Here is a 71,502-nt window from a genome sequence, read left to right on the forward strand (position 1 = left end):
CCCTCTAGAGGAACAACTTGAAAACCTTCAAAACTTCATTTGAAAATAACAAGAAAAATCTGACTTTACCTAAGCTATAAAATTTTAAGGCTCAGAGGTAGCATTTGAACTTTTTCAGTTGGAAACCTCTCCGGAAGGTGTCTTGCTCTAAAGCACCCATGAAATGGGCGCAGCCACTGTCTTTGCTACTGTTCCAGTCCTTTCTGCACAGCAACACAGGGACAATCCTCTCCAGTTTCTGAACTGCAGTCAGCTGTGAGCATTGCTCCAGTGTGGGACAGCTAGCTCTCCTCCAGTCCTTAGGGAGAGCATTCTTAACATTTGAATGCCTGTAGCATAGCTCACCTTTTGCCCTTCTTTGTTCCTTTTGTGGAGTGGAGGTGTCAGATTCTTCAGAAGTGTTGGGCAGCAAACCATCAAAGGAATTCATGAGGCTCTGGAACGTCTCAGGTTGTACAACAATCGGAGTTCTTGACCTTTACATCCTTTCCAGCTCCAGGGGACTCCCAGACCACCAGAGCTTTAAGGTCTGGAGGCAAGATGGAGGTGTGTTAGTGGGAGTGGATTTTGAGGCGTCAAAGGCCCCCACCATTCCCAGGTAGCATTTGTTTCTTCTACTTCTTCATCAACACTGGAACTCTCAGCTGTTCATCCCACATCTTCTTGCTCTAAAACTCTGAAATTGAAAGTCCCCAATTAAATATGTTGTTCTATATGTCACCTGGGTCACCTGTTTAGTCCTTCTCAGTTTTAGCATTCTGGTAATAGGAATAACAACAGAAACCAAGCTTTTTGAATTTATAGATTCTTTGTCAGGGCATGGTAAGACCTAGCTACCTGCATAGTACAGATTTTCAAGACTAAAGTGATTTCTAAATCTTGCTTTTCTCAAGACTGGATTGGTCACCTTATCAATAACAGATGGGGCCTGCTGATTCTTTTTACTAAGTCAGGTAATTGTGAAGGGCAGGAAAAGGAAGCCCCAAACACCCAACTGCAATTTGCTGTGAACTTAGCTTTGCTGCACCTGGAGGCCATTCTGGGAAGAGAAAGCATCCATTCCAGGCAGTCCAATGAGAGGAGGTGATTGGCTTCATCCAGAGAATAGACTCAGTAGAGCTAAAATTTGCATTTCTGATAATTTCCAGGTAATGAAGCTACTGGTGCTTGTCCAAGTCACGGTTTCAGAAGTGTTGGTCTAGCATGCCTGACTGGTAAGTGAGGAGGTTGTTCAGGTTTTGATATTTATGGAAATTCTACTCTCCCAAACTTCTAGGAATACATGGCAAGTAGCTTGAGTCTAAATGAAGAACGTGTCTTCATAGTTTGCATGGTGGTTAGTGTTTGTTGATCGTCAACTTGACAGCACCTGGAATCTCCCTGGAGACACAGCTCTAGGCACCTAAGTGGAAGCTCATTTGATTATTAGCTCTATTATATAAGGCATTACTAGATGTAGGTTAGCCTCGGGACATGCCTGTGCAGAACTCTTCTGATTAGACTGATTGAAGTGGGAAGACCCACCCTCTGTGGTTGACTGGGACAGTGGACTGGATAAGAGGGATGAAGTGATCTGAATACCAGCATCTTCCTCTGCTCTCTGCCTGCAGTCAGTACAACAGCTCTCAGGCTCCTGCTGTCCTGACTTTCCACTGTGGTGCATCTTGCAACTATAAAACAAAGTAAACTTCTCTCCCTTAACTGTTGCTTTTGTACACATATTTAATCACAGCAACAGAGAAGTGACAAAGCCAATCAACTGTCACTTAAGCTCCTGAACATCCACAGGAATCTCAGCCAGGAGTCATAAGCTATTGTCCAGGAAAACTGGAAATTTAGGGGAAGAGACACTCTTTCACTGCTTCTCCATTCATAAGCATTTTATGGGAACACAGACACTCAGAGACAAAAAGTGGTCAAATGCAATGGAACTTAAAGTACACAGACCCCAATGACATGGTGGATCCCATGAGTCACGTGGTAGATGCCATGAGTCACATGGTAGATCCCATGAGTCACATGGTGGTTCCCATAAGTCAGATGGTAGATCCCATTAGCTCTACTTCCTAAGCCACTGTGTACTTATCTCCTTTTCCCCTGCTACCTGAATCCAGCTCCATCTTGCCTGAATCTTTCTGCCATGTGTCATGGTATTACCACTTTGATTTCCCATGATTCTGTGCTCTTCCCTTTGTATTCTGATGGCCATGGTGCTTGTTCAAAAACCACCATGCTGTGATGGATTTACTCCTGGTACTATCCTACAGCCACATAGTTGAATTCAATCATTACCCTTAGTGGTTTGAATTCTGCTGTGCCTAACACTAGTTTTTGTTCACATTTAGAGGACAGAGCCTTTGACTCCTTTTTATCTTTGAGGGGAGTCTTTCAACTAAGCTTCTCTGCCCCTGCACATAGAGTCTCTATGTCCCCTTGCAAGTACATAAATCATAAAATAACCCTCCCTCTGATTCGGTTGGTTTCAAGGCATGAAAAACCAGGGCCAGGCTGTTTACAGATTCATTACTTCCTGACCTTGTCCAGTACAAAGACTGCAGCACTGTATCAGGTGTAACACATGCTCTCATGCACCCTGTTGCCCCTGCCCTCCCTGGTCAGAGTCCACATCCCAGTGTGAGCCCCCAACTCCATCTATCAAACCGCCCTCATTTAAAAGCCCCCAGTTATAAAAAGGCAGGGCCTGCCAGTACTCTAGCTCCTATTGCTGACCCACCCATTACTCCCCAGTGTGAAAACTGCCACTCTTGCAGCACCTTCTCTGTGAGGTTTGGGTCATGAATCCACACTTGGGACAAGATGAAGCTCCTAAGCCTGCTGTCCTCATTCATGTCTGCCTGCCTCTGCACATTCTGATGCCTCAGACCCAAAGTTCACCCTGGTTGCCTTTTCTTCCTATTTTCTCAGTTTACTTCTAGACACTTTTTCAAATGAACTTTCTTGTAAAAGGAATACTTATTCTCTCAAATCTTGGAAAACATAAAGAATTATGGACAAGAGCAACTGTGATTCATGCTTTTGATTTATTTTTGCAAGACATTATCTTTGTAGACATATTTATTATTCCCATCTGTAAGTAGTTTGTATATAAATGTGTGTTTGAATTTGTTTGTTTAGTCCTTATCCTGGTACTATCTTTCATTTCTTTCTTTTCTTCTACTTAATGTAAGGCTACCATTATTTAAAATGTAATTTTGACAACATCGCTAGTTCTTCTTTTGGGATGGAATTTCAGGTTGGAAATGCTGGCACCCTAGGACTTTTTAGGCTCTTAGTGTATCTGTAGCAAGGCTGTTATCCAGGAAGGATGTAGAAATTGACAAACTTCCCAGAGGATCGTGAATATTTACATCTCAATAACCTCCCTGTAAGTCACAGAGTTTTGCTTGGCCGTCCATTATTTAATTCAGCGTCTGTATGTCTGTGATTAGGCTGCATGGTTTTCTACATTTCTCAAGGATATGTGTTCCTTCTTCTGTGCACTGTCTTTGAACGTGCTGTCAGTTTTCAGGTGTCCTGTGCACCCCCTTTCAGTGCTTTAAGGAAACACCTGCTCCCTGAGAAGTTCTTCAGACAGGTTTGCTCTGCTGGGGACATCTTAGCACTGCAGGAGCCCATTGCTACTGAGAATCTCCATTTACATTAAACCATTCAGGCTTGTCTCCCTCTAGTGGACAAGGAGCAAAGTGCACCCAGCCAACTGCTGTGCATGAGGTCTGTGACAGGGATTTAATACTTTACTGATCAACCAGTGAGGATCCCTGCCCAGTGGACTGTAACTGGACATGGCTATCGTCAGAGCAGTTTATCAGCATTTCATGTAAAACAAACAGGAACTCTAAGCTCTTGGATAAGCCTAGGAAATTTTGTTTAGGTAATATTAAGACCTACTTTGGAAAATCTACACTTGCATAGCTAGAGATTGAAATATTGATGCCAATTCTTTGCTCATAGAAACAATATCAGATGCTTTTCTTTTACATAAAAAACATCATTCTTTGAAAACCTTATAAAATTACATTTATGGATTCATCTGGCGCTTTATTAAATTCTCTAGCAAATACCATAGCACACCTTCTGACAGTAGGACACAAAAGGTACACCTACTCAGACAAGAAGAAAGATTCTTCTTTACATTAAACATAGAAACACAAGTTAAACCAAAACCAAGAACTTTTTTCAACTGTGTCATACTCTCAATTTATTTTTCCTTCATTCCTAGTTTGGCTTTTTGAGTTTTGCCATATTTACGTACATACATACATACATACATACACACATACACACATACATGAATACATACACACACCCACATACATACATACATACATACATACATACATACATACATACATACATACATACGTTAAGTTAATACTATCTCTGAGGCTTCAGGCAAACCAGAGTCAGTGTCATCCAGGGAGGGCTTGTAGCCACAAGGGACCACTACTGACCATTACCTCATCCCAAATGAGGTTGGTCCTCTTTTTGGGATGGATGCCCTTAAAGCTCTGCTCACTACTGCTACCAGCAAGGGAGAGCTCTTGGCCAGGCAGTGGCTTCCTGCGGGGAAGGCCTGTGACAGGCTCCTGCAAGCACACTACCACCGCCTCCTCCATGCCTTGGTCAGCAGCTTCCACAGCTGGTTGATGAGATGTTCTGGGTTTTCCCACTCCAGGGCACACAGCTCGGCCTCCAGCAAGGCCCTGGTCTGGCACAGCACCATCGAGGGGTTGCTGTCAGAAGCCAGCAGGTTGCCCAGGTAGAACTCCAGTTCTAGCTCCCTGTACACCATGATGTGCTACAGCTTCTCTGCTTCTTCCTGCTCATTCTTGGCCAGCAGCACCTCTGCATTCTGCCCCTCCATGGCTCTCGCTTGCGTTTCAGTTCCCTCATTTTTGGGGATTTTAACTTTTAAGAATGGACAGAAAGTTTACAGTTTGATGTTTGCCCTATACCTGAGCACCTATGTTTTCAGGAAACAGGAGTTTTCATTGCACAAAATGGGATTGTAAGACAGGGATTTCAGGAAAAAACATGGGTGAATACATTGAAACCATGCCCCCTCCCAAGGCACAGTCCATGAAACAATGTACTCCAACTTGCATACATTAAAGGTGTAGGAACAAATATTGGCCTCCTGGGAACAGTAAAAACTGTGGAAATTGGACTATATGTGACATCCATGGACCCTGGGGTATACATTTCAGGGAGAAGAATCTCCCTCACCCAGGGTCTTTAGATTTTTGGCTGTTAACAAAGATGTTCTATCCAAATCAAGGCTTTAACCAACTCTCCCTGTCCTCAGAACTGAGCTGTAATGAAGCAGTGAGAACTTTGAAGTTGTGGAAGGAGAGTGTGCGAATGGGTGTTCCCTAGCTCAAAAGTGAGTCCTTGGAAAAGCCACTGCAGAACCTGGTCAGTCTGGGTAGAGGTAGTTAGCAAGTAAGCTATGGCATTTCCCAGTGATATCACCGGTGGTGTCTTCCCTCGAAATTCTCTTGTATCCAGGAGACACTAGAATGTTCTGTGATGTCAGCAGTGTTGTGGTGACACCAACTGCCTGAGCCATTTCCCTTCATTTCCTAATGGGTTCCCGAGGAGGCATGTTCTCCAGGATCCTCAGTCTCTTTCGGAGGGACAATCATATCTATGCAGAGACAAGACCAAGGCAGAGGGAGGCCAGCCTTCTATCACGTTGGAGAACAAGACGAATGGAAAGGTCCTTGAGGAGGTCAAGTGAGTACTGGGCAGGGCAAGGGGAGCTTCCTGGAGGAGGTTGGCTTGAGCTGGTCCTTCCAGGAGTATGACGTATGATTTAGAGCCTCAGTCTTCCTAAATGGCTGACCCAGACTCAACAATTTCTGATCATTAGTTTGACAGAGAACCAAGACCTGTTATATGTCAAGGGCTTTCCTTGGATCTCTTTAGTGTCATAGGCAGTGTCAAAGAATACCAGGATGAGCCTCTGTAAGAATAACAAAGTGTCTCTCAGGATAGGCTGTGGAAGCACTTCCTCTCAGCAGTGTCCTGTAGATTATGTGGGTCATTGATGCCAAGAGGGATACTCTCCTGGTCATATATCAAGGTCTCAGTTACTTTGTCCTTGAACACACGTGACTAGGGATTCAAGATGTTAAGCAGTTTGGACTCAAGGACTTACCGGCCTCACATCAGACATTAGCTGAGAAGGTCCTCCAATTCTTCTTGTTTAGGCCAGCTTTAGAATTTGAGTGCAGAAGAATGGCTGTAGGAGGTGTGGTCTATATCTATGATGGCATATGTCACCATATGTCTATGATGGTGGGGAACAGGGACTGAGCTGAGTTCAGCTTAAAGATCGCTTTCTTGCTCTGTCAGGGAGTCACTGTATCTGTAGACTGTTCATCCTCAGACTTCTGTTTTAGAGTAAGCATAGTTTTTCTTGATACTATGTCCACATATATGCCTGTTTACTGGTGTTTATCTACCTACAGAGTCTGATCAGAAAGCATCATCCCAACCCTCCACGACACCTGTTGAGGAGGAGAGAATGAAGCGTTTGGAGAACCTCAAAATTGCTCTCCACAAGGTGCAGAAGGAGAGAGATGAACTCAGGAGAATCCTGGCCGATTACCCTGGAAAGAATTTAAATGACAGGTAGTCACAGTGCAAGTTCTGTTAAATCCACATTTCCTCACATCACAGTAGGCTACAACTCCAGGGTGTCCTCATGGTCAAAATCACTTTCCTGATTGCATCAGAATGTGAAGATCAGATGGGAATGAGATGGTGGTGGCACAGGCTATTTTGATTCCTACAAACGTAAATCATAGCCTGTGGCCTGAATTACAGTCTGGGAATGAGGGTAGTAGTGTGTGAGCTCTCATTGTGTGGTTTAAGTAGCCTGGACAGGTGTTGGGTTGTGGGAATTTCTAGGTGCTCTGATTATGAGCAATCATTGTTGCAATTGACGTGGAGGTGCTTTGGGTTCAATAGGTCCTGTGAAGAGCTGGAGGGGCCTAATCCCTCTTGCTGCCTCACAGTGTGTGACTGGACTGTCAACAGGGTATCATTGTTGTTCTCTGATTTTATTCATTGTATTTTGAGATAATGCCACATTCTTGTATTTATTTGGCATTCTAATTGTATGAAAGAGAGAGAGAGAGAGAGAGAGTGTGTGTTTTGTGTGAGTTTGTGTGTGTGTATGCATGTGTGAGTGCGTTTGTGTGTATAACTTAAGATCTGGGTATTCTGTGTTCTGATTTGGCCTGAGAATTATCCTGTGTCAATTTCCATGGCATGATAATGATGTGGGTGAGAGCCTCACTTTGAACAGTACAACATTTCACATCTGCTCAGGTGGACACACATGGGAATCTCCTGGTGTGTGCTATAAATTCTTTTCCCTGTAAATACTGTCCATGTTCCTTTGGGTTTTCATGTAGCAATAGATTCTATGATTGAGAATTGTTACCTAAGAACAGGAGAATAGTCTTCATGGGTTTAAGTTGGAGCCTGGATGGTGGCACAGGACGCTCGAAAGTTCTTGGCAAGCTAGTCTATTCCTTCAAACCCTCTCAGGGAGCTCAAGCAAATCAGCTCCCTGCTTTTGTTTCCTGGCACTGCTGTCCCTGTGTTCATAATAATAAACTGAATAAATACCAAATGCACCCAGTACCAAGGAGTAAGGGCGTGGCATGTCCTAGGCTGGGGTAGTTCAGGATTCAGTCTGAATTCATGTAATTCTTGAATCCTTCATTCATAATGTTATTTGATCCTTGGACCACGCCCTGTCACAGGAACAAGTTTGAGTCCGAGATGCTCATGATGCAGCACGAGGAAGTGATGACCGACATGAAGAAAATGAGCGAGCTGATCAATACCGCTTTGGTCAAATGTAAAAACCTTACACTGGAAAATGACTGGTACTGGTGAGTAACTTACAAGGTTGTGACCCCAGCACTAGGCACAGCATGTGTCAGCCCATTCTTATCTTTGAAGTAAAGTGAGGATCAGGCTTTATAGTGTTTGAAGCAGACCAGGAAGCCTGTCTCTAAGGAAGGCTCTAGGATTTTTACCGCTTGTAGATAGTTTGAACAAATGGAAAGAGACTGTAAGATTCATCAGTCATTGTCCTTCCCAAATAGGGATCCTGTACATAGAAAATGTGTGCACAATGATGGAGTCATCAATCAATCCTGATGCTTTGGGGCTCTGACAGGACACACACACACACACACACACACACACACACACACACACACACACACACAGGACACATAGAAAGATTGGCCTCCAAGGGACATTCTAATAAAATGGACATATAAGCACACATAACGATTAAGTCCACTTCTAGGAAAAACTTGAATCAATGGTGTCAGGTTTTTGAGAAGTGCCCTGAGTCTTCTGGAATGTTGCTCTTTTCTCCATTTGACCTGTCTCTAGGTTATGCTCCATGGCTACTGTGGACGTGGACTATAATCTGGGGCTCTCTTCAGATCAGGATCCTAGAAGGAGGAATGGACTTGGAGAAGTGGGAGGAAGTTGGAGACTGGCTGGGATTCACCATTTTTTCTTTGTGTCTCAGCCGCAGCTTCTGCCCCCTCCTAACTGAGTGTTTTGAGCTGAAGAACAATGCCCAGAGAGCATGGAATGAGTACAAAGGGCTTCAAAGGGATCAGATTGCACTGGAAGAATCCATTAAGGAAACAACAAGGTTCTGTGGGGAAGCCAGTATGAAAATCCATGTAACAAGCAGCCTCAGGTAGGATGAATGAAACATCAAGGGCAGGTTTTCCTGATATCTCAGCATAAACCAAGTCAAACCAATTTAATCTTTCTCTAACTTATCCAGACACTCTCCTAGGTCTCATCCAGTTGTTCATTTCTTTGCCCATTTACAAAACTTTCTGTGATCCTAGCTTCATGCAAGAAACTGGAGGATTGACAACCAAGTCCTCCTGCTCAACTAGAAAATGCATTTCCTTAAGGGGGATCTGTTGATCACACATTGCACACTTACATGCCATTATGCTAGAGGGATGCCATGTGGTAGCCGTCTGTGTAGTGCACAGAACTGATTAGAGTTCCGTTCAATTGCCAAAAGAATGGCTCTCACTGTCAATTATGATGGGGCTTGTGGACTTTCTCTCCTTTTCCCCGTACATTGAAAATGGTCCCTTCTGCCCGTCCAAATCATGGTTTACAGTGACAGAGCTTGAGAAGCAGTGTGTCAGTCCTGTTCTATGTCAGTGTTTTAGTGTTCTTTCCTGTGGCTTCTGTCCTGGAGCTGACTGGATGAACAGGGATGTAAGAAAGGCTTCTCTCAGGGTGAGGGTTTGTGTGAGATATGTGAGGGTTAGAGGGAAATTTTTCTCCAACTCTCTCAACCTAGTGTGCCCAAGAAGTGCATTCCCTACACAGGTTTACTCTATAAGGGATGGACAGCAGTGTCTACGCTCTCACTTGACACATTTCCTTTGCCTAATCTGTATTCAACAACTGTGCTTCCAGAAGGATGGCCTCCTCATTCTTTTCTGCTTCTCACTTATGATTTCTGTCCTCTCTCTCTCTCTCTCTCTCTCTCTCTCTCTCTCTCTCTCTCTCTCCCTCCCTCCCTCCCTCCTTCCCTCCCTCCCCCTCTCCATTTCTCTCTGACTCTGTGTGTGTGTGTATGTGTGTGTGTGTGTTTGTGTCATTGGGCACAGATGTGCGAACATGGTTATGGCTATGGTACATATGTTACATTGGGAGTTGCTTGTTTTAAGTGTTTGAGGTATGGGTGCTTACATATAGAAGTGTGTGTATATGTGTGTTCGTGCATATGTGTGTGTGTGTGTGTGAACTCATCAAGTTTCTGAACACAGACACATATTTATATATATTGTATTAGTCTATATGTACACACATAGAAGCATGTAAAAGTATATATATATACATATATATACATATATATATAAAGAGAGAGAGAAAGAGAAAGAGAGAGAGAGAGAGAGAGAGAGAGAGAGAGAGAGAGAGAGAGAGAGAGAGGAAGAGGAAACACAATTTTTCCAATTAGTTTTTTTAAACTGTTCTTAATGGGGTTTTGATTACTATTGAAATTATTACAGTGGGAAAACTATTCATCAACATTGACATTACTTGGAGAAATCTCAGGAATAGGGTACAGGGATTTGAGGAGAGGCTGCTGTGTGAAATCCATGTACCTGAGTGTGGAAAGTGCTGACTCAGGGCTCTTCTGCCTCCTTTGCTCTCGGTGTGCAGTAACACTGGAAGGTCACGTGCTTGTTGTGTCTTCTCAACATCCTGGTTATGTTAATCGTTACCTGCCACCACTTTCTTTCTAGATCGGCCTAAACTTGATTGAATATACATTGGCTTTGGAGTTTGCTCTGGAAATTGTTAATTGAAAGATTAATTTGCTTAGAGTTGAATCTGCAGGCGGAAGATGTCCAGGAGTTATGTTGAGGTGGAATCACATCTTTGCCTCAGACAGAACCTTAGACTCAAAATAGTCCACAGCACTCACCCTGTGTTGGGTCTGTGGCACTCTTAACCATTGTTATTCAAAATCATTTGTTCTGAGTGAAAATCATCTGTAAGGAGGGTTTAGAAAGTGATGACCCTAAGGCATTGCTGGAGGTGTCAAATGGGTAGCCCTGTGAGAAGCCATATACAACTCTTGTGAAAGTTCAACCTTTGACACAGCGATTCCAGAACAAGAAGTAGGTGTCAGCAGAGAAACTGTGGCACATTAGTGTTGTAGTGGTTCACCTCAGAGCAGCCATGAAGCAAAATTATCCAGATGTCCATCAGTCAGAAAGTGAAAAGGTACAATGTTGTCCAGCCCTTCCAAGGACTGTGGCTGAGTTTGATTATACCTGCCAGCATTTGACTTTGAATCATTCAGCCTTATCTCACTCGAATTATATCTGATAGCATCCCAGTCCAAGTTTTACCTTGGATTGTGGTTATGGAGATTTCCTAGCTGTTTGTGCTGGTAGTTTGGCTCCCCGGTCAGGTACTGTATCCTAAAGGGTCCTCATATTGAAAAATGCAGCTCACTTTGCATGCACTGGGAAACAGTGAGCAGAGGACAGAAGAGGCTCACCTGCCCCCACCCAGTGCTCTGTTGCCTGAAATCAGCCTCCTCTGCACGGCCTTGTGAACGTGCTAAGCAGGCTTGGCTAACAGGCCTAGATGTCACATTTCTAATTTCTGATTTTCATGGGAATATACTTTATTGGCTGAGCTGTCTTTAGCCTATGCTCACTGTGTACTTACCCCATTCCAGGTTTTTTTTTTCTTATGCCACAATAGTAGACTGGGTGATCTCTTCTATTACCATTAACTGGGAAACTAAGCACATTCTGCAAAATACTCTGCTTGTATGTGTGAACAAATATATTTGGGTGAGTTCAAAGGTGTGTATGTCTGTCTGTCTGTCTGTCTGTCTGTCTGTCTGTCTGTCTCTGTATACATGCCTGTCTCCATGGACAATATAATCTTCTAATGACCAGGATGAGGAGAGAATGTAGGAAAGTCTGTAGGACGCCCTGAATCAGAACAAACTCTTCACTGAGCAAAAGGCCTTGTCTGAGAAGATGCGGCATCATTTCGGTGTCACTGAGATGATTTAAAAGCACAGGATGAGAGGACCCAAGTAGATTACCTGTACTTATAAACTGTCTTATTGGGTGTGTGACTTTCATCATAGTTATCAGCATCTGTCAGCTAGGAGCAGCTCAGAATATTATTCCTGTCCATTTTAAAAGAAATTCCATCCATGAAGGGTATGTGATCCATAGAGATTCTGGCTATTGTGTACTGATCCCTCCAGTCGAGCTCTCTTGTATTATCTGAGTCCAGTGCCTTTAAGTCTCCCCACAAATAGTTTTATGATAACCATAAACAAAGGAGTGGTATAGATTATTTTCTGCATGTGTATCTCCTTTAGAGTTCAATGCCTACCCTTGGCAAGATTTCCATGCAGTATATTTTTGCCAAATATAATATCACTTCAGTGTGCATGTACTTCTTTAGATATTGTTTCTCTGGGTCTTTGCAGATATCGAGGTTGTATTTGGACCCCAGGCATATTCCTGCAGTGGAGGAATAATGATAGTCTTCATTTCAGTGATGGACAGGCCTCCAAGGCCTTCCTATTGTTTTCTAGGTTGTTCACATCTCTCCTCAACTGACGTTGAGACATTGCTACATGATTTTAAAATATAATATATATGGACGATTGGAATTATCTGCTGTTCACTGTTCAATTTTAAGCAGTTTTAAAAGCTGGGAAAATATGCAGGCCTGTGGGATCTCTTACCCTTGTGTCCTGGCCATGAGAAAATGACCTCAGATGAAAGATCATCCTGGATTATCCTGCTGAATTGTGCGCTGTGTATGGGAGAAGTGACATGGCAGGTCCTCACCAGGCCTTTTCCACCCCTAGGTCTGAACACTCCAGCAGACGCTTGCCCATGGCCCAGACCAGGACTACAGCTCTCAGAGACAGACCTGTCCAGCAGGAGCACTGAGGGTGCAAAGATTGACAACACCTCCCGCATCTCAGTCCTTGTAACCGTTCCAATCTTGGGCTGAATTTGAAAGACCTTGAGATGTGGCATGGAACACGCCTCACGTTTAACCCTTTGACGACTTGTCCATCAACAACCAACCACCCTGTATGAGGCAGGTCTACATTCCTCTTGAAGAGATTTTACCATCTTACCTGCCGTTCTGCTGTGTTTGCAAGGCCAGCAACAGGCTGGAGTTACATGTTGAAAAATCAGCATGAATTGAATGCTGACTAATTTACTTGTTATATTTGGTTTTTACTTTGAAGTTTGGTTCTTTTATGCATTTGTTTTTATTTGTTTAAGTTTGAAGTTTTTTATTCATTTGTTAACTTTAGTGTATGTAATTAATATTAATTAATTAATATTCCTAAGGCTATATACATTGAACTCATTGACTCCCCAATTTAAAATGTTCTTGAATAAATTAATGTTTGTCTATAAATAAAAATGTGACCTTTAACCCTTCACTCACAAGGCCGTCCTGAGTCACAAATTTAGCTTCCTTTATAATGACAAACAAAGGAGAAACACAGAAGTATTTCTCTAATACATCTAATTGGAAATAAAACAATTCAGTATGGGAATGTAAAATGTTCAGGACACACAGACTTTGATGCTTGTGGATTCCTTGAAATATAGCATCAACTATGACTGCACATTTAATGAATTCCACCAATTGTAGAGGAATGAACATTTTTACTATTTTTGTTGTTGGTTTGTTTGTTGTTATTGATAATGATGTTTTGCTGAGTTCATTTTGATATATATCATAGCTTCTTTTGGGCGGAGGTCTTACAGTTTTGAATTATTTCTTTTTTTGCAATTTGTAGTGGATATTTTTATCTATATTTCAAATATTCTGTCCCTTTCCAGTTTCATCCCATAAAATCCCTATTCTCTCCCCAGAATGCCTACCTCTATGTGGGTGCTACCCCACATGCCTGTTGTCTCCCTCCCACCTCCCCATATTCGTTTTCATGCAATTCTGCCAGCGGCCAGCAGAGGGCAGTGGATTTCACTGGGATGTGATGTGACAGAGAATTGTTAATTGCCCCTTAGGTCCTCTGGGATTCAAATTCTCAAACAGATGAGCCATGTCTCCAGTCCCTGTCCTGGACTTTTGCAATGAATTCCATTATTTACAACTTGTCTGCTAATTCTGTGAGTTCATTGAGAGAGCATTTTCTAATTTGTCATTAATGATTTTTTTTAATGACCATTTACAGAAATTGTTAAACATTATTTCCCTGTGCACATTCACTAATGGGCTTATATTTGAAACAGATTTGAAAAACTAAAACGTAATTTAAATGGGCTATATACATAAGCATAATACAGTTGAAGAAACTTAAATGACTTAGAAACTCATGTTAAATATTTATCATCTTTGGACACTAAAGAAATGCCAATCAAAATTATTCTGAGATATTTTTTCATACCTTTCATAACTTAGTTTAGTAACACATAAGAGAATTCACTCCTACTGGGTATGGAGCAAGGGGAACATTGAGAGTCTCCTGTAGATTTGCAATGCAAACTTCTGTAGCAACTTTGGAGATCAGAATGCAGTTTCTTCAGGAAGGTGGTGATGGGTAAACCTCAAGATACAACACCAAGGCATATATCCTAATGTTGACTCATCCTAGTATACACACCCTTTCTCCTCCATGTTCAGTGAAGCTCTCTTATAATATTCAGAATTTGGAAAGATTCAAGTGGTCCCTTACGAGATGAGTGCATAAAGAAAGCATGGTACATTTCCAGACTGGATTGCTGATTAATAACTACAAAAGTAAAAAGGAAAGCATGCAATTTTCAGGACAATGAATGGATCTTGTAAAATCATCCTGGATGTGGTGATCCATTTCAATGAGGACAAATGGGATACATATTCACTGTAAACTGAATGTTAATTGTTCGACCTGTGTAACTGTATGATCAGTTTAGTGTAAGGGTCAAGGGACGTGGGCCAGACTGTCCCCATTTTCGGTGTTGTTTGCCTTGATCATACATTTGTATGCCTTTCTGAAAGAGAAATGTATTCATTTTTATTTATTTTGGTGCATTGTTCTTTGGCTGACTTTTTGTCTGTGGTCCCCCTGCATGCAGTTCTCTCAGTGGCCAGAAGAGGGCAGGAGATACCCTGTTATAGATGATGGGTAAGAGCCCTATAGGTCCTCTGAGTGAGCAGCAGATTTTGCTTTGGGTTCTGTTGTTTATGGTCCTGAGTTTGCCTCTCCCCAACTGGTTATCTCTAATGTTAACTGTCGTGAGTGTCTCTGACTGGATCCAGCCTCATTGGAGGAATATAGAGCTCTGTGAGCTGGGCAACAGCTGGACTCCTGGGAGTCAGGTAGTACTGTCTCTGTTTCGGGTGGGCCTCCTGGGTCTCTGGTTTGAGCAGGCCTCCAGGGTCCCTGGAGTACAAACCCACAGGCCTAAGAGAATTTTGAGAGAGTCTGTACTGTTATTTTCTAGCTTCCCTTCCCATTTCCTACATCTTCAATAGAGCACAGAGTTGACAACTATGAATTATATTTCCTAGGTGCCTCTCAAACCAAGAGTTTGCATGTGACTAAGTTTTGTCCAGAAACATATGAACGGAGTCCATAGGCAAAATGTCTGCCATTTTCTTCATGATGTTTACCCTCCGTAGTACTGAGGATCAAATTCCCATATTCTTAAAGATAGTTGATTTATTCAATATCAAGAATGTATGTGTAAAGTATCAATATCCGGTGTTCATAATTGTCTTATTTTGACTCCCAAAAAGCTGTACTTCCAGACCTTAGGGTCCCTGAGGGCTCCGAGTTGCCATTGCCAATGTTTGGACAGAAAGACAGAAGGACAGGGCAAGGGATTGGGAGGGAGTGGAGGATGAAGGGAATCACCATGATCCAGACTTAGAAGGATCAGAGTTAAGAGCTACAGGAGAGAAAGCAGCCTACAATGTAGGTGGAAGGGAATAGGACCCTATTGGGGGAGTGGGTTGTTTCCCAGAAGGCAACAGGCAGCAAAGATAAAACATAGATTTAAAAGGTGTTAATCCTGGGATGCTGGGTGGAAGGGAGGTGTATGGTAGCTGTCAGGAAGATTAGAAATGTCCAGACATTGACCGTGTGTGTGCCTGTGTGTGTGTGTTTCATTCTCAAAATCAGAGAACTCTTTGGCAGGTGCCATGACTGCACTAAGGAGCCAAAGCTGTTTAATTAATTCACTGCTACAGTCTGGTACATTGAGGTACCAGGTGAGGGTCATATTAAACTGGACACGGGGTACACAGCCCAGTCAGCCAATGCACAGTTTATTCAGTTTCATTTCTGTTAAAGACAAAGCAGGATAAAAGTTTCCCACTGTTTCTAGTCTCTCCAGAAGCTGTTTCCCTAGCCATAGCATATCTTGGATCTTAGTGACCCAAACCACCTTGCAGAATGAGAAACATGTCAGCTATCCAACTCTTAGACGTGTTAGAGGTGCTTCTGTCTAATTAAGCTATAAAGAAAGTTACTTTCTCGTGAGAAAATGACCATGAAGTCCACGTCCTCAGGTTTGCAGCTTCCTTGGCAGACAGAGCACCAGGATCCTCTGCTTGAGGACGTTCACCTCCTCTGTATCTCAGTGTGGTGAGAGTGAGCGAACCATCCTAGGGTGCCCTGCCTCTGGAAAACTAGGAACAGTTGCCTCACGGCATTTCTCTACAGTACAGTAAAATAGTGTTAACCCTAATCCCTAGAGAATGGCTCAGCAGACAGAGGGACCTGTGGCCCTCAATAGCTGGAGAAATGCTGCCCTCTGTGGATTGGCTGCCTAATTTTGGGCTATCACAGGCAAGGAAAAGTCTCAATATTTGCACCAGATCCAGCCTTTTCCAATAGTTTGGCCCTAATAAATTTAAGGACACAATCATTTTAGTATTAGTAATTTATTCCACATTTCATCTACCTAATCCAGACTGTACCTAAATCGGGGAAAATGAAAGGAAGTAAATTCTTATTCATCTCAGATGTCAGAGTCAGGGACTTAGAGAATTATACAATGTTTGTTGTGTGACTAAACCTTCAAGAAGTTCCTCTTAAGCCTTGACTGTGACCAAGGAAGACTAAGCCAGAAAGCAACATTCTGGTTCACTTTTATACCAGACTCAAGGACAATCATACACAACACACAGTCAGTCAGACATTTTATGGCCTCTCCTGCTCACATGGAAACCATGGAGCCAGAAACCCAGACAATAAACTTCAGTCCAAACAAAAGAAGCCAATTAAAACAACAACAATAAAGAAACCTGGTTTGGTGGCACACACCTTTGCTGGGGAGACAGAGACTCCATGTCCTCCCTAGCCAGCCAGCCCAGCTGACCTGTCCTATTCCGAGGCAATGAAAACTCCCGTTTTATAAAAATGGTGGACGGCACCTGAAGTGTAACACCCAAGGTTGTCCTCGGCCCCCACACATGCAAGCTGGATTCTGGATGGTGTTTCCTTCTCCTCTGGAAGACACAGGAAACTCTACCATTCAGCTCCTCCAAGGCTTCAGGCATCTGCATGGAAGGCACAGCAAGAGGAGAGACAGTGTCAGTGCATCCACTGCTCCACCACAGTCTGCTTTCTCATTAGTAAACAAAAGGCCTCCCAGGAATTCTGAGGCCTGCAAAGAAGGAGGTAGAAACAGCTTTTGAATGACTCCAAAGTGTTTTTAAAAAATCTATTGAGTGGGTTCTCATTTGAAGTTCATAGAACACTCACTTCCTAGTTTGAAAATTGGTATTTGAGGAGCAAATTAAACATCGAAGCTTTTTAAAAATGTATCTTAAGGAAACCAAAAAGGTCCAAATGATGACTGTTCTACTGTATAGAAGACTGTTAATTAAGAATATGGAAAGCAAGACAGAATCAGAAAAGCCCACATTCTGTAATTCCTATTAAATTCAGCAATTTAGTTACTATGTTAAATTCTAATTAAAATGTTTAGTTGTTGGGACATAAGAAAGTCACATAGGACCAAAAGTAACACTGCAGAGATTGCTTTCTTGTGGTTGGTGGTGAGAGAGGGGCTAAGGGATCAGTGAAAGCTCAGACTGGACCAACAAGCTCATCAGGTAAAGGAGATTGCCACCAAGCCTGGTGACTTGAGTGTGATCCCTGGAATCAGGTCCAAAGGAGAGAACTCCTCCCAAAAGTTACACTTTACTACATAGTACACAGTGGCAATCATGTACACAAGTGCACACACACACACACACACACACACACACACAGAGAGAGAGAGAGAGAGAGAGAGAGAGAGAGAGAGAGAGAGAGGTGAATAAACATAATATATTTTGTAAAGGTTCGAACGTCACAATGCCTAAGAACGAATCTTAGCATCCAATCAGTGTTGCAGAACAGAAGAGAGAAGCAGGCCATTCAGCAGGAGCTGCAGGCCAAGTCTTCAGCAAGCGAGCAAGTTTCTAAGAAGGTGGGTCCTGAGGCAAAAAAGATTGGGAACCAGGCTGTGTCCCAACAAATGGACCATCAAAGGATTTTTTGAGAACTCGATGCAGACATTTGCATTTGTACCAGAATTATTGTTAATGTTGGCATTCATTCTACACTCCACCCAGCAGTTACCTAGCAACAGCCAAGTAGGCCTGGCTTGCTATAAAAGAGACTCTTTAGCCTCTCTTATGTTCCCTGACTCTCTAACCCCTTTGCTTTCCCTGACCCCATTCCCCTTTTCTTCCCCTGCCCCATTGCTCTTCACATGCCTGATGCTCTAGAAAGCCAAAGAGGGCATCAGATCCTGTCAGTTGTGAGTTGACAGGTTCTTGCTAGAATTGAACTTGGATTCTCTGAAAAAAGTCCAATGCTCTCAACCACTGAGTCAAGCTCCCTGGGTAAGCCATCCCCAAATAGGAGTTGAAGTGTCATTTCCACATCTAGATACCAGGATAAAGAGTCCCACCTCTAAATCCCATCTGTGAGTTCAGAGCATTCCAGGGGTATCTGAAAAGATCTTCCCAGTACAGGCCCAACACCTCTGAGACTTTCTCATGCTCTCCCACCCCAGCTTTAGTCTCCTTGATGTTGGCCTGGGCCCTTGAAAACGAAAGAAGTAAAAAGTTCTTGAGAAACTGTGGCTTTTTGTTTAGCTTCTGGTTCTTGGTGGCTTGAGGAAAAGCTGGATTATAGGAAAAAGATTTTGCACATGAATTTGGGATCCTAGAATTCACATCCAACAAACTGGCGAGACTGGGCTCAGAGCTGGAGAGGGGAGACTCAGGTGGAACTTGAGAACTGTGCAAAGCTGCATCCCATTACCCTTTGCCACTGCAAGAGCGGGAGAGACCGATTCCACAGTTGTGCTGAGTTGTGCTGTACTAGGCTTGGTAATGAGAAAGCACAGGGCCTCCCTTTGTAGCCTCAGACTCCAGCCTCTGCTGTCTCAGTTCCCCAAGCATCAGGAGGGCAGGTGTGGGCTGCCACAGCGCTAGCAGGAACAGGAAGATTTCTGTGTTCTGTTCTCTTCTTCATGGGCTGAGGCTGAGCCTGGAGTCCCCATGTCAGTAGCATCCTTCAAGGCTGTTCCTCTGCAGCTCTGAAACCTTTTTTTTTTTTTTCAATGTAAAGCAAGTTTATTTTTCCTTTGAAATAGTGTTCATATAGCACTACAGCTAGGTAAACAATGTGACATAGCATAAGTCTTCTCAAAAGACAGAGTTTTGTTTTCTTTGCTGTTTTTTAGTGAGCTTTTTAAAAGATGCAGCCTATTGTAACAGGATAAATATTTTTAACCATTTCACTTTGAGTTAATGATGGCTCACAAATGAGCAACACTCCTCATTGAGGAAAACAAAAAGCTGTTGTCCACAAGGGACAGCTCACTACCCAAACAAAAAGAGCTGTGTAAAAATCACTAACTGTTCCCATATTAAACCTTGACCCCTGGGGAGATGCCTGGGGAGGTTCACTGTCAAAATATTCAAGTCCTGGGGCTCCCTCTAGAGGAACAACTTGAAAACCTTCACAACTTCATTTGGAAATAACAAGAAAAATCTGATTTTACCTAAGCTATAAAATTTTAAAGCTCAGAGGTAGCATTTGAACATTTTTAGTTGGAAACCTCTCCAGAAGGTGTCTTGCTCTAAAGCATCCATGAAATGGGCGCAGCCACTGTCTTTGCTGCTCTTACAGTCCTTTCTGCACAGCAACACAGGGACAATCATCTCCAGTTTCTGAACTGCAGTCAGCTGTGAGCATTGCTCCAGTGTGGGACAGCTAGCTTTCCTCCACTCCTTAGGGATAGCATTATTCACATTTGAATGCCTGCATCATCTCTCACCTTTGGCCCTTCTTCCTCCCTCCTTCCTGTCCTTCTATTTGTCTGTGCTAGACAAGGTTCTGCCATTAGACTGTCACCCCACATCTGAGTTTTTCACAGGATTAAACCACCAAATCATATAAAGTGACATCCCCTGAGATGACAGCTTGTTTCCTTGTCATTTCCTTGTGACTGTTCTCTTGAGAAAGGCTCTCAATGCACAGCCCAGGCTTAACACAACCAAGAGACCCTCCTGCCTCTGCTCCCAGTCCACATCGCTTTCTTCTTAAATGAGATTCAAAGCTCAAATTTCAACATATCTCCCTAGTACTGGGAACTTTCTCTCTTGAAGACGGTCTGATAATTTAGTGGGCCAGCATTGATTTGAATCAGTTTGGCTTTGGGTTGGTAAAAATTTTCACTGACTTCATGGACTTCATTTCTTCTCTTTGAGAGTCTCTGAGAACCTGGTTCTTATTTTGTTCTTCAGGGCCCAAGAGTCCAGAGATTAGAAATATTCCAAAGGTGAAGATTCTAGTAAGAAACCTTGCCCCCGGGCTGGAGAGATGGCTCAGCAGTGAAGAGCACTGAATGCTCTTCCACAGGTCCTGAGTTCAATTCCCAGCAACCACATGGTGGCTCACAACCATCTGTAATGGGATCTGATACCCTCTTCTGGTGTGTCTGAATTTACAGTGTACTCATATACACTGTAAAAATATATAAAGATTTATGTATTTATAAAATAAATAAATATATCTTTAAAAAAAGGAACCTTGTCCCATAAACTCAGGCTTAAAGGAAAGGCTAAGGAATTAGGAGTAAAGACAACGTATTTTTACACTCTGTTCATGGGGAGAATAAAATTCAGTAAGATAGACAGAAAGAGGACACTAAAGAAAACAGAGACCTGCCCATGAGACCTTACAGGTACCTGTTGGTTGGGGTTCTCTGTGAGCTTCTAGCACCAACATCATCTCACCTGGATGTTCTACTAACATCATGCCTGGTTGAGTTACAGTTGTTTAAGATCAGACATAGTACCAGTGTTGTAGTCAATGTTCTATTGCTATGAAGAGACACCATGACCATGACAACTCTTACAAAGGAAAACTTTAAATTGGGACTGGCTTAACATTTTCAGGGGTCCAGTCTTTTATTGTCATGGGGAGCGGGGGAGGGGGGCTCGCAGGAAGTCATGGTACTGGAGAGACAGCTGAGAATTCCACAGTCCAGTCAGCAGGCAGCAGGAAGGGAGCAAAGACATTGGGCCTAGCTTGTCATTGTCATTTTCTCTTTTTGATCAGCAAGAAACAAATAGATTTAGATCTGTGGAGTTTTCCTGTTTCAGGCAAATGTGGTGGTTAGGCCCTATAATTCTAACACCCTGGAGACAGAGGATCAGTCATGTTGAAGACCAACTTCAGCCCATAGTGAGACCCTGTCTCAAAGAAACACACACACACACACACACACACACACACACACACACACACACACACACAAGAAAAACAAAAAAACAAGAGCCTGAGGAAATGGATCACACCTTGATTATATAACCTTCTGGATACCCTGAGGGATTACTGGGGTCAGGCTAGTTGCACAATAAATCTTAACAGTGAACAGCACTGATCAATCAATAGGCCTTGACTGAATATAAAGAGAATGGGGGTGGACCATAAGCATTCATTGCTCTCTGAGTTCTCAGGGTGGATACCATATAGACAGCTGCTCAACCTGTCATGGTAGACTGTGGCCTCCAATTGTTGGCCAACATATACCCCTTCATTAAGTTGATTCTCCGGCATGTGTTTTAGTAATGGAGAAGAAACTCATGTGGTAAGACATGTACAAATCAGTGTGAAAAGGCAGGCATGTTAAAAGTAGGAAAAGGGGGGTTGAGGATTTAGCTCAGTGGTAGAGCACTTGCCTAGCAAGCACAAGGCCCTGGGTTCGGTCCTCAGCTCCGGAAAAAAAAAAAAAGTAGGGAAAGGCTCCAGAGGACGCTTCATAAACAAGAAAATTTCCAAATTGCAGTCCTTAAGTATACTGTATGTACAACACCAACATTAACAAGTAAAACACATCCAAATTTCAAGGAGAGATATTCTAGTCGTGGTGGCACATGTGTGTAATCCCAGCACTTGGGAAGATGAGGCAGGAGGATCTCTGTGAGTTTGGGTCAGCAAGGACTACATAGTCAGTTCAAAGCCACCCTAGAGTTTGTCCAAAAAGAAGTTGTTTTTCAGTGAGATAACAAGTCCAGAATAGATAAACAGAAACGTCCAACAATAGGAGTGTTACTGAGGACGCAGACTGATAGGAAGCACCCAAAATCCTGGGATGTGGTGTAAGTTGGAAAACATTTTTATACCAATAAAACTAGGTGTGCCCATCCCTTGTGATCCTGAAGTCACAGGCCTGTGTACACTGCATTAGAGGATCTGCCTTCTCAGACCCAAAACCTGCATTTTAAGATGCAGGAAACACAGCCACACTGGCTGCAGGGTGAGTCTGCAGGGTGAGTCCGCAGCCATAAGTGCTGTGGATCCCCCTCAGTCCTGCAATTCTTGAGGGAAACAGCTACTAATGGTCCAGATTTGGCTCCTTAACCCTTAGTTAAGTTCTTAGTGCGAGCAGGCTATGTAGTCTCTGGGGCTTGGAAAACATTTGACTTTCATTCTTGGAATTAATCTGCTGTGCTTGGCTAAAAGCATCTGCACCCAGGAACTACTAGCCGGTATCTTGGTGACATTAAACATGTACCCTTTGCCTGGAGATTCCCCAGGGTGACCTTAGATTGGTCCCATTTCTAGCTGATAGAATTGGAGGTAGAGCTTAGATTGGCTATGAGCTCCCTGCTTCTGATCTTTTGGATTATCAGGGTTTAATGAGTTTCCTACAAAAAAAGACAACATAAGAAAACTACAGTTTATTGAGGTTTGAAGCCCACTCTGGATAGCATCATTGCCATGGCACCATTCTGTGAATGGCATATAAAACTGGGCTCTAGCATTCATGTGGTAATTTGTGCCAAAACAAGTTTGCTGAGTGATCAAGACAAGCGAGATGAAGAAATAGAAAATATTTGGTAACTTAACATACGATTTTATAGTTTTATGCTTGGAAAGTTGATATAATCATACAAATATTATTTTAAAATGTTTTATGTGTTCAAACACGTATGGATTAATGAAACAATTAGTGAAACATAAATCTAAATAAAATAAGAAAACTTTCATTATAAGAACTGTGTCTTTTTGTCTTCAGTGGGTTAGAGACTCTGGGGGTGACCTATATTCTGTAGCCCCGTTTAGCTGGGTGTGGTGACAGTGGGTGCTGAGGACCACAATGTATGGGCTTTCACTGTTGGTTCCAAGCTCTGTGTCAGGATCCTCTCTGTCCACATAAGGTTTCCAGTCTTGAACATTTGGTCAAGCTCAGACATGAGCAAGGGTTCAGCCTTGTGAATAGTCCTCTGGGTCTGTTGCAGGGTCTCCAAGAATGTGATGGGGGAACGGCTAGTGACGTTTACCTAGTAAACATCTCAATATGGGGAGCATCTGACCCTTAGGAGGGCAAAAGGTAGGGCAATTAGGTTAGCCTAATTTTCATTGGTCTCATGGACACATTTATTTTAACATTCCTGAGTTTTGCAGCCTCTATGCACAACGTAATTTTAGATGAAAATTTAGAGCCTTTGCCAGATTTAGGGGAAACTTTGCTCATGAAGGTGAGGGCTTTTTCAAATCTCAGAGGTAGAGGCAACCCATATACAGAATTTTTTGTCTTCTGATAACAGCAGAGTATGGGTCTCTTGTTCAACAAGAACTGCGATCCATTTGCCTCCTGTTTCTTTTTGTCACTTCATTTCTTCCTGTGTTCTTCTGTGAAGGTGAGGGGTCCCCTCTCTCTAAAGAGGGCCCATGGACACTGGCATTGGCAAATGCATGTCAACTGTTCATAGTGTGCATGTCTTTGCCCTTCTCCCAGTAAAATGAATGGGATGAAGCCAGAAGGTCAGCCCTTTGTGCTGAAGTCCATTGGCTGAGGGACTGGGCCTATACCATCCTGGGTCGGTGACCCCTGCAACCTAGTGTACCTGATTCCATGTTGAAGAAAACTGCTCCATATAAACCTCTCCATGTGTGACATTGGACTGCATCAATCACTTTTAGGAAGGGCAGAGTGCAGCTACAGTGGAGCCCAGAGTGGAGCCAGAGCCTCCAGCAAGCCCCAGAGCAGAGCAGGATGTAGCAGCCACAATTGCAGAGGTAGCAGCAATCAGGGCTGGGTTCCTGCTTAAGACGGGAGTTGAAGCTGCTCACATCCACCTTCTACCACAGCTGTGGGTGTTTCTGTATTGTCAGACCCTGCCTGCAGGATCTGAGCTTTGACCTCCTGTTGATCAGAACTGGAGGAGCCAGAGCCAGGGCAGTTCCTGGAGTACATTTCACCTTATGAGGGTTGGTAGGGTCCTATCCACATCCACGGCTATGTCCCTCCTCTGTTCGGGGGAGTCTGATGACCTGAACTTGGCTGCTGTCTTGGAGTGGCTCCTTTGGGTTATCATCTGGTAGTGGGCTGGCTCGGCTGAATGCTATCATTTTATTAAGTCAGATATAGGTCTGGCCCAGAAGACCTGCCTCATAATGGGTTATTTCAATGTCATGCATCCACTTACTCCAGCTCCCCTCAGGAGGTCCATTACAATGATGGAGATGTAAGTTAATAACAGTTCCTGGCACAAAGTCAACGTATTTATTAGTGTGGTTGTAGCCCCAACTGCTCACAAAAAAGCAGGCCTAACAAGATCAAGTCTTTTGGGTAAATAGGCCACTAGCCTCCTCCAGGGTCACAGTGCCGGAGACATCCATCAAAGCCATCCTACTCCACAAAACTCCTTCTGGGCCTGTGTCCATCACCCACAATACTACTCAGGAGTCCTTGCTGCCTGCATCACCATAGCAACAGTAGCACCGACCTGCAGCCACAGTTGCTGCCAGAAGAGGGGTACAGCATGAATGGGCCAGCATGATCAGTGAGCCTATGGGAAGTTGTGTATCATCCCAGGGGCAGCAGTAGCTGTTGTCCCAGGAGGGCTCACTTCCCTTCTTTTTTAGATCTTTGACTCGAATCAGTAGAAGTGACAGAAATATACAGAGAGATAAATACATAGAGAAGATTATCAGGGTCCCAACATACATTCATGCACCTGAAGAGACCATAAGGTCCTCAGTCATACATCCTCACCTCCTGCATCACATTGGTCCCCTAAACAGAAGGTGCCTTCACCAGACTTAACTCTAGAGGTGACAAACCAGGCAACTTTCAATTTTGTTCCTTTTGTGGAGTGGAGGTGTCAGATTCTTCAGAAGTGTTGGGCAGCAAACCATCAAAGGAATTCATGAGGCTCTGGAACGTCTCAGGTTGTACAACAATCGCAGTTCTTGACCTTTACATCCTTTCCAGCTCCAGGGGACTCCCAGACCACCAGAGCTTTAAGGTCTGGAGGCAAGATGGAGGTGTGTTAGTGGGAGTGGATTTTGAGGCGTCAAAGGCGCCCACCATTCCCAGGTAGCATTTGTTTCTTCTACTTCTTCATCAACACTGGAACTCTCAGCTGTTCATCCCACATCTTCTTGCTCTAAAACTCTGAAATTGAAAGTCCCCATTTAAATATGTTGTTCTATATGTCACCTGGGTCACCTGTTTAGTCCTTCTTAGTTTTAGCATTCTGTTAATAGGAATAACAACAAAAACCAAGCTTTCTGAATTTTGTAGATTCTTTGCAGGGCATGGTAAGACATGCTACCTGCATAGTACTGATTTTCAAGACTAAAGTGATTTCTAAATCTTGCTTTTCTCAATTCTGGATTGGTCAACTTGTCAATAACAGATGGGGCCCGCTGATTCTTTTTACTAAGTCAGGTAATTGTGAAGGGCAGGAAAAGGAAGCCCCAAACACCCAAGTGCAATTAGCTGTGAACTTAGCTTTGCTGCACCTGGAGGCCATTCTGGGAAGAGAAAGCATCCATTCCAGGCCGTCCAATGAGAGGAGGTGATTGGCTTCATCCAGAGAATAGGTTGAGTAGAGTTAAAATTTGCATTTCTGATAATTCCCAGGTAATGAAGCTACTGGTGCTTGTCCAGGTCACAGTTTCAGAAGTGTTGGTCTAGCATGCCTGACTGGTAAGTGAGAAGGTTCTTCAGGTTTTGATATTTATGGAAATTCTACTCTCCCAAACTTCTAGGAATACATGGCAAGTAGCTTGAGTCTAAATGAAGAACTCGTCTTCATAGTTTGCATGGTGGTTAGTGTTTGTTGATCATCAACTTGACAGCACCTGGAATCTCCCTGGAGACACACCTCTAGGCACCCAAGTGGAAGTTCATTTGATTATTAGCTCTATTATATAAGGCATTACTAGATGTAGGTTAGCCTTGGGACATGCCTGTGCAGAACTCTTCTGATTAGACTGATTGAAGTGGGAAGACCCACCCTCTGTGGTTGACTGGGATAGTGGACTGGATAAGAGAAATGAAGTGATCTGAAGACCAGAGTCTTCCTCTGCTCTCTGCCTGCAGTCAGTACAACAGCTCTCAGGCTCCTGCTGTCTTGACTTTCCACTGTGGTGCATCTTGCAACTATAAAACAAAGTAAACTTCTCTCCCTTAACTGTTGCTTTTGTACACATATTTAATGCCAGCAACAGAGAAGTGACAAAGCCAATCAACTGTCACTTAAGCTCCTGAAAAATCCACAGAAATCTCAGCCAGGAGTCATAACCTATTGTCCAGGAAAACTGGAAATTTAGGGGGAAGAGACACTCTTTCACAGTGCTTCTCCATTCACAAGCATTTTATGGGAACACAGACACTCAGAGACAAAAAGTGGTCAACTGCAATGGAACTTAAAAGACAGAGACTCCAATGATATGGTGGATTCCATGAGTCACATGGTAGATCCCATGAGTCACATGGTACATCCCATGAGTCACATGGTAGATCCCATGAGTCACATGGTGGTTCCCATGAGTCAGATGGTAGATCCCATTAGCTGTGCTTCCTAAGCCACTGTGTACTCAACTCCTTTTCCCCTGCTACCTGAATCCAGCTCCATCTTGCCTGAATCTTTCTGCCATGTGTCATGGTATTACCACTTTGATTTCCCATGATTCTGTGCTCTTCCCTTTGTATTCTGATGGCCATGGTGCTTGTTCAAAAACCACCATGCTGTGATGGATTTACTCCTGGTGCTATCCTATAGCCACATCGTTGAATTCAATCAATACCCTTAGTGGTTTGAATTCTGCTGAGCCTAACACTAGTTTTTGTTCACATTCAGAGGACAGAGCCTTTGACTCCTTTTTATCTTTGAGGGGAGTCTTTCAACTAAGCTTCTATGCCCCTGCACATAGAGTCTCTATGTCCCCTTTCAAGTACATAAATCATAAAATACCCCTCCCTCTGATTCGGTGGGTTTCATAGCATGAAAAACCAGGGCCAGGCTGTTTACAGATTCATTACTTCCTTACCTTGTCCAGTACAAAGCCTGCAGCACTGTATCAGGTGTGACACATGCTCTCATGCTCCCATGGTCGCTGGTGCCCCTGTCCTCCCCTGTCATAGTCCACATCCCAGGTTGAGCCCCCAACTCCATCCATCAGACTGCCCTCATTTCAAAGCCTCCAGTTACAAGCAGGCAGGGCCTGCCAGAACTCTAGCTCCTACTGCTGACCCACCCATTACACCCCAGTGTGAAAACTGCCACTCTTGCAGCCACTTCTCTGTGAGGTTTGGGTCATGAATCCACACTTGAGACTGAAAAGAAAATTATACGAATTCCAGGATTAGAAATATAAAAATTAAAAGAATAAACCCCAAAAGGCCACAGACCCAGGGCTAAGCCCTGCAGCCAAGACTAGCAGGCCATAAAGATAAAGGAGCACAGGAAACACTGTTCAGGCAGGACTGACAAGCCATAAAGAAAAGGAATGCAGGAACCAGCCTGAGTTAATGGGACTGATTCATGGGACGTCTGGCAGGAAGACATCTCCCCCCAGCTCACTCAGGGCCATCCTCCAGACCCTGATAAGCCCCTGACTTCTAACACGTACTCTTTCTGCTTTGTTCTCACTGCTATGTTTAAATGAGCCAATTGTATGTAACCACGCCAAAACCCCCTAGCCTTCTCTATATAACCCTCTGACTTTTGAGTTTCGAGGCCGACACCTCTGTCTCCTGCGCGGGATATGTGTCGGCCCGGAGATCTCTATAATAGGTCTCTGTAATAAACCTCGCCTTTGCTTATTACATCCAAAATGGTCTCTCTGTGTCTGGGGTCAGCGATTTCCCAAGACTTGAGTAAGGGTCTCTCTGCGTGGGATCTTTCATATTTATGGGGGCTCGTCCGGGATCTTCGCGACCACCCCAGACTCCGAAGACCCCTTAGAGGTGAGTTAGATGTTTGTCTGAGTGTTTCTGTGTGAGCGGCGCCGCATTTGTCAGTCTGTGTCTGTCTCTGTTTTGGTTCCACCGTGTGTGTATATATGTGTGTCTTAGTACTGGTCAGTGTTAAGAGGACAGATGGGTATTCCTGCCCTGTGGTAAGAGGGCAGATGTGTGTTCCTGCCTTGTGCTGAGAGGGTGGATGTGTATTCCTGCCCTGTGCTAGGAGGGTGGATGTGTGTTCCTGCCCTGTTCTAGGAGAGTGGATGTGTATCCCCACTCAGTGCAGCTGCCTTTGTGGTTCGTGAGGACCCTCTGGCTGCGGAAGGGGGGACGCCCCGGGCCCGCAAGGCTGCAGCCCCTGGAAGACGTTCCACGGGCAGAGAACAGTCGGGAGAGCCCGGCTATGGACAGTCAGGAGGACCTGACTCTGGTTTTCTGGAACAAAGGAGATGAAATGCTCCTTTTACCTAGGCGGGAGTGGACGAGGAATCCCACTCCGTCAGAGGTCGAGTTCGGCTGCCTATTTAAATATAGGCACGGACAAGTGTGCTTGGTCGTTAGGACAAGAGGACACTCTGGAATCCTGTTGGGAGGTGGAATCAGATGGTCCATCTCATCCCAAAAGCAGCTAAGGTTAAGCTACAGTTTGGGCCACGTACTGAAGGTACCAGGCATCTGTGAAAGTTGGTTATAAGATGCTTTGTCTTGATATTGTTTGTCTGGCTTGTTTTCTGTGGTATTGTCAAGTGTCTTTTTGGCTTTTGTTTCGTTTTTAAATTTAGACTGACGACTGTGTTTGAAATCTTGGACTGACGACTGTGTTTAAAATCTTGGACTGACGACTGTGTTTGAAATCATGAAACTGTTTGCTTTGTTCGTCATAGAGTTTTACTTGGTCCTCTTGGTGCTTAAGTTAAGAGTTAAAAATAATTTGCTTGAGAGAAATTGTTTTCTGCCAGGGAGTTTTGTCTTTCTCTCTTGAGCCTCCTCCCCAAAGAGAGATGCGCCTCCCTTTACTCCCCTTGATCAGCCTAGCTGCTGTTAACAGTTGTGTAAACAGACATTAGCAAAAACCTTGAGGACAAAACCGCTCGTAAAAAAAAAAAAAAAAAAAAAAAAAGTTCCCCAGATTAGGCCTCCTGTATAAAACAAGTATAGTGAGTAAGAAACTTAATTTTATGGACGCCGCTCTAGTGGTGGTGTGTTGGTTGATAGCCAACGTTAAGTTTTTAAAACATAGTGTTTTATCTGTGCTTGTGCTCCCAGCACACAGTAGGGGGGAGTAAAATTAGCTGCGGAGCTGCTACAGCGAACATGGGGACTTCTCAAGTCTCACCCAATTTTTCTGGCTCTTCAGGAGCTGTTTAAAAGTAAAAGGCTTAAGGTAAAAAGAAACACTATAGAGAGATTTCTTAGTGAATTACTACACCTTGGTTCGCCATCTCTGGGAATCTCACAGTAGACAGCTGAGATAAGCTAGAAAAGGATTTAAATTTTGCTTGAGAACAAGGAATCTTAAAGGCGGAGTTTCAGCCGGTTTGACACTTAGTGCGTAGCTGCCTAAAAGATCAGAAATGCTGTCAACAGGCTATAAAAAAGGGACAGGCTGTGTTAAAAATGCTACATAAAGAATAATCTAAAAAGGCTGCGAGTGAGGTGGGAGAGGACTCTAAGAAAAACAAGAACAAGAAAAGAATTTCTGCTTTTAGTGACCAGACCTTCAACTCTTGCTCACAGAAAGAGGGTGCTCATTAAGAGAAGTTCTTTAAGGAGCCTGCCTTATCTGCTGGCCCTATTCCAAGAGAGGAGCCAGTCTCCAGCATTAAATTACTTTTCTCACTGGTCATCATTAGCATGGAGAATGCCTTTGATCCTATCCCCACAGCAGCCAGTTCCTGCCCCTGTGGTAGAAATGTCCCAGGTTGGGGGGCAGAGAAGCCCCTAAAATAGTTTCAAAGAATCTACAACAAACTGTAAAGAACTTTGTTTTGTTTTGCCAGTTTGAATTTAGAATTCAGGCTTTGGCTGTGGCCGAGGTCAGGATTAATGTTTTCTTTTCCATGGGCCTTTAGCCCACTGAGAAAGTTTGGTAAAGGGCTGCTACTGAGGTCCTGAAAGCCCCAGGTGAACTGGTTACAATTCTTTTGTCAGCTGCTTAGTATCTAACACCCAGGTTCTAACGTCTCTCCATCCTTTTGTTATTAGTTCTTACTAGAAGCCTAGTGTCCTTCAGAGGCTGGGTTTATTGAGAGACAGAGCCACTGAGCTGGCACTAAAGGAAGGTACTCCTTAAGAGAAAATCTAAGTCCGGAGAGACAACCTGTAACAGATAGACTGCCCCTCTGCTCACTTCTCTGTTTCACAGACACAAGGTCTTTTTGTCCCAAGAAAGCCTCCTGGCTTAGCTGTGTGACTAAATGCTATTTGCCCTCTTCAGTGGACCTCTATTCTCAAGATTCCCTTGTTTTCTCACCATCCCATTTGAGATGCTTGTTAGTAACTGTTACAGGTCTTCTTTACCACCGAGGAAAGACGAAATCCTACTAGAGGCCAGAAAAAATGTTCCAGACACGATGGAAGGCCCTCACTTCTGCCTGCTCTCTTCAAACGCCTAAAGGTAGGGAGTGCCAGGTCTGCTGCCAGGCTCCAAGGGTGGGTCTCTGAGGGGCTAGAAAATGCCCCACCAATCTGGCTAAGATAAAGAAAAGATATGAAAAAAAAGTTACAAAAATTTGAAGGGTTAAGTTAAGTTGCTGAGAGTTAGTGTAAGTTACAGAGAAAGTAAGGTTAAAAAAGAAAGAGGTAAAAAGAACAGAAAGCTAGGGAAGAAAAGAGACAAAAAAAAAAAAAAAAGTTAGAGAGCTAAAGAGAGATAAAAGACAAGAGAAGAACACATACTGGCCACAGTAGTTAGGGAACCTAAGAAGATAGTACCTGACAACAGAAGAGAATTCCTGACTAAAGATCAGTGTGCCTAATATGAAAAAAAAAGACATTGGGTCAGGGACTGCCCCAGAAAGAACAAGAGGGGACACTGGAGAGCCTCTTGGTGCTGGCTATACACAGAGATAGAAGAGAAGCCTGCCCAGTTGTTTTGTGGATACAGGGACCCAATGCTCTGTGCTCCTATGCTCCAGTGGGCCAATATCCAAAGACCTTGAGTGCACGGAGCCACTGACAACGAACAATACTTATGGACTGCCCGAAGAACAGTGGACCTTGGCGTGGGCCGGGTAACCCACCCACTACTTCATGGTCATCCCTGACTGCCCCTATCCCTTGCTCATGAGAAAATTGCTCTCCAAATTGGCTTGCGTGGCTGAAATGGCTGGATGAGGCCATGTGTATACATATCTATAGACTGTGTATGTGGAGCTTAAGACCTGTCTCAGTGCACCAGTACCTGATGCTGGGAGATGAATGGCTTAGTGCTTTTCTGCTTGGAACACATCACTCCTGCCAGCCGGGCACTAACAATTATCACCCAATCCAGGACTTAAACTGTGATAGAGTGGCTGATAGAGTGTCCAAAGATGGGACCACTGGTCAGCTGCCATGGACTAGATTCTCCACCGGTTGGGGACAATCTGGTCACCTTGCTGCCCAATCCAGACCTGGAGCCACCACAGCACGAGTGTCAAACACTGACAGAAGCACATGGGTAGAGGAAAGACCTCTGCGACTGGCTGATTGACCCCTGCTGAAAGCCGAGGACCTTGTTCACAGACGGGAACAGTTCTCTTCATGAATGAAGGTCAGAGACAAGTGGGTGCTGCCATGGTGGACAACACAGTGTCATCTAGAATGGCTGAACCCCAACCCCCAGCACATCAGCACCACAGATGCCTTTGCCATCTCTTAGATGCCCTGATGAAGCCAACAACTGTGAGTACTATTCATTGCTCAGGATATCAGGAGGAAAGAGATTCAGTGACATGGGACAGTAACAAAACAGATAAAGTGGCTCAGGAAATGGCTATGCAGGAGCCTATCCTGGTTACAGACCTGCAAGAGACAGCCACTGAGAACTAGGATCGGACTAAGGGATGGCCTCACTTAGAAAAGCCCCAAATTGCTTAAAAGATAAAGGACAATGACACACTTGAGGGGAAGCTATACTCCCCAGAGAACAAAGAAAAGACTCACTTTGCCAAATAAAAAAATAGACTCATTTAAGAGATAAAAAATTTGTCCAAATAGTTAAGTGTATATAATAGACTTTAAGATTTTAGCCAGAGAGACAGTAAAAAGTATAAAATACGTCAATAAATAAATGCTTAACAAACAAACAGGACAAAGAGACCTAGAGAGTTTAACGAAAAGTCGAAGTGAACTTCACTGAGATAAAACCAGAAAAATATAATCTCCTAGTGCTTGTAGATACTTTTTCAGAAATAGACAGAAGCTTTCCTCACCAAACGAGAGACGGCCTCTGCAATCATCAAGAAGATACTGAAAGAAATCTTCCCCAGGTCTGGAATGCCCAAGGTAATCTGGTCAGACAACGGCCCTACTTTCGTTGCCAAGGTAAGCCAGGGTGTGGCCAAGTATTTAGAGGTCAATTAAAAATTACATTATATTTATAGACCTCAAAGTTCAGGACAGGTAGAGTAAATAAATAAAATTTTAAAAGAGATCCTGAACAGATTGACCATGGAGACTGGCACAGACTGGGTGACACTCCTTCCCTCTTGCTCTCTTCAGAGCAAGAAATATCCCTTCCAAATTCAGCCTTACCCCCTTTGAGATCTTATATGGGGCCTCAGCTCCCCTGACTGTATTAGATGATGTTACTGAACCAACATGTCATAGTGCCATAGTAATAATGATTTGTGTGCCAGGCTAAAAGACCTACAGGTGATACAGAAAGAAATCTGCTCACAGCTGACAGCAGCCTATGCCCTGGAGACCCCTGAGACATCCCATCAGTTCCAGGTCGGAAACAGCTACACTGAGCCCAGACACTCGAGCCTCGCTGGAAAGGACCGTACCTGGTGCTGCTGACCACCCTGACAGCCGTCAATTCTCAGCCCTCACCAGCCGTGTACTAGCTGTTAGGGCTGAGAGCTGGGACCTAGAGGGAAATTCAGTCATGTTTGTCCTGGGTTCCATCGAGATAGGTGTGGAGATAGGCTTGATTTCTATTACAAATGATGTAACATTACATATGTTAATACTCCTAACACTTCTTGGGACTGTGCCTCAGGGATCACTACCTATATAAGTTTAGAAGTTCTGAAAGACAGTCATGACCTTGGTGTATAGGTTTAGATAGTGTCCAGATAGAATCCTGATGCCAAAGACTTTTTAGCTGACCTCCAAGAATACCTAACCTCCCTCTCAGAGGTAGTCCTTCAAAATAAGAAAAGATTAGACCTGATATTCCTTAAAGAAGGAGCCTGTGTGCTACACTGAAAAAATGTTGCTTATTCAAGAGTAATTAAGGACTCCATAAATAAACTTAAAAAAGGGTTAGACAAAGACAGACAGAAAAACACATAAGAGATGGTTTGAGAGCTAGTTTAGTAGATCTCCCTGGATGACTACCCTACTCTCTGCTACAGCTGGGCCATTATTAATAATTTTCTTGGTTTTAGTTTTTGGCTCCTGAGTGACAAACAGGTTAATTGCTTTTGTTAAAAACTGAGTGGGTGCTGTGCGGTTGATGGTTGTGAGACAACAGTACCAGTCAGTTAAGACAACTGGTGAGACCAAATAAGACTTGATATCAAAATTCTAAGATTAGAATTATTTAATAGGAGAAGACGGGAATGAAAAGAAAATTATACGAATTCCAGGATTAGAAATATAAAAATTAAAAGAATAAACCCCAAAAGGCCACAGACACAGGGCTAAGCCCTGCAGCCAAGACTAGCAGGCCATAAAGATAAAGGAGCACAGGAAACACTGTTCAGGCAGGACTGACAAGCCATAAAGAAAAGGAATGCAGGAACCAGCCTGAGTTAATGGGACTGATTCATGGGACGTCTGGCAGGAAGACATCTCCCCCCAGCTCACTCAGGGCCATCCTCCAGACCCTGATAAGCCCCTGACTTCTAACACGTACTCTTTCTGCTTTGTTCTCACTGCTATGTTTAAATGAGCCAATTGTATGTAACCACGCCAAAACCCCCTAGCCTTCTCTATATAACCCTCTGACTTTTGAGTTTCGAGGCCGACACCTCTGTCTCCTGCGCGGGATATGTGTCGGCCCGGAGATCTCTATAATAGGTCTCTGTAATAAACCTCGCCTTTGCTTATTACATCCAAAATGGTCTCTCTGTGTCTGGGGTCAGCGATTTCCCAAGACTTGAGTAAGGGTCTCTCTGCGTGGGATCTTTCAAGACAAGATGAAGCTCCTAAGCCTGCTGCCCTCCTCCATACCTGCCTGCCTCTGCTCATTCTGATGCTTCAGACCCAACGTTCATCCTGAGTACCTTTTCCTCCTATTTTCTCAGTTTAGTTCTAGACACTTTTTCAAATACATTTTCATGTAAAAGGAATACTTATCCTCTCAAATCTTGGAAAACATAAAGAATTATGGACAAGAGCAACTGTGATTCATGCTTTCGATTTATTTTTGCAAGACATTTTCTTTGTAGACATATTTATTATTCCCATCTGTAAGTAGTTTGTATATAAATGTGTGTTTGAATTTGTTTGTTTAGTCCTTATCCTGGTAGTATCTTTCATTTCTTTCTTTTCTTCTACTTAACATAGGGCTACAATTTTTAAAAATGTAATTTTGACAATATCTTTAGTTCTTCTTTTGGAATGAAATTTCAGGTTGAAAATGCTGGCACCTTAGGACTTTTTAGGCTCTTAGTGTATCTGTAGCAAGGCTGTTATCAAGGAAGGATGTAGAAATTGACAAACTTCCCAGCGGATCGTGAATATTTACATCTCAATAACCTCCCTGTAAGTCACAGAGTTTTGCTTGGCCGTCCATCATTTAATTCAGCGTCTGTATTTCTGTGATTAGGCTGCATGGTTTTCTACATTTCTCAAGGATATGTGTTCCTTCTTCTGTGCACTGTCTTTGAATGTCCTGTCAGTTTTCAGTTGTCCTGTGTAGCCATCTCAGTGCTTTAAGGAAACACCTGCTCCCTGAGAAGTTCTTCAGACAGGTTTGCTCTGCTGGGGACATCTTAGCACTGCAGGAGCCCATGGCTACTGAGAATCCCATTTGCATTACAACCATTGAGTCTTGTCTCCCTCTAGTGGACAAGGAGCAAAGTGCACCCAGCCATCTGCTGTGCATGAGGTCTGTGCCAGGGATTTAATACTTTACTGATCAACCAGTGAGGATCCCTGCCCAGTCGTCTGTAACTGGACATGCCTGTCATCAGAGCAGTTTGTCAGCATGTCATGTAAAACAAACAGAAACACTAAGCTCTTGGATAAGCCCAGGGAATTTTGTTTAGGTAATATTAAGACCTACTTTGGAAAATCTATACTTGCATAGCTAGAGATTGAAATATTGATGCCAATTATTTGCTGGTAGAAACAATATCAGATGCTTTTCTTTTACATAGAAAAGCATCATTCTTTGAAAACCTTATAAAATTACATTTATGGATTCATCTGGCGCTTTATCAAATTTTCTAGCAATTACCATAGCGCACCTTCTAACATTAGAACACAAAAAGATACACCTACTAAGACAGGAAGAAAGATTCATCATTTACATTAAACATAGAAACACAAGTTAAACCAAAACCAAGAACTTTTGTCAACTGTGCTATACTCTCAAGTTATTTTTCCTTTTTCCTAGTTTGGGTTTTTCAGTTTTGCTATAAGTGTGTACATACATACATACATACATACATTCAAACAAACATACATACACACAAACAAACATAAATACATACAAACAGACATACATACATTCAAACATACATACTGAATACATACATACATACATACATACATACATTAGTTAAGTTAATACTGTCAGTGAGGTTTCAGGCCAACCAGAGTTGAGAACATTGCTTTTCTGCTGAACTGGAAGAGGGAGCTCATCCTGTCTTTGGAAGAGATTGCCGGCTGCAGACCTTAAGACCCCTTCAGCATCTGAGTGTCAGGATGCTCAAGGACTCAAAAACTCTATCTTATCCCCACCTCTTGATTTAGAAATGCTGAAAGCTCTTGCTGTGATCTCTAGCTAGAACTTTCTCTCCCAGTGCAGGGGCAGCCCATGCTCCACTTTCTCTTTGGACCACACATAGCGTTGCTGACCCTTGAGATCTCATAAGTGAGCAATTACAGTGCCCTCAGTGTCCTTCTGAGCCACGCTGTGCTCTCGTTCTGCTATCAGAGCTCATAGGAGCCCCAGGTACCATTTTATTCCCTCCTCTAACAGCAGACCGGAGCTGTACTATGCAGCTGTGAGGACCATTGCCATGACCCTCCACAGAGGTTACATCCTGAGTGGGCCTCTCACTGTGCTAAGTGCCCTATGAGTTCACACGGCTGAAATTGGTAAATAATCCAGCTCTTTGGTGAGTCACACACCAGTGTTCTCCCAAGAAACATAAATCCTCTTCTTCAAAGAATCCATCAATGTGAAAATGAAGGTTTCCTGAATTGAAAATTGTAGACTCATCATGCAAATTATTGACCCCCTTCCCCACCACGCCTGCCTCCAGAGCAGACTTCAAAAGATCAGTTTCCTTTTATCCACTTTGAGTTGTTGGTCCTACTCACATGTTGCCTCATTTAACTCCATGGGAGTTGTAGGTCTTCACCTGTGGCTGTGAGCCTCTGAAATGGTCACTCCAAAGGCCTCACCTGGTCTAGTTTCCCAATTCATTCCTCCGAAATGTGTCTGTAACTCAGATTATTCTTAGGTCATTTGGCAAAAACAGACAAACAAACAAAACAACAAGAAAAAGGATACAAACTAAGTTAGGCTTTACTGTAAAAACATGGGAGCCATTGCTAGATTTGTTCAAAAATTCCCACCTCAACATTACAAGCATATAATGAAACTGTGTTGTTTCTATGGTATTTTAATAAAAACCCATAGGTCTTAAGACTGCTCTAAACATTTAGAACTCTCAGTTACAAATGTGGAGGCAATTAAAATCATTTCTATAAAACTGTTAACATTGTTTACAGCATACAAGTTTTAATGCCTCTTAATAGTACATTTTTTTAAATAGAACAAAAGGGTTTATGGAGACAGAGTGACGGCATATTGTTAAGTTGGTACTTTTAAAAGTAGATGTCTTAATTATGGGAGATATTTTAAACTTAATTACTTTTACGTCTCTCTCTCTCTCTCTCTCTCTCTGTGTGTGTGTGTGTGTGTGTGTGTGTGTGTGTGTGTGTGTATGCTCACATGTGGTTACATGCACATGAGTACAGGTGTTTATGGAGCACAGTGGTGTCAGATACCCTGGAGCGGGAGTTACAGAGGTTGTGAGGCACCTGATGTGGGTGCTGGGAATCAATCTCTGGTCCTCTGGATGAAAAGTAAGTTCTCTTCAGGGCCGATGCATCTCTCTAGCTCCCCATGGGAGGTATTTTTTTAAGGATTTAAGTTGAAAGTCTTTTTCTACCATGATTCTTTGCCTGATGTTTGCTGTATTTTCAGATTACCAGAACATGCAAAGCCATGACAAAGTGGATTCCATGTTGGCTCGCCAGGAAAGGCTACACCAGTTTCTGTAGATCAGAGGTCTCGGGAAAAACTTGTGAAATAAAGTCCAAAATACTGAAGTCCTGAAAATGATGAAGATCCAGGGGTCCACGTTGGAAATCACAGACAGAAAACGCAAGGCTTGGAAGTTTTCTTCAGCTCTGTCCACAAGTTTAAAGGTTTCATAGTAAGCACGGTACTGTTGGGGAGAAAAATCATCCCACAGATAAAGATAAAGGCTTTCAGAAGGAAGGAATCCCATTATTTTGTTTGTCTCATCCTGAAATTTTCACCCTGTGGCTGATGGATATGGACAAGGAGCCTGTAAAGAGAAGCCTGAGGAATATAGGGAGACGCAGCTTACTGACTCCCTGGAGGCCTGCATTCTCAGATCAAAGATCCCAGGCATCCCCACACACATCTTTTGATTTTATATTTTTACTTTTGTATTGGTTACTTTATTTACATTTCTAAGGGTATCTCCCATCCTGGTTTCCCCTCCACAAGCCCCCATCCCACCCTTTAGCCCCATGCCCCTGCTCCCCCACCCACCCACCCTCTTCTGCCTCACGCTCTAGCATTCTCCTACCTTGGCCCCTCAAACCCACACAGAATCTTTAGCTAGTGTCCTCATATGCATACTTTATTCAGTCCTGTTTAGCTTCTATCCACTATTATTTGTTTGCTTAAAAGTAACTAGCAGACACATGGACACACCAGTGAATTGGGTTTTTGAGTAGAAGTAAAAAGACAGGAAATATGATCATTAAAATTTAGGAGGTGATCAGATGAAAGACCTGGCCATCACATGTGAATTAGTCTTTTGCTTAAGGTAGACTCTATATAAGGTGGGAGTAGGAGGTACCCTAAAGATAGACCCCTACTTTCCTCTGTCCAGCCTCCATCTATGCCCTCATGTCACTTGTGTCCCTGTAGTTTCCTCAGAGCTCTGTGAGGTGCCTCAAATCATGACTCTCTCTGCTGCCTTTCAGGTCACATTGCTACCTAGATCAGAACAACCCCAGACCACTACTCTGAGACTAGATACTTTTTCTTACGGCCTTAGACCTCCCATGCCTACTAGATTCTAAATCCACAATGAAAGAAATTGACCCTAATGGGACACAAACTTCAGAATTCATTATCAGTAGGAGTAACTGTGGTTAAGAGCACAGAAGGCCACCCAGGAACATCTCTCAGAAAAGACACACATTCCTAGAAGGAATCTCCTTAGCCTCTGCCTCCAATCTCCACAGCAGTCAGTGTCTTGGTTACTTCAATCCAGAGCATGAGGAAGTTGACTTCCATTAGACTCACCTCTCACCTGTCACTGCTGTGTGGACACCGTCTCTCATTCCTGCTTCACGATGCCAACAGTAATAGTGGTGACCGTGACCACTTAGACCCTTCACTTCCCTGGCACAGTCCTATGGCTTTTAACGTTTTCATGTTCTTCTTACAAAAGACTCAGTCATTGTCTTCATTTGACAAACCTAGAAATGGGTTAAACAGCCAAACAGCCCTGTCCTTCAAGTCAGCTTAAATATCACCCTTTCTAGGAGTCTCTTTGAGATGGTGCCTAAAGGTCTAAGCATCCAGGTTAGAATCCTCTCTTTGGAGTTGTGGCTTTCAGGGAAGATGGAGACATCTACATCCAGTTTTCCTAGTTTTGTGGGAAAGTCACTGCTCCTGCTTTCCATGATTCTCAAGCCGGAATGAGATGGAGTGAAGATGGCTTCAAGAACAGGTTCTGGGATATTATAAACACTTCATAATTAACTCATGTATCATTTGCTCAGCAGGAGGTGCCCCTTTAATCTGCCAAGCTCTCCTTTAGCCTTAATCATTCTTCTCCCTTACATTCTGTGCAGATGCATAGGATGTTTTTCTTATTGTGGATCTCACTCAGCTAAAGTGTGCTGGATGAGGTAGGTAGGATGAGGTCCTATATCTACCAAATGACTATGACTCAGACCACAACCTTAAATTGATTTAGAGTCAAACATTTCACAGATGTAGTATATTTTTCTTGGTTTTGTCCTCAGAGAGAAGTGTGGTGAAATGTAATTCCAACCAAAATTCCAAGTATGCAAGAATGCTTCATAAATTAATGGTTCCTGTATAATTAAAAGAAACACTATACTTTTCAATTAAAATTTATTTATTTTATATGTTTAGGGTTAGAGGCATCACTGTAAACATGTGGAAGTCAGAAGTTAACTCATGGGAGTTTTTTCTCTCCTTTCTACATGTGCATTTTCAAATCGTGTGTACATGTCTTTGTGTGTGTGTGTGTGTGTGTGTGTGTGTGTGTGTGTGCCCGTAAATTTGAGCACACTCATACATATGCATGTAATTAATACTATTCTGAATATAAAAAGAGCATTTATTTGAGAGAGTGCCCTATGGTGGGTTCAGCACTTATTGAGTAAAAGTTTTTGTTGTCAACTTGATGATGCTTTACAAGGATGATGGGGATTCAAAGTCTGGTCCTCACATTTGCATGACAAGAGATTCCCTAACTGCCCCTTCTCCCCAATACCCTACAACTACATTTCATAAGCTTCTTATGTTTACTATATGATTAGTAGATAGAGATTCAGATTCTATCCATTTAGATTAAGTTGTATGTGTCTTAGTGATTTTTGAGAACATGAAGAGGTCCTTAGATGCCTGGCAGTTTTGACTCATCTCTTTAATCCCAGCACTCAGGAGGCAGAGGCAAGTGGATCTCTGACTTTCAGGCAGCCTCGTCTATGACCTTGTCTTCAAAAACAAAAACAAAGCAAAGAAAGAAAGAAAGAAAGAGGAAAGAAAAAAGGGGTCCTCAGAAACAGGTCTGCGGACTGCTGCCTTAGGCTAGCATGAAGTCTCCTGAGGAGGTCAGACTCCTGATAATTTGCTATAATCACGAGGTACTAATAATAAACGAGAGCCACTGTTATTAACCATGCTGATATTAATTAGTGAGGCCAACACTGCGTTCTGTGGTGTACATATACACAAGCACACAGGCGAGCATATACACTCACACGCTCATAGGTGAACAAATACATATTTGCTCCAAATTGTTTGGAACTAGAAAACCTTTTATTTTTCCCCAGAATGTGGAATATGTGTATACCCAGGAGACCTGGTAGAACAGAACCCTCCTGGAAGTGTCCCAAGGAAGCTTTGGAGACCTTGGACACTTGCATGGTGCAGCCCAGCTCCCCCTTACTCTGGTGTCAGGAAGGTGCAGGCCAGCCAAGCTGGGCATCTGCATCTTGTGCATGCAGACTAGTTGCACAGATGGTCCAGCTAGTTCTTGGCCATGCATTCTTCTTGGCCTAAATCCTTTTTGGAGAACTGGTCTTCCATGGAGTTTGCACACCCAGGCACCTCAATCAGTCACTCCTCAGTGTCATCCAGGGAGGGCTTGTAGCTACAAGGGCATCACTACTGGCCATTCACCTCGTCCCACATGAGGTTGGTCCTCTTCTTGGAATGGATGCTCTTAAAGCTCACCAACTTCTACCAGCAAGGGAGAGCCCTTGGCCAGGCAGTGGCTTCCTGCGGGGAAGGCCTGTGTCAGGCTCCTGCGAGCACACTACCACTGCCTCCTCCATGCCCTTGGTCAGCAGCTTCCACAGCTGGCTGATGAGATGTTCTGGGTTTTCCCACTCCAGGGCACGCAGCTCGGCCTCCAGCAAGGCCCTGGTCTGGCACAGCACCATCGAGGGGTTGCTGTCAGAAGCCAGCAGGTTGCCCAGGTCGATCTCCAGTTCTAGCTTCCTGTGCACCATGATGTGCTACAGCTTCTCTGCTTCCTCCTGCTCTTCCTTGGCCAGCAGCACCTCTGCATTCTGCCCCTCCTTGGCTCTTGCTTAGGTCTCATTTCCCTCACTTTTGGGGATTTTATCTTTTAAGAATAGACAGAACGTTTACAACTTGATGTTTGCCCTATACCTGAGCACCTATGTTGCCCGGAAACAGGAGTTTCCATTGCACAAAATGGGATTGTGAAACAGAGATTTCAGGAAAAAACATGGGTGAATATATTGAAACCATGCCACCTCCCAAGGCACAGTCCATGAAACAATATGCTCCAACTTGCATACATTTAAAGGTGTAGGAAAGAAAATATTGGCCTCCTGGGAACAGTAAAAACTGTGGGAATTGGACTATATGTCACATGCATGGACCCTGGGTTTATACATTTCAGGGAGAAGAATCTCCCTCACCGAGGGTCTTTAGATTTTTGGCTGTTAACAAAGATGTTCTATCCATATCAAGGCTTTAACCAACTCTCCCTGTCCTCAGCAACTGAGCTGTAATGAAGCAGTGAGAACTCTGAAGTTGTGGAAGGAGAGTGTGCGAATGGGTGTTCCCTCGCTCAAAAGTGAGTCTCTGGAAAAGCCACTGCAGAACCTGGTCAGTCTGGGTGGAGGTAGTTAGCAAGTAAGCTATGGCATTTCCCAGTGACATCACCGGTGGTGTCTTCCCTGGAAATTCTCTTGTATCCAGGAGACACTAGAATGTTCTGTGATGTCAGCAGTGTTGTGGTGACACCAACTGCCTGAGCGATTTCCCTTCATTTCCTAATGGGTTCCCGAGGAGGCATGTTCTCCAGGATCCTCAGTCTCTTTCGGAGGGACAATCATATCCATGCAGAGACCAGACCAAGGCAGAGGGAGGCCAGCCTTCTATCACGTTGGAGAACAAGACGAATGGAAAGGTCCTTGAGGAGGTCACATGAGTACTGGGCAGGGCAAGGGGAGCTTCCTGGAGGAGTTTGGCTTGAGCTGGTCCTTCCATGAGTAGGACGGATGATTTAGAGCCTCAGTTTTCCTAAATGGCTGACTCAGACTCAACAATTTCTGATCATTAGTTTGACAGAGAACCAGGAACTGTTATATGTCAAGGGGCTTTCCTTGGATCTCTTTAATGTCATGGGCAGTGTCAAAGAATACCAGGATGTGCCTCTGTAAGAATAACAAAGTATCTCTCTCAGGATAGGCTGTTGAAGCACTTCATCTCAGCTGTGTCCTGTAGATTACGTGTGTAATGGATGCCAAGAGGGATACTCTCCTGATCATATATCATGGTCTCAGTTACTTTGTACTTGAACACACGTGACTAGGGATTAAAGATGTTAAACAGTTTGGACTCAAGGACTTACCTGCCTCAAAATCAGACATTAGCTGAGAAGGTCCTCGAATTCTTCTTGTTTAGGCCAGCTTTAGAACTTCAGTGCCAGAGGAATGGCTTTAGGAGGTGTGGTCTATATCTATGATGGCATATGTCATCCTATGGCTATGATGGTGGGGAACAGGGACCGAGCTGAGTTCATCTTAAAGATCGCTTTCTTGCTCTGTCAGGGATTCACTCTATCTGTAGAACTGTTCATCCTCAGACTTCTGTTTTAGAGTAAGCATAGTTTTTCTTGACACTATGTCCACATATATGCCTGTTCACTGGTGTTTATCCACCTACAGAGTTTGATCAGAAGGCATCATCCCAACGCTCCACAACACCTGTTGAAGAGGAGAGAATGAAGCGTTTGGAGAACCTCAAAACTGATCTCCACAAGATGCAAAAGGAGAGAGATGAACTCAGGAGAATCCTGGCCGATTACCCTGGAAAGAATTTAAATGACAGGTAGTCACAATGCAAGTTCTGTTAAATCCACATTTCCTCACATCACAGTAGGCTACAACTCCAGGGTGGGCTCATGGTCAAAATCACTTTCCTGATTGTATCAGAATGTGAAGATCAGATGGGAATGAGATGGTGGTGGCACAGGCTGTTTTGATTCCTACAAACGTAAATCATAACCTGTGGCCTGAATCACAGTTTGGGAATGAGGGTAGTAGTGTGTGAGCTCTTATTGTGTGATTTAAGGAGACTGGACAGGTGTTGGCTTGTGGGAATTTCTAGGTGCTCTGGTTATGAGCAGTCATTGTTGTAATTGACGTGGAGGTGCTTTGGGTTCAATAGGTCCTGTGAAGAGCTGGAGGGGCCTAATCCCTCTTGCTGCCTCACGTGTGTGACTGCACTGTCAACAGGGTATCATTGCTTTTCTCTGATTTTATTGATTGTATTTTGAGATAATGCCACATTCTTGTATTTATTTGGCATTCTAATTGTATGAGAGAGAGAGAGAGAGAGAGAGAGAGAGAGAGAGAGAGAGAGAGAGAGAGAGTGTGTGTGTTTTGTGTGAGTTTGTGTGTGTGTATGCATGTGTGAGTGCGTTTGTGTGTATAACTTAAGATCTGGGTATTCTGTGTTCTGATTTGGCCTGAGAATTATCCTGTTTCAATTTCCATGGCATGATAATGATGTGGGTGAGAGCCTCACTTTGAGCAGTAGAACATTTCACATCTGCTCAGGTGGACACACATGGGAATCTCCTGGTGTGTGTTATAAATTCTTTTCCCTGTAAATACTGTCCATGTTCCTTTGGGTTTTCATGTAGCAATAGATTCTATGATTGAGAATTGTTACCTAAGAACAGGAGAATAGTCTTCATGGGTTTAAGTTGGAGCCTGGATGGTGGCACAGGACGCTCGAATGTTCTTGGCAAGCTAGTCTATTCCTTCAAACCCTGTCAGGGAGCTCAAGCAAATCAGCTCCCTGCTTTTGTTTCCTGGCACTGCTGTACCTGTGTCCATAATAATAAACTGAATAAATACCAAATGCACCCAGTACCAAAAAGTAAGGGCGTGGCATGTCCTAGGCTGGAGTAGTTCAGGATTCAGTCTAAATTCATGTAATTCTTGAATCCTTCATTCCTAATGTTATTTGATCCTTGGACCACGCCCTGTCGCAGGAACAAGTTTGAGTCCGAGATGCTCATGATGCAGCACGAGGAAGTGATGACCGACATGAAGAAAATGAGCGAGCAGATCAATACCGCTTTGGTCAAATGTAAAAACCTTACACTGGAAAATGACTGGTACTGGTGAGTATCTTACAAGGTTGTGACCCCAGCACTAGGCACAGCATGTGTCAGCCCATTCTTATCTTTGAAATAAAGTGAGGTCAGGCTTTATAGTGTTTGAAGCATACCAAGGAGCCTGTCTCTAAGGAAGGCTCTAGGATTTTTACCTCTTGTAGATAGTTTCAACAAATGGAAAGAGACTGTGAGATTCATCAGTCATTGTCCTTCCCAAATAGGGATCCTGTACATAGAAAATGTGTGCACAATGATGGAGTCATCAATCAATCCTGATGCTCTGGGGCTCTGACAGGAAACACACACACACACACACACACACACACACACACACACACACACACACACACAGGACACATAGAAAGATTGGCCTCCAAGGGACATTCTAATAAAATGGACATATAAGCACACATAACGATTAAGTTCACTTCTAGGAAAAACTTGAATCAATGGTGTCAGGTTTTTGAGAAGTGCCCTGAGTCTTCTGGAATGTTGCTCTTTTCTCCATTTGACCTGTCTCTAGGTTATGCTCCAGGGCTACTGTGGACGTGGACTATAATCTGGGGCTCTCTTCTGATCAGGACCCTAGAAGGAGGAATGGACTTGGAGAAGTGGGAGGAAGTTGGAGCCTGGCTGGGATTCACCATTTTTTCTTTGTGTCTCAGCCGCAGCTTCTGCCCCCTCCTAACTGAGTGTTTTGAGCTGAAGAACAATGCCCAGAGAGCATGGAATGAGTACAAAGGGCTTCTAAGGGATCAGATTGCACTGGAAGAATCCATTAAGGAAACAACAAGGTTCTGTGGGGAAGCCAGTATGAAAATCCGTGTACCAAGCAGCCTAAGGTAGGATGAATGAAGCATCAAGGGCAGGTTTTCCTGATATCTAAGCAGAAACCAAGTCAAACCAATTTAACCTTTCTCCAACTTATCCAGACACTCTCCTAGGACTCATCCAGTTGTTCATTTCTTTGCCCATTTACAAAACTTTCTGTGATGTTAGCTTCACAGAAGAAACTGGAGGATTGACAACCAAATCCTCCTGCTCAACTAGAAAATGCATTTCCTTAAGGAGGATCTTTTGATCACACATTGCACACTTACATGCCATTATGCTAGAGGGATGCCATGTGGTAGCCGTCTTTGTAGTGCACAGAACTGATTAGAGTTCAGTTCAATTGCCAAAAGAATGGATATCATTGTCAGTTATGATGGGGCTTGTGGACTTTCTCTCCTTTTCCCCCGTACATTGAAAATGGTCCCTTCTGCCTGTTCAAATGGTGGTTCATAGTGACGGAGCTTGAGAAGCCGTTTGTCAGTCCTGTTCTATGTCATTTTAGTGTTCTTTCCTGGGGCTTCTGTCCTGGAGCTGACTGGATGAACAGGGATGTAAGAAAGGCTTCTCTCAGGGTGAGGGTTTGTGTGAGATATGTGAGGGTTAGAGGGAAATTTTTCTCCAACTCTCTCAACCTCGTGTGCCCAAGAAGTGCATTCCCCATACAGGTTTACTCTATAAGGGATGGATAGCAGTGTCTACGCTCTCACTTGACACATTTCCTTTGCCTAATCTGTATTCAACAACTGTGCTTCCAGAAGGATGGCCTCCTCATTCTTTTCTGCTTCTCACTTATGATTTCTGTTCTCTCTCTCTCTCTCTCCCTCTCTCTCTCCCCCTCCCTCCTTTCCTCCCTCCCCCTCTCCATTTCTCTCTGACTCTGTGTGTGTGTGTATGTGTGTGTGTGTGTGTGTGTTTGTGTCGTTGGGCACAGATGTGTGAACATGGTTATGGCTATGGTACATATGTTACATTGGGAGTTGCTTGTTTTAAGTGTTTGCGGTATGGGTGCTTACATATAGAAGTGTGTGTATATGTGTGTTTGTGCATATGTGTGTGTGTGTGTGTGAACACAACAAGTTTCTGAACACAGACACATATTTATATATATTGTATTAGTTATATGTACACATATATAAATGTAAAAGAGAGAAGAAGAGGAAACACAATGTTTCCAATTAGTTTCAAACTGTTCTTAATGGGGTATTGATTACTATTGAAATTATTACAGTGGGAAAACTATTCATCAACATTGACATTACTTGGAGAAATCTCAGGAATGGGGTACAAGGATGTGAGGAGAGGCTGCTGTGTGAAATCCATGTACCTGAGTGTGGAAACTGCTGACTCAGGGCTCTTCTGCCTGCTTTGCTCTCCTGTGCAGTAACACTGGAAGGTCACGTGCTTGTTGTGTCTTCTCAACATCCTGGTTATGTTAATCGTTACCTGCCACCACTTTTTTTCCAGATTGGCCTAAACTTGGTTGAATATACCTTGGCTTTGGAGTTTGGTCTGGAATTTGTTAATTGAAAGATGAATTTGCTTAGAGTTGAATCTGCAAGCAGAAGATGTCCAGGAGTTATGCTGAGGTGGAATCACATCTTTGCCTCAGACAGAAACTTAGGCTCAAAATCGTCCAAAGCACTCACCCTGTGTTGTGTTGTGGCACTCTTAACCATTGTTATTCAAAATCATTTGATCTGAGTGAAAATCATCTGCAAGGAGGGTTTAGAAAGTGATGACCCTCAGACATTGCTGGAGGTGTCAAATGGGTACCCCTGTGAGAAGCCATGCACAACTCTTGTGAAAGTTCAACCTTTGACACAGCGATTCCAGAACAAGAAGTAGGTGTCAGCAGAGAAACTGTGGCACATTAGTGTTGTAGTGGTTCACCTCAGAGCAGCCATGAAGCAAAATTATCCAGAAGTTCACCAGTCAGAAAGTGGAAAGGTACAATGTTGTCCAGCATTTCCATGGACTGTGGCTGAGTTTGACTATACCTGCCAGCATTTGACTTTGAATCAGTCAGTCTTATCTCACTCGAATTATATCTGATAGCATCCCAGTCCAAGTTTTACCTTGGATTGTGGTTATGGAGATTTCCTAGCTGTTTGTGCTGGTAGTTTGGCTGCCCTGTCAGGTACTGTATCCTAAAGGGACCTCATATTGAAAAAATGCAGCTCACTTTGCATGCACTGGGAAACAGTGAGCAGAGGACAGAAGAGGCTCACCTGCCCCCACCCAGTGCTCTGTTGCCTGAAATCAGCCTCCTGTGCACAGCCTTGTGAACTTGCTAAACAGGCTTGGCTAACAGGCCTAGATGTCACATTTCTAATTTCTGATTTTCAGGGGAATACACTTTATTGGCTGAGCTGTCTTTAGCCTATGCTCACTGTGTACTTACCCCATTCCAGGTTTTTTTTCTTATGCCACAATAGTAGACTGGGTGATCTCTTCTATTATCATTAACTGGGAAACTAAGCACATTCTTCAAAATACTCTGCTTGTATGAGTGAACAAATATATTTGGGTGAGTTCAAAGGTGTGTCTGTCTGTCTGTCTGTCTCTGTATACATGCCTGTCTCCATGGGCAATATAATCTTCTAATGACCAGGATGAGGAGAGAATGGAGGAAAGTCTGCAGGATGCCCTGAATCAGAAAAAACTGGTCACTGAGCAAAAGGCCTTGGCTGGGAAGATGCGGCATCATTTCGGTGTCACTGAGATGTTTTGAAAGCACAGGATGAGAGGACCCAAGTAGATTCCCTGTGCTTATGAACTGTCTTATTGGGTGTGTGACTTTCTCCATAGTTCTCAGCATCTGTCAGCTAGGAGCAGCTCAGAATATTATTCCTGTCCATTTTAAAGGAAATTTCATCCATGAAGTGTATGTGATCCATAGAGATTCTGGCTAGTGTGTACTGATCCCTCCAGTCTGAGCTCTCTTGTATTATCTGAGCCCAGTGCCTTTAAGTCTCCCCACAAATAGTTTTATGATACCCATAAACAAAGGAGTGGTATAGTTTATTTTCTGCATGAGTATCTCCTTTAGAGTTCAATGCCCACCCTTGGCAATATTTCCATGCAGCATATTCTTGCCAAATATAATATCACTTCAGTGTGCATGTAGTTCTTGAGATATTGTTTCTCTGGGTCTTTGCAGATTTTGAGGTTGTAAGTGGACCCCAGGCATATTCCTGCACTGGAGGAATAATAATAGTCTTCATTTCAGTGATGGACAGGCCTCCAAGGCCTTCCTATTGTTTTCTAGGTTGTTCACATCTCTCCTCATCTGACATTGAGACATTGCTACATGATTTTAAAATATAATATACATGGAAAATTGGAATTATCTGCTTTTTACTGTTCAATTTTTAGCAGTTTTAAAAGCTGGGAAAATATGCAGGCCTGTGGGGTCTCTTACCCTTCTCTCTTGGGCATGAGAAAATGACCTCAGATGAAAGATCATCCTGGATTATCCTGCTGAATTGTGCGCTGTGTATGGGAGAAGTGACATGGCAGGTCCTCACCAGGCCTTTTCTACCCCTAGGTCTGAACACTCCAGCAGACGCTTGCCCATGGCCCAGACCAGGACTACAGCTCTCAGAGACAGACCTGTCCAGCAGGAGCACTGAGGGTGCAAAGATTGACAACACCTCCCGCATCTCAGTCCTCGTAACCATACAACAACCAACCAACCCGAATGAGGCGTCTACATTCCTCTTGACGAGATTTTTACCATCTTACCTGCCATTCTGCTGTGTTTGCAAAGCCAGCAACAGGCTGGGGTTATATGTTGAAAAATCAGCAGCAATTGAACGCTGAATAATTTACTTGTTATATTTGGTTTTTACTTTGAAGTTTGGTTGTTTTATGCATTTGGTTTTATTTGTTTAAGTTTGAAGTTTTGTTATTCATTTGTTAACTTTAGTTTTTTTAATTAATATGCCATATTCCTAAGGCTATATGCATTGAACTGATTGACTCCCCAATTTAAAATGTTCTTGAATAAATTAATGTTTGCCTATAAATAAAAACGTGACCTTTAACCCTTCACTCACAAGACCGTCCTGAGTCGTGTGTGGTTCTTCCTCCTGTAACAGCACAAGTGTAAGGCAACAGTGGTTTTCTGCAAGTCTCATGCAGCGTAGGCTTCACCATCAGTTCACAGCAGCCAGAGCTGCACAGGAAACTGTGCTCTCGATGTAGACAGTGTGTCAGGCTCCGTGGATCCCCCTTCATGAGGAAAAATATCCTCGCTTCATCCCTGTGCTCACAAATTTAGCTTCCTTTATAGTGACAAACACAGAAGTATTTCTCTAATACATTAGAGGAAATAAAAACATTCAGTATGGGAATATAAAGTGTTCAGGGCACACAGAGTTTGATGACTGTGGATTCCTTGAATATAGCATCAGCTATGATTGCACATTTAATGAATTCCACCAATTTTAGAGGAATGAACATTTTTACTATTTTTGTTGTTGGTTTGTTTGTGGTTATTGATAATGTTTTGCTGAGTTCATTTTGATATATATCATAGCTTCTTTGGGCGGAGGTCTTACAGTTTTGAATTATTTCTTTTTGCAATTTGTAGTGGATATTTTAATCTACATTTCAAATATTATGCCCCTTTCCAGTTTCATCCCAGAAAATCCCTATTCTCTCCCCAGAACGCCCACCTCCATGTGGGTGCTACCCCACCTGCCTGTCCTCTCCCTCCCACCTCCCCATATTCGTTTGCATTGAATTCGGCCAATGGCCAGCAGAGGGCAGTGGATTTCACTGGGATGTGATGTGACAGAGAATTGTTAATTGCCCCTTAGGTCCTCTGGGATTCAAATTCTCAAACAGATGAGCCATGTCTCCAGTCCCTGTCCTGGACTTTTGCAATGAATTCCATTATTTACAACTTGTCTGCCAATTCTGTGAGTTCATTGAGAGAGCATTTTCTAATTTGTCATTAATGATTTTTTTAAATGGCCATTTACAGAAATTGTTAAACATTATTTCCCTGTGCACATTCACTAATGGGCTTATATTTGAAACAGATTTGAAAAACTAAAACACTATATTTAAAAAAACGTAATTCAAATGGGCTATATACATAAGCATAATACAGTTGAAGAAACTTAAATGACTTAGAAACTCATATTAAATATTTATCATCCTTGGACACTACAGAAATGCCAATCAAAATTATTCTGAGAATTTTTTCATACCTTTCATAACTTAGTTTAGTAACACATAAGAGAATTCCCTCCTACTGGGTATGGAGCAAGGGGAACATTGAGATTCTCCTGGTGGCAATGCAAATTTCTGTAGCAACTTTGGAAACCAGAATGCTGTGTCTTCAGGAAGGTGGTAATGGGTAAACCTCAAGATACAACACCAAGGCATATATCCTAATGTTGACTCATCCTAGTATAGACACCCTTTCTCCACCATGTTCTGTGCAGCTCTCTTATAATATTCAGAATTTGGAAATATTCAAGTGGTCCCTAGGGGATGAGTGCATAAAGAAAGCATGGTGCATTTCCAGACAGGATTGCTGATCAATAACTACAAGAGTAAAAAGGAAAGCATGTAATTTTCAGGACAATGAATGGATCTTGTAAAATCATCCTGGATGAGGTGATCCAGATCAATGAGGACAAATGGGATGCTTATTTACTTTAATCTGAATGTTACTTATGCCATCTGTGTAACTGTATAGATCAGTTTAGTGTAAGGGTTGAGGGAAATGGGCCAGAGTGTCCCCATTTTGGGTGTTGTTTGCCTTGATCATACATTTGTATGTCTTTCTGAAAGAGAAATGTATTCATTTTTATTTATATTGGTGAATTGTTCTTTGGCTGACTTTTGTCTGTGGTCCCTCTGCATGCAGTTCTCTTAGTGGCCAGAAGAGGGCACGAGATATCCTGTTATAGATGATGGGTAAGAGCCCTATAGGTCCTCTGAGTGAGCAGCATATTTTGCATTGGGTTCTGTTGTTTATGGTCCTGAGTTTGCCTCTCCCCAACTGGTTATCTCTGATGTTAACTGTCGTGAGTGTCTCTGACTGGATCCAGCCTCATTGGAGGAATGTAGAGCTCTGTGAGCTGGGTGACAGCTGGTCTCCTGGGAGTCAGGTAGTACTGTCTCTGTTTTGGGTGGGCCGCCTGGGTCTCTGGTTTGAGCAGGCCTCCAGGGTCTCTGGAAGTACAAACCCACAGGCCTCAGAGAATTTTGAGAGAGTCTGTACTGTTATTTTCTAGCTTCCCTTCCCATTTCCTACATCTTCAATAGTGCACAGAGTTGACAACTATGAATTATATTTCCTAGGTGCCTCTCAAACCAAGAGTTGGCATGTGACTAAGTTTTGTCCAGAAACATATGAACAGAGTCCATAGGCAAAATGTCTGCCATTTCCTTCATTATGTTTACCCTCCGTATTACTGAGAATCATTTTCCTAAATTCTTAAAGATAGTTGATTTATTCAATATCAAGAATGTATGTGTAAGGTATCAATATCTGGTGTTCATAATTGTCTTATTTTGACTCCCAAAAAGCTGCACTTCCAGACCTGAGGGTCCCTGAGGGCTTCGAGTTGCCATTGCCAATGTTCGGACAGAAAGACAGAAGGACAGGGCAAGGGATTGGGAGGGGAGTGGAGGATGAAGAGAATTACCATGATCCAGAGTTAGAAGGATCAGAGTTTAGAGCTACAGGAGAGAAAGCAGCCTACAATGTAGGTGGAAGGGAATAGGACCATATTGGGGGAGTGGGTTGTTTCCCAGAAGGTAACAGGCAGCAAAGATAAAACATAGATTTAAAAGGTGTTAAACCTGGGCTGCTGGGTGGAATGGAGGTGTATGGTAGCTGTCAGGAGGATTAGAAATGTCCAGACATTGACCGTGTGTGTGCCTGTGTGTGTGTGTGTTTGTGTGTTTCGTTCTCAAAATCAGAGAACTCTTGGGCAGGTGCCATGACTGCACTACAGAGCCAAACCTGTTTAATTAATTCACTGCTACAGTCTGGTACATTGAGGTACCAGGTGAGGGTCGTATTAAACTGGACACGGGGTACACAGCCCAGTCAGCCAATGCACAGTTTATTCAGTTTCAACTTCTTTTAAAGACAAAGCAGGATAAAAGTTTCCCACTGTTTCTAGTTCTCTCCAGAAGCTGTTTCCCTAGCCATAGCATATCTTGGATCTTAATGACCCAAACCACCTTGCAGAATGAGAAACATGTTAGCCGTCCAATTCTTAGATGTGTTAGAGGTGCTGCTGTCTAATTAAGCTATAAAGAAAGTTACTTTCTCGTGAGAAAATGACCATGAAGTCCACGTCCTCAGGTTTGCAGCTTCCTTGGCAGACAGAGCAACAGGATCCTCTGCTTGAGGACGTTCACCTCCTCTGTATCTCAGTGTGGTGAGAGTGAGCGAACCATCCTAGGGTGCCCTGCCTCTGGAAAACTAGGAACAGTCGCCTCACGGCATTTCTCTACAGTACAGTAAAATAGTGTCACCCCTAATCCCTAGAGAATGGCTCAGCAGACAGAGGGACCTGTGGCCCTCAATAGCCGGAGAAATGCTGCCCTCTGTGGATTGGCTGCCTAATTTTGGGCTATCACAGGCAAGGGAAAAGTCTCAATATTTGCACCAGATCCAGCCTTTTCCAATAGTTTGGTCCTAATTAATTTAAGATCACAATAATTTTAGTATTAGTAATTTATTCCACATTTCATCTACCTAATCCAGACTGTACCTAAATCGGGGGAAATGAAAGGAAGTAAATTCTTAGTCATCTCAGATGTCAGAGTCAGGGACTTAGAGAATTATACAACCTTTGTTGTGTGACTAAACCTTCAAGAAGTTCCTCTTAAGCCTTGAGTGTGACCAAGCAAGACTAAGCCAGAAAGCAACATTCTGGTTCACTTTTATACCAGACTCAAGGACAATCATATACAACACACAGTCGGTCAGACATTTTATGTCCTCTCCTGCTCACATTGGAAGCCATGGGGCCAGAAACTCAGATGATAAACTTCAGTGCAAACAAAAGAAGTCAATTAAAATAACAACCACAATGAAGAAACCTGGTTTGGTGGCACACACCTTTGCTGGGGAGACAGAGACTCCATGTCCTCCCTAGCCAGCCAGCCCAGCTGAGCTGTCCTATTCCGAGGCAATGAAAACTCCCATTTTATAAAAATGGTGGATGACACCTGAAGAGTAACACCAAAGGTTGTCCTCTGGCCTGCACAAGTGCAAGCTCACACATGCAGAGCCACAGGACCACACTAGCCTGAAAAAGGTTTTTCATGAGCCAGGAAGATAGCTCAATGGGGAAAGGTTCTTGTGTGGCCAAGCCTGACGTAATCAGTTCAATACCTGGGACCTACACAGAAACCTGACTCCTATCAGATGGCCCTGACCTCCATGCTTTGAGGTTTGGTCTGTTGCTCTGTATTGTAATGCTAACTGCAGGCCCCCTCGGCCTGATTGTCCCAGAGACAAGAGAGTCCACATGTAGACCCAAGTGATACTGTGTAAACTTGTGTCCCCAAATCTTTTCTGATAGGTGAATAAAGATGCCCACAGTCAACAGCTGGGCACAGGCAGGGTTTAGCCTCCCAGGACTTCCTGCATCAGAGAAGAACCACAAGTGGGAAAGAAGGTGAAGGGGGGAGGAAGCCGCCATGGGTCAGGTGGGTTGGCTAATTGGAGTTAAGAGAAGCCCAGACGAAACACAGCAAATTATACAGTGGGACTATTAGCTGGGAAACAGACATAACAGACAGAGGATCCAGATCTGCCCAGCTTCTGTAGTAATTAAGTCTTAATGTAAATATAAAGCTTGTGGGTGTCTTTTTCCTGGGAACTAAGTGGGCAGAGGTAGGGGAGAAACCCCAGGTTGGGATTAAATAATTTCTACAACATCTACACACACATATATGCCCATCTACACACACAAATAATAAATGTAACTTTTAAAAGGGGGATAAGAAACTTGTCATCAACCATGAGTATCCAAGTTCTATCACTAAAACCCATGTGGTAGGAGGAGGACCTCCTCACTCATTGTCCTCTGACCTCCATATATGCACACTAACACAAATATACATATGCACACAGAATGTGATATTGGAATAATTAATTAATTATAGGTTTTTCAAATCATGTGTCCTTGGCCCCTGCTCACTTTTGTCTTTTGTTTACAAATGGACCATAAAAGGATTTTTGAGAACTTGATGCAGACATTTGCACTTGGGCCAGAATTATTGTTAATGTTGGCATTCATTCTACACTCCACTGAGCCAAGCTTCCTGGGTAAGCCATCCCCAAACAGGACTTGCCAGTGCCATTTCCACATCTAGATACCAGGATAAAGAGTCCCACTTTTAAATCCCCTGCCTGTGAGTTCAGAGCATTCCAGGGGGATCTGAAAAGATCTTCCCAGTACAGGCCCAACACCTCTGAGACTTTCTCATGCTCTCCCCACCCCAGCTTTAGTCTCCTTGATGGTGGCCTGGGCCCTTGAAAATGAAAGAAGTAAAAAGTTCTTGAGAAGCTGTGGCTTTTTGTTTAGCTTCTGGGTCTTAGTGTCTTTGATGAAAAGCTGGATTATAGGAAAAAGATTTTGCACATGAATTTGGGATCATAGAAGTCACATCCAACAAACTGGGAGACTGGGCTCAGAGCTGGAGAGGGGAGACTCAGGTGGAACTTGAGAACTGTCCAAAGCTGCATCCCATTTCCCTTTGCCACTGCAAGAGCAGGAGAGACCCATTTCACAGTTGTGCTGTGTTGTGCTGTACTAGGCTTGGTAATGAGAAAGCACAGTGTCTCCCTTTGTAGCCTCAAATCCAGCCTCTGCTGTCTCAGTTCCCCAAGCATCAGGAGGGCAGCTGTGGGCTGCCACAGTGGTAGCAGGAACAGGAAGATTTCTGTGTTCTGTTCTCTTCTTCATGGGCTGAGGCTGAGCCTGGAGTCTCCGTGTCAGTAGCATCCTTCAAGGCTGTTCCTCTGCAGCTCTGAAACCTTTTTTTTTTTTTAATGTAAACCAAGTTTATTTTTCCTTTTAAGTAGTGTTTATGTAGCAGTATAGCTAGGTAACCAATGTGAATTAGTATAAGTCATCTCAAAAGCCAGAGTTTTGTTTTCGTTGTTTTAATTTTTTAATGATTATTTAAAAAGATGCAGCCTATTCTAACAGGATAAATATTTTTAACCATTTCACTTTGAGTTAATGATGGCTCACAAATGAGCAACTCTCCTCATTGAGGAAAACAAAGAGCTGTTGTCCACAAGGGACAGCTCACTCACCCAAACAAAAAGAGCTGTGTAAAAATCACTAACTGTTCCCATATTAAACCTTGACCCCTGGGGAGATGCCTGGGGAGGTTCACTGTCAGAATATTCAAGCCCTGGGGCTCCCTCTAGAGGAACGACTTGAAAACCTTCAAAACTTCATTTGAAAATAACAAGAAAAATCTGACTTTACCTAAGCTATAAAATTTTAAGGCTCAGAGGTAGCATTTGAACTTTTTCAGTTGGAAACCTCTCCGGAATGTTTCTTGCTCTAAAGCACCCATGAAATGGGCGCAGCCACTGTCTTTGCTACTGTTCCAGTCCTTTCTATACAGCAACACAGGGACAATCATCTCCAGTTTCTGAACTGCAGTCAGCTGTGAGCATTGCTCCAGTGTGGGACAGCTAGCTCTCCTCCAGTCCTTAGGGAGAGCATTCTTAACATTTGAATGCCTGTAGCATAGCTCACCTTTTGCCCTTCTTTGTTCCTTTTGTGGAGTGGAGGTGTCAGATTCTTCAGAAGTGTTGGGCAGCAAACCATCAAAGGAATTCATGAGGCTCTGGAACGTCTCAGGTTGTACAACAATCAGAGGTCTTGACCTTTACATCCTTTCCAGCTCCAGGGGACTCCCAGACCACCAGAGCTTTAAGGTCTGGAGGCAAGATGGAGGTGTGTTAGTGGGAGTGGATTTTGAGGCGTCAAAGGCCCCCACCATTCCCAGGTAGCATTTGTTTCTTCTACGTCTTCATCAACACTGGAACTCTCAGCTGTTCATCCCACATCTTCTTGCTCTAAAACTCTGAAATTGAAAGTCCCCAATTAAATATGTTGTTCTATATGTCACCTGGGTCACCTGTTTAGTCCTTCTCAGTTTTAGCATTCTGGTAATAGGAATAACAACAAAAACCAAGCTTTCTGAATTTTGTAGATTCTTTGTCAGGGCATGGTAAGACATGCTACCTTCTATGTGATGATTTTCTAGACTAAAGTGATTTCTAAATCTTGCTTTTCTCAAGACTGGATTGGTCACCTTGTCAATAACAGATGGCGCCTACTGATTCTTTTTACTAAGTCAGGTAATTTTGAAGGGCAAGAAAAGGACGCCCCAAACACCCAACTGCAATTAGCTGTGAACTTAGCTTTGCTGCACCTGGAGGCCATTCTGGGAAGAGAAAGCATCCATTCCAGGCCGTCCAATGAGAGGAGGTGATTGGCCTCATCCAGAGAATAGACTTAGTAGAGCTAAAATGTGCATTTCTGATAATTTCCAGGTAATGAAGCTACTGGTGCTTGTCCAGGTCACAGTTTCAGAAGTGTTGGTCTAGCATGCCTGACTGGTAAGTGAGGAGGTTGTTCAGGTTTTGATATTTATGGAAATTCTACTCTCCCAAACTTCTAGGAATACATGGCAAGTAGCTTGAGTCTAAATGAAGAACTCGTCTTCATAGTTTGCATGGTGGTTAGTGTTTGTTGATCATCAACTTGACAGCACCTGGAATCTCCCTGGAGACACAGCTCTAGGCACCCAAGTGGAAGCCCATGTGATTATTAGCTCTATTATATAAGGCATTACTAGATGTAGGTTAGCCTCTGGACATGCCTGTGCAGAACTCTTCAGATTAGACTAATTGAAGTGGGAAGACCCACCCTCTGTGGTTGACTGGGACAGTGGACTGGATAAGAGGGATGAAGTGATCTGAAGACCAGCATCTTCCTCTGCTCTCTGCCTGCAGTCAGTACAACAGCTCTCAGGCTCCTGCTGTCCTGACTTTCCACTGTGGTGCATCTTGCAACTATAAAACAAAGTAAACTTCTCTCCCTTAACTGTTGCTTTTGTACACATATTTAATCACAGCAACAGAGAAGTGACAAAGCCAATCAACTGTCACTTAAGCTCCTGAAAATCCACAGGAATCTCAGCCAGGAGTCATAAGCTATTGTCCAGGAAAACTGGAAATTTAGGGGAAGAGACACTCTTTCACCATGCTTCTCCATTCACAGCATTTTATGGGAACACAGACACTCAGAGACAGAAAGTGGTCAGCTCCAATGGAACTTAAAGGACAGAGACCCCAATGACATGGTGGATCCCATGAGTCACGTGGTGGATCCCATGAGTCACATGGTGGTTCCCATGAGTCAGATGGTAGATCCCATTAGGTCTGCTTCCTAAGCCACTGTGTACTTACCTCCTTTTCCCCTGCTACCTGAATCCAGCTCCATCTTGCCTGAATCTTTCTGCCATGTGTCATGGTATTACCACTTTGATTTCCCATGATTCTGTGCCTTTCCCTTTGTATTCTGATGGCCATGGTGCTTGTTCAAAAACCACCAGCTGTGATGGATTTACTCCTGGTGCTATCCTATAGCCACATAGTTGAATTCAATCATTAACCTTAGTGGTTTGAATTCTGCTGTGCCTAACACTAGTTTTTGTTTACATTTAGGGGACAGAACCTTTGACTCCTTTTTATCTTTGAGGGGAGTCTTTCAACTAAGCTTCTCTGCCCCTGCACATAGAGTCTCTATGCCCCCTTGCAAGTACATAAATCATAAAATACCCCTCCCTCCGATTCGGTTGGTTTCAAGGCATGAAAAACCAGGGCCAGGCTGTTTACAGATTCATTACTTCCTTACCTTGTCCAGTACAAAGACTGCAGCACTGTATCAGGTGTGCCACATGCTCTCATGCTCCCTGTTGCCCCTGCCCTCCCCAGTCATAGTCCACATCCCAGTGTGAGGCCCCAACTCCATCTATCAAACCGCCCTCATTTCAAAGCCCCCAGTTATAAAAAGGCAGGGCCTGCCAGTACTCTAGCTCCTACTGCTGACCCACCCATTATTCCCCAGTGTGAAAACTGCCACTCTTGCAGCGCCTTCTCTGTGAGGTTTGGGTCATGAATCCACACTTGGGACAAGATGAAGCTCCTAAGCCTTCTGCCCTCCTTCATGCCTGCCTGCCTCTGCACATTCTGATGCCTCAGACCCAACGCTCACCCTGGTTGCCTTTTTCTCCTATTTTCTCAGTTTAGTTCTAGACACTTTTTCAAATGAACTTTCATGTAAAGGAATACTTATTCTCTCAAATCTTGGAAAACATAAAGAATTATGGACAAGAGCAACTGTGATTCATGCTTTTGATTTATTTTTGCAAGACATTATCTTTGTAGACATATTTATTATTCCCATCTGTAAGTAGTTTGTATATAAATGCGTGTTTGAATTTGTTTGTTTAGTCCTTATTCTGGTAGTATCTTTCATTTCTTTCTTTTCTTCTACTTAACATAGGGCTACAATTTTTTAAAATGTAATTTTGACAATATCTCTAGTTCTTCTTTTTGGATGGAATTTCAGGTTGGAAATGCTGGCACCCTAGGACTTTTTAGGCTCTTAGTGTATCTGTAGCAAGGCTGTTATCCAGGAAGGATGTAGAAATTGACAAACTTCCCAGAGGATTGTGAATATTTACATCTCAATAACCTCCCTGTAAGTCACAGAGTTTTGCTTGGCCGTCCATCATTTAATTCAGCGTCTGTATTTCTGTGATTAGGCTGCATGGTTTTCTACATTTCTCAAGGATATGTGTTCCTTCTTCTGTGCACTGTCTTTGAACGTGCTGTCAGTTTTCAGTTGTCCTGTGTAGCCATTCTCAGTGCTTTAAGGAAACACCTGCTCCCTGAGAAGTTCTTCAGACAGGTTTGCTCTGCTGGGGACATCTTAGCACTGCAGGAGCCCATTGCTACTGAGAATCTCCATTTACATTAAACCGTTCAGGCTTGTCTCCCTCTAGTGGACAAGGAGCAAAGTGCACCCAGCCAACTGCTGTGCATGAGGTCTGTGTCAGGGATTTAATACTTTACTGATCAACCAGTGAGGATCCCTGCCCAGTGGGCTGTAACTGGACATGGCTATCATCAGAGCAGTTTGTCAGCATTTCATGTAAAACAAACAGGAACACTAAGCTCTTGGATAAGCCTAGGAAATTTTGTTTAGGTAATATTAAGACCTACTTTGGAAAATCTACACTTGCATAGCTAGAGATTGAAATATTGATGCCAATTCTTTGCTCATAGAAACAATATCAGATGCTTTTCTTTTACATAAAAAACATCATTCTTTGAAAACCTTATAAAATTACATTTATGGATTCATCTGGCACGTTATTAAATTCTCTAGCAAATATCATAGCACACCTTCTGACAGTAGGACACAAAACGTACACCTACTCAGACAAGAAGAAAGATTCTTCTTTACATTAAACATAGAAACACAAGTTAAATGAAAACCAAGAACTTTTTTCAACTGTGTCATACTCTCAATTTATTTTTCCTTCATTCCTAGTTTGGGTTTTTGAGTTTTGCCATATTTACGTACATACATACATACATACATACATACATACATACATACATGCATACATATACACACACATACATACATACATACATACATACATACATACATACATACATACATACACACATACGTTAAGTTAATACTATCTCTGAGGCTTCAGGCAAACCAGAGTCAGTGTCATCCAGGGAGGGCTTGTAGCCACAAGGGCATCACTACTGGCCATTCACCTCCTCCCACATGAGGTTGGTCCTCTTCTTGGGATGGATACCCTTAAAGCTCTGCTCACAACTGCTACCAGCAAGGGAGAGCCCTTGGCCAGGCAGTGGCTTCCTGCGGGGAAGGCCTGTGTCAGGCTCCTGCAAGCACACTACCACCGCCTCCTCCATGCCTTGGTCAGCAGCTTCCACAGCTGGCTGATGAGATGTTCTGGGTTTTCCCACTCCAGAGCACACAGCTCGGCCTCCAGCAAGGCCCTGGTCTGGCACAGCACCATCGAGGGGTTGCTGTCAGAAGCCAGCAGGTTGCCCAGGTCGATCTCCAGTTCTAGCTCCCTGTGCACCATGATGTGCTACAGCTTCTCTGCTTCCTCCTGCTCTTCCTTGGCCAGCAGCACCTCTGCATTCTGCCCCTCCATGGCTCTCGCTTCCCTCACTTTTGGGGATTTTAACTTTTAAGAATGGACAGAAAGTTTACAATTTGATGTTTGCCCTATACCTGAGCACCTATGTTCCACGGGAAAGGGAGTTTTCATTGCACAAAATGGGATTGTAAGACAGAGATTTCAGGAAAAAACATGGGTGAATATATTGAAACCATGCCCCCTCCCAAGGCACACTCCATGAAACAATATGCTCCAACTTGCATACATTTAAAGGTGTAGGAAAAAATGTTGGCCTCCTGGGAAGAGTAAAAACTGTGGGAATTGGACTATATGTCACATGCATGGACCCTGGGTTTATACATTTCAGGGAGAAGAATCTCCCTCAGTGAGGGTCTTCAGATTTTTCGGCTGTTAACAAAGATGTTCTATCCATATCAAGGCTTTAACCAACTCTCCCTCTCCTCAGCAACTGAGTTGTAATGAAGCAGTGAGAACTCTGAAGCTCTGGAAGGAGAGTGTGCGAATGGGTGTTCCCTCGCTCAAAAGTGAGTCTCTGGAGAAGCCACTGCAGAACCTGGTCAGTCTGGGTGGAGGTAGTTAGCAAGTAAGCTATGGCATTTCCCAGTGACATCACCGGTAGTGTCTTCCCTGGAAATTCTCTTGTATCCAGGAGACACTAGAATCTTCTGTGATGTCAGCAGTGTTGTGGTGACACCAACTGCCTGAGCGATTTCCCTTCATTTCCTAATGGGTTCCCGAGGAGGCATGTTCTCCAGGATCCTCAGTCTCTTTCGGAGGGACAATCATATCCATGCAGAGACCAGACCAAGGCAGAGGGAGGCCAGCCTTCTATCACGTTGGAGAATAAGACGAATGGAAAGGTCTGGGAGGAGGTCAAGTGAGTACTGGCCAGGGCAAGGGGAGCTTCCTGGAGGAGGTTGGCTTGAGCTGGTCCTTCCAGGAGTCGGACGTATGATTTAGAGCCTCAGTCTTCCTAAATGGCTGACCCAGACTCAAAAATTTCTGATCATTAGTTTGACAGAGAACCAAGAACTGTTATATGTCAAGGGCTTTCCTTGGATCTCTTCAATGTCATGGGCAGTGTCAAAGAATACCAGGATGTGCCTGTGTAAGAATAACAAAGTGTCTCTCAGGATAGGCTGTGGAAGCACTTCCTCTCAGCAGTGTCCTGTAGATTACGTGGGTCATTGATGCCAAGAGGGATACTCTCCTGGTCACATATCAAGTTCTCAGTTACTTTTTCCTTGAACACACGTGACTAGGGATTCAAGATGTTAAGCAGTTTGGACTCAAGGACTTGCCTGCCGAACATCAGACATTAGCTGAGAAGGTCCTCCAATTTTTCTTCTTTAGGTCAGCTTTAGAATTTCAGTGCCAGAGGAATGGCTGTAGGAAGTGTGGTCTATATCCATGATGGCATATGTCACCATATGGCTATGATGCTGGGGAACAGGGACTGAGCTGAGTTCAGCTTAAAGATAGCTTTCTTGCTCTGTCAGGGATTCACTGTATCTGTAGAACTGTTCATCCTCAGACTTCTGTTTTAGAGTAAGCATAGTTTTTCTTGACATTATGTCCACATATATGCCTGTTCACTGGTGTTTATCTACCTACAGAGTCTGATCAGAAGGCATCATCCCAACCCTCCACGACACCTGTTGAGGAGGAGAGAATGAAGCGTTTGGAGAACCTCAAAACTGATCTCCACAAGATGCAGAAGGAGAGAGATGAACTCAGGAGAATCCTGGCGGATTACCCTGGAAAGAATTGAAATGACAGGTAGTCACAATGCAAGTTCTGTTAAATCCACATTTCCTCACATCACAGTAGGCTACAACTCCAGGGTGGGCTCATGGTCAAAATCCCTTTCCTGATTGCATCAGAATGTGAAGTTCAGATGGGAATGAGATGGTGGCACAGGCTGTTTTGATTCCTACAAACGTAAATCATAGCCTGTGGCCTGAATCACAGTCTGGGAATAAGGGTAGAAGTGTGTGAGCTCTCAGTGTGTGGTTGAAGTAGCCTGGACAGGTGTTGGCTTGTGGGAATTTCTAGGTGCTCTGATTATGACCAATCATTGTTGTAATTGACGTGGAGGTGCTTTGGGTTCAATAGGTCCTGTGAAGAGCTGGAGGGACCCAATCCCTCTTGCTGCCTCACAGTGTGTGACCGGACTGACAACAGGGTATCATTGGTGTTCTCTGATTTTATTGATTGTATTTTGAGATAATGCCACATCCTTGTATTATTTGGCATTCTAATTGTATGAGAGAGAGAGAGAGAGAGTTTTGTGTGAGTTTTTGTGTGTGTGTATGCATGTGTGAGTGCGTTTGTGTGTATCACTTAAGATCTGGGTATTCTATGTTCTGATTTGGCCTGAGAATTATCCTGTGTCAATTTCCATGGCATTATAATGATGGGGCCGAGAGCCTCGCTTTGAGCAGTACAACATTTCACATCTGCTCAGCTTGGACGCTCATGGGAATCTCCTGGTGTGTGCTATAAATTCTTTTCCCTGTAAATACTGTTCATGTTCCTTTGGGTTTTCATGTAGCATTTCTATGATTGAGAATTGTTACCTAAGTACAGGAGAATAGTCTTCATGGGTTTAAGTTGGAGCCTGGATGGTGGCACAGGGTCCTCGAATGTTCTTGGAAAGCTAGTCTATTCCTTCAAACCCTGTCAGGGAGCTCAAGCAAATCAGCTCCCTCCTTTTGTTTGCTGGCACTGCTGTCCCTGTGTCCATAATAATAAACTGAATAAATACCAAATGAACCCAGTACCAAGGAGCAAGGGCATGGCATGTCCTAGGCTGGGGTAGTTCAGGATTCAGTCTGAATTCATGTAATTCTCAAATCCTTCATTCATAATGTTATTTGATCCTTGGACCATGCCCTACCACAGGAACAACTTTGAGTCCGAGATGCTCATGAAGCAGCACGAGGAAGTGATGACCGACATGAAGAAAATGAGCGAGCAGGTCAATTATGCTTTGGTCAAATGTAAAAACCTTACACTGGAAAATGACTGGTACTGGTGAGTAACTTACAAGGTTGTGACCCCAGCACTAGGCACAGCATGTGTCAGCCCATTCTTATCTTTGAAGTAAAGTGAGGATCAGGCTTTATAGTGTTTGAAGCATTATCAGGAAGCCTGTCTCTAAGGAAGGCTGTAGGACACACAAGACACAGAAAGATTGGCCTCCAAGGGACATTCTAATAAAATGGACATATAAGCACACATAACGATTAAGTCCTCTTCTGGGAAAAACTTGAATCAATGGTATCAGGATTTGAGAAATGCCCTGAGTCTTCTGGAATGTTGCTCTTTTCTCCATTTGACCTGTCTCTAGGTTATGCTCCATGGCTACTGTGGACGTGGACTATAATCTGGGGCTCTCTTCTGATCAGGACCCTAGAAGGAGTAATGGACTTGGAGAAGTGGGAGGAAGTTGGAGACTGCCTGGGATTCACCATTTTTTCTTTGTGTCTCAGCCACAGCTTCTATCCCCTCCTGACTGAGTTTTTTGAGCTGAAGAACAATGCCCAGAGAGCAAGGAATGAGAACAGGGAGCTTCTATGGGATCAGATTGCACTGGAAGAGTCCATTAAGGAAACAACAAGGTTCTGTGGGGAAGCCAGTATGAAAATCCGCGTAACAAGCAGCCTCAGGTAGGATGAATGAAGCATCAAGGGCAGGTTTTCCTGATATCTAAGCAGAAACCAATTCAAACCAATTTATCCTTTCTCCACCTTATGCAGTACCTCTCCTCAGACTCATCCAGTTGTTCATTTCTTTGACCATTTACAAAACTTTCTGTGATGCTAGCTTCATGCAAGAAATTGGAGGATTGACAACCAAATCCTCCTGCTCAACTAGAAAATGCATTTCCTTAAGGGGGATCTGTTGATCACACATTGCACACTTACATGCCATTATGCTAGAGGGATGCCATGTGGTAGCCGTCTTTGTAGTGCACAGAACTGATTACAGTTCAGTTCAATTGCTAAAAGAATGGCTCTCATTGTCAGTTATGATGGGGCTTGTGGACTTTCTCTCCTTTTCCCTATACATTGAAAATGATCCCTTCTGCCTGTCCAAATGGTGGTTCATAGTGACAGAGCTTGAGAAGCAGTGTGTCAGTCCTGTTCTATGTCAGTGTTTTAGTGTTCTTTCCTGGGGCTTCTGTCCTGGAGCTGACTGGATGAACAGGGATGTAAGAAAGGCTTCTCTCAGGGTGAGGGTTTGTGTGAGATATGTGAGGGTTAGAGGGAAATTTTTCTCCAACTCTCTCAACCTCGTGTGCCCAAGAAGTGCATTCCCTACACAGGTTTACTCTATAAGGGATGGAGAGCAGTGTCTACGCTCTCACTTGACACATTTCCTTTGCCTAATCTGTATTCAACAACTGTGCTTCCAGAAGGATGGCCTCCTCATTCTTTTCTGCTTCTCACTTATGATTTCTGTCCTCTCTCTCTCTCTCTCTCTCTCTCTCTCTCTCTCTCTCTCTCTCTCTCTGTCTCTGTCTCTGTCTCTCTGTCTCTCTCTCCCTCAATCCTTCCACCCCTCCCCTCTCCATTTTTCTCTGACTCTGTGTGTGTGTCTGTGTGTGTGTGTCTGTGTGTGTGTGTGTGTGTGTGTGTGTGTGTGTGTTTCTGTCTGTGGGCACAGATGTGTACATGTTTATGGCTATGGTGCATATTTTACATTGGGAGTTGCTTGTTTTAAGTGTTTGCGGTATGGGTGCTTACATATAGAAGTGTGTATTTGTGTGTTCATGCATATGTGTGTGTGTGTGAACTCATCAAGTTTATGAACACAGACACATATATTTATATATATTTTATTAGTCTATATGTACACATATAGAAACACGTAAAAGTATATATATATGTATATATATATATATATATATAGAGAGAGAGAGAGGGAGAGAGAGAGAGATTGAGAGAGAGAGAAGAAGAGGAAACACAATTTTTCCAATTACTTTCAAACTGTTCTTAATGGGGTATTGATTACTATTTAAATTATTACAGTGGGAAAACTATTCATCAACATTGACATTACTTGGAGAAATCTCAGGAATGGGGTACAGGGATGTGAGGAGAGGCTGCTGTGTGAAATCCATGTACCTGAGTGTGGAAACTGCTGACTCAGGGCTCTTCTGCCTCCTTTGCTCCCGTTGTGCAGTAACACTGGAAGGTCACGTGCTTGTTGTGTCTTTCAACATCCTGGTTATGTTAATCGTTACCTGCCACCACTTTCTCTCCAGAGTCGCCTAAACTTGGTTGAATATACCTTGGCTTGGAGTTTGGTCTGGAATTTGTTAATTGAAAGATTAATTTGCTTAGAGTTGAATCTGCAGGCAGAAGATATCCAGGACTTATGCTGATTTGTAATCACATCTTTGCCTCAGACAGAAACTTAGGCTCAAAATAGTCCACAGCACTCACCCTGTATTGGGTCTGTGGCACTCTTAACTACTGGTATTCAAAATCATTTGTTCTGAGTGAAAATCATCTGTAAGGAGCGTTTAGAACAGTGATGACCCTCAGACATTGCTGGAGGTGTCAAATGGGTAGCCCTGTGAGAAGCCATGCACAACTCTTGTGAAAGTTCAACCTTTGACACAGCAATTCCAGAACAAGAAGTAGGTGTCAGCAGAGAAACTGTGGCACCTTAGTGTGGTAGTGGTTCACCTCAGAGCAGCCATGAAGCAAAATTATCCAGAAGTCCACCAGTCAGAAAGTGAAAAGGTACAATGTTGTCCAGCCCTTCCATGGACTGTGGCTGAGTTTGATTATACCTGCCAGCATTTGACTTTGAATCAGTCAGCCTTATCTCACTCGAATTATATCTGATAGCATCCCATTACAAGTTTTACCTTGGATTGTGGTATGGAGATTTCCTAGCTGTTTGTGCTGGTAGTTTGGCTGCCCTGTCAGGTACTGTATCCTAAAGGGACCTCATATTGAAAAATGCAGCTCACTTTGCAGGCACTGGGAAACAGTGAGCAGAGGACAGAAGAGGCTCACCTGCCCCCACCCAGTGCTCTGTTGCCTGAAATCAGCCTCCTGTGCACGGCCTTGTGAACTTGCTAAGCAGGCTTGGCTAACAGGCCTAGATGTCACATTTCTAATTTCTGATTTTCAGGGGAATACACTTTATTGGCTGAGCTGTCTTTAGGCTATGCTCACTGTGTACTTACCCAATTCCAGGTTTTTCTTCTTATGCCACAATAGTAGACTGGGTGATCTCTTCTATTACCATTAACTGGGAAACTAACCACATTCTGCAAAATACTCTGCTTGTGTGTGTGAACAAACATTTTTGGGTGAGTTCAAAAGTGTGTATGTCTGAGTGTCTGTCTGTCTGTCTGTGTATACATGCCTGTCTCCATGGACAATATAATCTTCTAATGACCAGGATGAGGAGAGAATGAAGGAAAGTCTGCAGGACCCCCAGAATCAGAAAAAAACTGTTCACTGAGCAAATGGCCTTGACTGGGAAGATGCAGCATCATTTCGGTGTCACTGGGATGGTTTGAAAGCACAGGATGAGAGGACCCAAGTAGATTCCCTGTACTTATGAACTGTCTTATTGGGTGTGTGACTTTCTCCATAGTTCTCAGCATCTGTCAGCTAGGAGCAGCTCAGAATATTATTCCTGTCCATTTTAAAAGAATTCCATCCATGAGGTGTATGTGATCCATAGAGATTCTGGCTCTTGTGTACTGATCCCTCCAGTCTGAGCTCTCTTGTATTATCTGAGCCCAGTGCCTTTAAGTCTCCCCACAAAGAGTTTTATGATAACCATAAACAAAGGAGTGGTATAGTTTATTTTCTGCATGAGTATTTCCTTTAGAGTTCAATGCCTACCCTTGGCAAGATTTCCATGCAGCATATTCTTGCCAAATATAATATCACTTCAGTGTGCATGTACTTCTTGAGATATTGTTTCTCTGGGTCTTTGCAGATATTGAGGTTGTAAGTGGACCCCAGGCATATTCCTGCACTGGAGGAATAATAATAGTCTTCATTTCAGTGATGGCCAGGCCTCCAAGGCCTTCCTATTGTTTTCTAGGTTGTTCACATGTCTCCTCATCTGACATTGAGACACTGCTACATGATTTTAAAATATAATATATATAGACGGTTGGAGTTATCTGCTGTTCACTGTTCAATTTTTAGCAGTTTTAAAAGCTGGGAAAATATGCAGGCCTGTGGGATCTCTTACCCTTCTCTCTTGGGCATGAGAAAATGACCTCAGATGAAAGATCATCCTGGATTATCCTGCTGAATTTTGCTGCTGTGTATGGGAGAAGTGACATGGCAGGTCCTCACCAGGCCTTTTCCACCCCTAGGTCTGAACACTCCAGCAGACGCTTGCCCATGTCCCAGACCAAGACTACAGCTCTCAGAGACAGACCTGTCCAGCAGGAGCACTGAGGGTGCAAAGATTGACAACACCTCCCGCATCTCAGTCCTTGTAACCGTTCCAATCTTGGGCTGAATTTGAAAGACCTTGAGATGTGGCATGGAACATGCCTCACGTTTAACCCTTTGACGACTTGTCCATCCACAACCAACCACTCGGAATGAGGCAGGTCTACATTCCTCTTGAAGAGATTTTTACCATCTTCCCTGCCGTTCTGCTGTGTTTGCAAGGCCAGCAACAGGCTGGAGTTATATGTTGAAAGATCAGCAGGAATTGAATGCTGCCTAATTTACTTGTTATATTTGGTTATTAGTTTGAAGTTTGGTTGTTTTATGCATTTGGTTTTACTTGTTTAAGTTTGAAGTTTTGTTTTTCATTTGTTAACTTTAGTTTTTTTAATTAATATGCCATATTCCTAAGGCTATATACATTGAAGTCACTGACTCCACACTTTAAAATGTTCTTGAATAAATTAATGTTTACCTATAAATAAAAATGTGACCTTTAACCCTTCACTCACAAGCCGTCCTGAGTCGTGTGTGGTTCTTCCTCCTGTAACAGCACAAGTGTAAGGCAACAGTGGTTTTCTGCAAGTCTCATGCAGCGTAGGCTTCATCATCAGTTCACAGCCAGCCAGAGCTGCACAGGAAACTGTGCTCTTGATGTAGAGAGTGTGTCATGTCTGTGGAACCCCCCTTCATGATGAAATATATCCTCGCTTTATCCCTGTGCTCACAAATTTAGCTTCCTTTATAATGATAAAGAAGGGAGAAACACGGAAGTATTTCTCTAATACATTAGAGGAAATAAAAACATTCAGTATGGGAGTATAAAAATGTTCAGGGCACACAGAGTTTGAGGCCTATGGATTCCTTGAAATACAGCATCAGCTATGACTGCACATTTAATGAATTCCACCAATTTTAGAGGAATGAAAATTTTTACTATTTTTGTTGTTGGTTTGTTTGTTGTTATTGATAATGATGTTTTGCTGAGTTCATTTTGATATATATCATAGCTTCTTTTGGGCGGAGGTCTTACAGTTTTGAATTATTTCTTTTTTGCAATTTGTAGTGGATATTTTTATCTATATTTCGAATATTATGTCCCTTTCTAGTTTCATCCCAGAAAATCCCTATTCTCTCCCCAGAGTGCCTACCTCTATGTGGGTGCTATCCCACATGCCTGTTGTCTCCCTCCCACCTCCCCATATTCGTTTTCATGCAATTCTGCCAGCGGCCAGCAGAGGGCAGTGGATTTCACTGGGATGTGATGTAACAGAGAATTGTTAATTGCCCCTTATGTCCTCTGGGATTCAAATTCTCAAACAGATGTCTCCAGTCCCTGTCCTGGACTTTTGCAATGAATTCTATTATTTACAACTTGTCTGCCAATTCTGTGAGTTCATTGAGAGAGCATTATCTAATTTGTCATTAATAATTTTTTAAATGGCCATTTACAGAAAAGATAAGCATTATTTCCCTGTGCACCTTCACTAATGGGCTTATATAAAACATATTTGAAAAACTAAATCACTATATTTAAAAAAAGTAATTCAAATGGGATATATATATGCATAATACAGCTGAAGAAAGTTAAATGACTTAGAAACTCATAAATATTTATCATCCTTGGACACTAGAGAAATGCAAAATTGTTCTGAGATATTTTTTCATACCTTTCATAACTTAGTTTAGTAACACATAAGAGAATTCACTCCTACTGGGTTATGGAGCAAGGGGAACATTGAGATTCTCCTGGTGGCAATGCAAATTTCTGTAGCTACTTTGGAAATCAGTATGCAATTTCTTCAGGAAGGTGGTAATGGGTAAACCTCAAGATACAACACCAAGGCATATATCCTAATGTTGACTCATCCTAGTATAGACACCCTTTCTCCACCATGTTCAGTGAAGCTCTCTTATAATATTCAGAATTTGGAAATACCCAAGTGGTCCCTTACGAGATGAGTGCATAAAGCAAGCATGGTGCATTTCCAGACTGGATCGCTGATCAATAACTACAAGAGGAAAAAGGAAAGCATGTAATTTTCAGGACAATGAATGGGTCTTGTAAAATCATCCTGGATGAGGTGATCCAGATCAATGAGGACAAATGGGATCCATATTCACTTTAATCTGAATGTTAATTGTTCGACCTGTGTAACTGTATGATCGGTTTAGTGTAAGGGTCAAGGGACGTGGCCCAGACTGTCCCCATTTTCGGTGTTGTTTGCCTTGTTCATACATTTGTGTGCCTTTCTGAAAGAGAAATGTATTCATTTTTATTTATATTGGTTAATTGTTCTTTGGCTGACTTTTGTCTGTGGTCCCTCTGCATGCAGTTCTCTCAGTGGCCAGAAGAGGGCACGAGATATCCTGTTATAGATGATGGGTAAGAGTCCTATAGGTCCTCTGAGTGAGCAGCAGATTTGGCATTGGGTTCTGTTGTTTATGGTTTGCCTCTCCCCAACTGGTTATCTCTGGTGTTAGTTGTCATGAGTGTCTCTGACTGGATCCAGCCTCACTGGAGGAATATAGAGCTCTGTGAGCTGGGTGACAGCTGGTCTCCTGGGAGTCAGGTAGTACTATCTCTGTTTAGGGTTGGCCCCTGGGTCCCTGGAGTACAAACCCACAGGCCCAAGAGAATTTTGAGAGAGCCTGTACTGTTATTTTCTAGCTTCCCTTCCCATTTCCTACATCTTCAATAAGCACAGAGACGGCAACTATGAATTATATTTCCTAGGTGCCTCTCAAACCAAGAGTTTGCATGAGACTAAGATTTGGCCAGAAACATATGAACGGAGTCCATAGGCAAAATGTTTGCCATTTTCTTCATGATGTTTACCCTCCCTAGTACTGAGGATCAAATTTCTATATTCTTAAAGATAGTTGCTTTATTCAATATCAAGAATGTATGTGTAAAGTATCTGGTGTTCATAAATGTCTTATTTGGCTCCTAAAAAGCTGCACTTCCAGACCTGAGGGTCCGTGAGGGCTTCGAGCCGCCATTGCCAATGTTTGGACAGAAAGACAGAAGGACAG

The 71,502-nt window shown here is 43.2% G+C and overlaps 2 protein-coding genes and 1 pseudogene across 11 annotated transcripts; 2 read left to right on the forward strand and 1 right to left on the reverse strand.

The window, feature by feature from the left end:
* Positions 1-28,886: 28,886 nt before the first annotated feature.
* Positions 28,887-49,811, forward strand: LOC148000867 (disks large homolog 5-like). Of its 10 annotated transcripts, none has more exons than XM_087586830.1 (7): positions 28,887-28,998; positions 37,933-38,164; positions 42,280-42,358; positions 43,455-43,617; positions 44,789-44,920; positions 45,580-45,756; positions 49,296-49,807. In XM_087586830.1, the coding sequence occupies exons 3-7, from the start codon at positions 42,337-42,339 to the stop codon at positions 49,378-49,380; spliced, it is 579 nt and encodes a 192-aa protein (XP_087442956.1). In that variant the 5' UTR covers positions 28,887-28,998; positions 37,933-38,164; positions 42,280-42,336; the 3' UTR covers positions 49,381-49,807. The 10 variants fall into 10 exon arrangements, with proteins under 10 accessions (XP_087442956.1, XP_087442960.1, XP_087442957.1 ...); XM_087586829.1 differs by lacking the exon at positions 28,887-28,998 and adding an exon at positions 34,508-34,724 and having other exon boundaries at positions 49,296-49,811; XM_087586827.1 differs by lacking the exon at positions 28,887-28,998 and adding an exon at positions 34,508-34,724 and having other exon boundaries at positions 37,933-38,156; positions 49,296-49,811.
* LOC148000868 (ribosome biogenesis regulatory protein homolog) lies at positions 38,253-42,246 on the reverse strand (annotated as a pseudogene).
* A 12,494-nt stretch (positions 49,812-62,305) lies between the features above and the next one.
* On the forward strand, positions 62,306-68,978 carry LOC148000869 (uncharacterized). Its single transcript, XM_087587171.1, has 5 exons — positions 62,306-62,351; positions 62,638-62,800; positions 63,926-64,057; positions 64,516-64,692; positions 68,385-68,978. Exons 3-5 carry the CDS (start codon positions 63,945-63,947, stop codon positions 68,467-68,469), a joined length of 375 nt encoding a protein of 124 aa, XP_087443297.1. The 5' UTR covers positions 62,306-62,351; positions 62,638-62,800; positions 63,926-63,944; the 3' UTR covers positions 68,470-68,978.
* Positions 68,979-71,502: the final 2,524 nt, after the last annotated feature.

This window comes from Rattus norvegicus, chromosome 15 (assembly GCF_021556685.1).
Source record: "Rattus norvegicus strain SHRSP/BbbUtx chromosome 15, alternate assembly SHRSP_T2T, whole genome shotgun sequence".
In the NCBI taxonomy this organism is placed as follows: Eukaryota; Metazoa; Chordata; class Mammalia; order Rodentia; family Muridae; genus Rattus; species Rattus norvegicus.

Excerpts from the sequence above, each read along its gene's own strand:
- LOC148000867 (XM_087586827.1), top strand. The coding sequence starts at position 38,067 with ATGATGAAGATCCAGGGGTCCACGTTGGAAATCACAGACAGAAAACGC. Across the intron at positions 42,359-43,454 it reads GGGTGTTCCCTCGCTCAAAA|AGTTTGATCAGAAGGCATCA; the intron begins GTGAGTCTCTGG and ends ATCCACCTACAG. Across the intron at positions 43,618-44,788 it reads GGAAAGAATTTAAATGACAG|GAACAAGTTTGAGTCCGAGA; the intron begins GTAGTCACAATG and ends GCCCTGTCGCAG.
- LOC148000869 (XM_087587171.1), top strand. The coding sequence starts at position 63,945 with ATGCTCATGAAGCAGCACGAGGAAGTGATGACCGACATGAAGAAAATG. Across the intron at positions 64,058-64,515 it reads CTGGAAAATGACTGGTACTG|CCACAGCTTCTATCCCCTCC; the intron begins GTGAGTAACTTA and ends TTTGTGTCTCAG. Across the intron at positions 64,693-68,384 it reads CGCGTAACAAGCAGCCTCAG|GTCTGAACACTCCAGCAGAC; the intron begins GTAGGATGAATG and ends TTCCACCCCTAG.